Genomic DNA, 71,932 nt, shown 5'->3' with positions numbered 1-71,932 from the left:
CCCCGCGTGCGGCCGGGCCCACGCCGGCCTTTATCTCCCTCAGCAAACAAACCACCAGCCACTCCACGGGAGTGTGTCCCACAGCCTGGCCTTATCCCCGGGCACACGGATCCACCCTGCTGAGCCACCCAGCCTGGAGCCAGGGATGCCAGCAGGCCACGGCCTCTCAAGGTGCTGCGGCACCAGCGAGGTCCCCGGGCTGTGGAGGTGACACCTGCCTGCTCTTCGCAGCCCAGGTGTGGCTGTCCTGTGTGCTGCTGGGCTGGAGGATCCCTCTGCCAGAGGCAAGCTGATGACCTCTGCGTGATGGGGGAACATCCCCACTGCCCTGCTCCCAAGAGCCATGGAATCCTCAGGCTTGGGAAAGCCCTTTGAGATCACCAAGTCCAATCATCAACCAGCAGCAGAGAGTTCATCACTAACCCATGGCCTCAAGTGCCACATCCACATGTTTTGGGAACACTTCCAGGGATGGTGACTCCACCATTTCCCTGGGCAGGAAGAAATTTTTCATAGTATCTAGTCTTCCATCTTCTTATGGAAGAGTCCTGGACACAGCAGCAGGGAGATGACCCAATGCTGTGCTGGAATCCTGGGGGGCATTCAGGAAGCAAAGCCAGCTCGTTGCTGGGGATTCCACACCTTACTGGGGTCAGGGGGTAATGCAGACGTGTTTTGCTCTGGGTTCTGACATTCCTGAGAGCTTAGAAAAGGTGCATGAGAAACCTGCCAGCCTCTTGACCCCTTGCTGCCTCCTGCCAACATTGGCTCAGGTGCTGCCATGCAGATGCTGCTTTGTTTGCCCAGGGCACGTGGAGGAGCTGCCACAGTGGTTGGAGCTGTTCCAGGTGCTCCCACCTCTCTCTGGGCCCTGCCCAGGCCCCTGCCCTGCCCAACAGCTTTATTGTTTCTGGAGGCCTCCCCACAAAGGGTACAGCTCCCTCCTGTTTGTTTCCTTCAGGCCGAGCTCAGAGCATCCCGAGCTTCCCTCTCCCAGCACATCAGCCACCTGCCTTTGTTTGGACAAGCCAAGGAATGAGGCTCTCAGGGCTGCAGCGTGCCAGGCTGGAACGTGCCACCCACAGGGACAGCTTGGCACAAGCACATTTTGAACACGTCAAGCAAGTTCATGAGCCTTTGGTGGCACCAAACCCTCTGCAGTGGAACCAGGATGCAGCCCAGCAGTGCAAAGCTACAGAAGGACTTGAGCATTCCCTCTCCAAAGTGTGGCCAAAGGGCTTGGGGAATTTTGGATCTCTTTGGATCAGGGGGGCACACACACACAAACTGGGTTTACAGCTCATTTGACAGCTTTGCATGACCCAGTTACAGAAGAATTTTCCCTAAAGATCCCTGATAAAGGAAATCCTGGGGTGGGTGGGATGGCCACAGCCACGTTTTCAGAGGATGCACCACATCCCACCAGGATTCAGCCATGGGGGCTGCACGTTCCAGGTCCTCCTGTGCCAGGAGAAAGGAGGTCTCTGCCAGCCTTTTTACACTCATTTACCTTTAAGGACCACCTGGAGCAGCCCCTGCCAGCAGTCCCAGGGCATGTGGGTTTTACTCTCCAAAAGCATCCCTTTTCCATGGCATGTGCTCACCTCACTGCTGGTAGAGGCAGAACAAGCCTGAAGCATCTTAGGGATGGAATTCACAAAGAAGGAACTCATAGTAGCCCCAAATATGTCCTGAGAGCAGAACTCACTGAAGGGACAGCCTCAGGACAAGCCAGCCCCTCCCAGGACAGATTCCCCTTATCCTTACAAGTACCATCTGCTCCAAGCAAACAGACTTGGGGAAGTTTTCCTGTGATTTCTGACTTGCCCTTTGCAGCTCCTGGGAAGGTTGTACAGGCCTGCAAAGACACAGCAGCTGAGCAAAGTGAGTGATTTGAGTTCGCGCAGTCATGGGCAGTCTTGGAATGGTTTGGGTGGGAAGGGACCTTAAAGCTCATCCTGTCCCACCCCTGCCATGGGCAGGGACACCTTCCACTAGCCCAGGTTGCTCCAAGCCCTGTCCAACCTGGCCTTGGGCATTCCAGGGATGGGGCAGCCACAGCTGCTCTGGGCACCCTGTGCCAGGGCCTCACCTCACTCACAGGGAGGAATTGCTTTCTGACATTTAATCTAAACCCACTCTCTTTCAGTTTGAAGACATTCCCCATTGCCCTATCACTCTGTCCCTTGTCCAAAGTCCTTCTTTGGCTTTCAGATACTGAAAAACCACAATCACCTTCTCCTCTCCAGGTGAACAACCCCAGCAATGCCAGCCTTCCCTCCCAGCAGAGCTGCTCCATCCCTCTGCTCACCCTGGTGCCTCCTCTGGACTCTCTCCAGCAGCTCCAGCTCCTTCCTGTGCTGGGCCCCAGGGCTGGGGCAGCTCTGCAGCTGGGCTCTCACCTGAGCAGGGCACAGGGGCACAATCCCAATCCCCTTCCTGCTGCCCACGCTGGGGATCAGCCCAGCACAGGGGGGTCCTGGGCTGCACAGGGAAATAATGAAAACTTGAGATTGGAAAATTAAAAACAAGACCTGAGCAATTAATCGACACTTAGAGCTGCTTCCTCTACCATAGGGCCTCCCAGATTACTGTATTTTTGCAGTCAAACACAAACAATTTCCTTCTTTCCTGTGCTGGGGGTGCCCAAGCTCTGGGCGATGCTCAAGGATTGACGCGTTACCGGCATCTGCGCCATGCATGAAGGAAAACATTTCCCTCCAACATGGAAAAAACCCCAAAACTAATTAAATATTTTTTATAGAATGACATTAATGACAATATTTTCCCTATTAGAGCCCATTTGTTTTCCAGGTTTTGGTTCTACAGGGCTGGCAACTTGCTGCAGCACCTTGATGAGGTGTCCACATAAGGACAGGACTCCAAACCCTGACATTTTTATGGGAGGAAATTAAAGCAATGCTAAAAAAGCCCCCTTTGGCAGTTTTCTGCTGTTTTCTGTGGCTCTGACATCCAGCCTGTGGTGGCTGTCACAGGCAGCAATATCAGCTCACCAAACCTGGGCTCTGCAGCCACCTGGGACAGGAAAAACAGGAAACTCTCAGGTTCTGGAACACCAAGGACCTGCCCAGCACCAAAGTCAGGTGAAAGAAGCCCAATTGAACTTTGGAAGTGGTACAAGATGTTGCTTCTGGCTGAGGAATGTACATGGGGGGGGACAACAAGCTCCACACAGGGGTCTGACCACCAAGGCCCTTGGAACCCAGGACTTTGCCTCCAGCAGCCAAGGGAAGGGAGAGTTTCTGCTCCAGGGAGCTGGAGGAAAACACAAACCTGTCACCAATTACTGTCAGATGAACTCTGCCAGGGCACAGGAAGGAGATAAAAAGAAGTGGCAGCACTCAAGCTTCCTGCAAATCCAGAGCATCTCATCAACAACTCCCTAGGAGGAAATATATTCGTGGGAGTGGCGGCTGCTTAATGTGCTCTCCCACCCACCTCTCCTTCCTATGGCTCCCAATTTCCCCCCTGGGATCTGCCATCTATGTTGAGAAATAGGATATTAATTCCCTAAACAGCAGAGTTTCAAACTGCTCTGGTCCAAATTAGGCAGATTTTGGGAGGGGATAATGGTAAGAGATTCCTGTGTTTCAGTGATCGTGGATCCAGGCAGTCTGGTCCCACACTCAGAAGCACCACCTGACAATACATGTAAAAACTGTTTTAATTAACTTAATTTTTTCCTTAAAGCTCATAGATTTCAAGATTAGAGACACACACCCAGCACGGCTCGGGCTACCCAAAGGAACAAAGGAGCTTTAAGAGAATTATGTGTTTCTATAGACTCGGAGACAATATCCACAAGTCCCTTCTTGCAGCAAAACCCTTTGTGTACAACTTAGAGCATTAAGCTTTTCATTATTAAAGTCTGTTTTTCCTTGTTTGGGAGTCATGCTGAAGCTTTCCAGTATGGATAATTGTCCACAGTGTGGGGCACTCCTCATTACACCAGTGTGTTACACAAGGGAAAAGGACAAATCTAACACCTGGGTCAGGAGCGGCATTAATTTTAATTTATCCCTAAAGACTTACTGTAATTCCAATGCTTCATGACGTCACTCACTCCTCAGCAAGGAACTGAATGTGAGATGCTGTGTGGAATGGATCAGAGAGGGGAAAAGAGGACAAATTTCATGGCAGTGCTAGGTAAATCCAGAGTTTGCCCACACCAGGAACTGTTTGGGTGTTTATGGTCCCCTGGCCCTTTCTGTGAATAAATGTTTTCTTAATATCCGACCTAAACATCCCTCAGTGCAACCTGAGGCCATTTCCACTTGTTCTCTGGGAGCAGAGACCAAACTCCCCCAGCCCCACCTTCCAGTCAGGGGGTTGGACAGAGTGAGAAGGTCCCCCCTGAACCTTCTTCATCAGACTTTTGCTCCAAAAATTACTTGGACTGATTTTTAACATCCAATGGAATGGGATTGTATCTGGTAAGCAAAATTAGAACAAGGAGCAGAACAACAGCATCTCCTCTGAGGTCCAGGAACCACACTGGGGTTGGGGAGGAGAAGCCACCCCAGAGGTGGCCCCAGCCTGGGTGACCAGACATCTTCAGACCAGCAGCAGCAATGCCAGGGTGGTTGGTTCTGTGCCAGGAAGTCCTCCAGCTTCTTGGAAGCAGCATTCCTGTTGCTCCCAGGTAGAGCTTTCTGGCTGAGAGTCTTTGGAGGATGCATTCCAAAACCCAAGACTCTGACGTTCCACAGCGCTGGCACCACGGCGGGACTGGGGAGCAGCCAACACCATCCCAGGGCAGCGGCACCGAGGATCCAGCACAGATCCCCCAGGGCACAACAACTCCCTGCAGACACCCAAACCCAGCTCTGACGTGCGCTCCTGTTTTCCCAAAAGCTGAGCAGAGCTGGAACTCACAGCTCTTCCCAGAATCCACGTCCTTTGTTATATCCCAACGGTGCCAAAACAAAGCTAGGAATGGTCTCTGCAGGTAGGACCAAGATATCCTGAGGTAACATGACGCTGGAGATGGAAGGACTGACATGACATCACCTGAAGCTTCACTTGTCTTCCAAGAGCAACAACTGGGATTTCTGCTGGATGCTGGCACTGAAAACACCTTTTTTATGGAGATAGCTCTGATTCCTGCACAAGCTGCTGGCATCACCCAGGCTACAAAGGGCACTTGTAGACCAGCTGAGCCCACAACTCAGCTGGAGAAAGGCTCAGACCAGCAAACTTTTCAGTGGGTTTTCACCATCCCTTCATGGTTTTGTAAGAGCTCAAGGCCAATGGTCTCCTCAGCCCCCATTAAACCACCCATTTGCTTCAGAAGTAAAATTTGGTAGTTAATCTGCCACGGCACTCTATGGAAGTGCCCCTTGGAGATGCAGCACAGGTTTCCCACTCCCATGAATCCCAGAGAAGCTGCCAGCAATTCCCTCTTCCCATGTTCAATTTCCCCTGTGCTATTTCCAGTTAACTGACAACTAACAGGATGGAAAAGCCCTCCAGGATCATGGAATCCAACCCCACCCAAACACTGCCAAGCCCACCTCTAACGATGTCCCCAAGTGCCACATCCACAGAGCTTTTAAATCCCTCCAGAGACAGGAATTCCACTACTACCCTGGGTAGCCTGTTTCAATGTCTCACCACCCTTTTGGCAAAGAAATTTCCCCTAATATCCAATCTAAACCTGCCCTGGCCTTGCTTCCCCACCATTTCCTGATGCTCCTAGAAATTCTTCAGTGAGGCAGTCTCAGCCACCATTTCCTTCAAGATTAAATACAAATTCATTTGTGGGATTTTTGGTGTGTTTTTTGTTTTTCATTGGTTTTTTCCTCCTGTTTTTCATCCCCTTTTTTCTTTTCCTGCCCAGCAGGACTGCAGATCCAACCCCAGTTTGGTCACTGGTACAGAGCAGCTCTCCACTAATTCCACGCCTGGTCCTGTGCATCAGCCAGAACAAAACCTGTGCTCTTCTTGAGGGGTGTCCTGCCCAGTTGCTCCATGAAACATAAAAAGAGATGCTCCAGACACGACATTTACCAACACAGAGCCTGAAGCCTCCTGTCAGGCTAACATGGCTGTTCTTCCCTGGTATTTGACCATCTCCCTGCTTGGCTCATTCTTTCATCATGCCCATGGTATCAATATCCTCTTTCCACAGCAGCTTCTTGTCTCCCTACCTCCTAAGACTTTAACATGCCTGCAAAGACAAGTTTAGTAGCTAAACTTCCCTATTCCTTCCAGCCTTTTTCGTCAAACGCTGTTTTCACTATCCTTCAGCATTTCCTAGAGACCTGTTCCCAACCTTTGTCCTACTTGCATTACCACAGACAATGCATTTATTTTTCCTTGTAGAGCATGAATCACCCCCAGCATGGCACTTTTCTCCTGCGTGGAACCCCAGAATGTCAAGGGCTGGATGGGATTTTAAAGCTCATCCCATTCCAACTTCTGCCATGGACAGGGACACATTCCACTAGCCCAGGCTGCTCCAAGCCCTGTCCAACCTGGCACACTTCCAGGGATGGGGCAGCCACAGCTTCTGTGGACGACCTGTGCCAGGGCCTCATCTCCCTCATAGGGAGGAATTTCTTCCCAATATTCCATCCAAACCTACTCAGCTTGAATCAATTCCCTCTTATCCTGTCACTCCAGCCTGACAGAGTCCCGCTGCAGCTTCCCTGCAGTCTCCTCACATCCTGGAGGGCTGTTCAACCTTCTCTTCTCCAGGCTGAAGCCCCAACCTCCTCAGCCTGACCCCAGCGGGGAGGTTTACACAGAGCTGTATCCACCCCTGGGTTTCTCCTGGCTCAGACACAAGGCTTGGAGGGCAGCTCTATTTACAAGTCCCACCAGCTCTGCTCCATTTGGAAAAGAAAGGTTGAGAACAGCTGGATTCTCTGTGGGCAAGGGGCTTCAAGAACCAAGGTGTGCTCACACAAGTGTTGATCCAAGGCTGCCTAGAATGAAGTGGGACACACAGGGCCCAGGCTGAGCAGTGTCAGGACCAGGTAAGCTGGAAAACAGCTTTTATGTGTTGGCTGATTTGCATCCTGCACAGGCTATCATATCTCAGGCACATCCAGAGGAGATTCTGACTGGCTTTCATCCAAGTTTTGCAGCAGAAATGCACACAGCACTCACAGCTTCAGCTTCCAGCCTTCTCTAAGTCTATTCCAGAGGCTGAAGCATCACAAATACATTGGAGCCACCTCCCCTGACTTCCACCCTCAGAACAACTGGCTTTTTTCAGGGCCTGGGATCGGCACAGAACTGGGATTTCAAACCCATACCAATAGTGAAAATGCCTCGTTTGAAAGTGTTGGACAGCTCCAAGAGCAAGTCTCAAGTGCCAGTCTCTGCTCTGCATCTCTCCCACATCAGGACAGGTCCAGACATCTTGTCATCTCCAGGGTGATGTGAGCAGAACCACACAATCCTTCTCTTACCAGCTGGTTCCAGTCTGATCCCAGGAGCCAGATTCCTTGGGCTGGGGGACTCTTGCAGCCCAGCCAGTGCCAGGGTTTCAGGTTGCCTGCTCTGTGTTTTGGCTCCACAATGGATACAAGGCAAGGCAAGAGTTCTTGGATCCCAGAGGGTTTCAGGATGGGGGCAGAAAGGAGGGAGAGGAGGAGACAGGATGATGATCCAGCCTCTCCCACCCCAGGAATGCACAGAAGCTGGCATATGAATCAAAAACACACTTGGGGATGTTATTTTGTTTAACTTTGTCTAATTTTTTGATTTCATAGTGGAAGAATGTTTTCACTGGAAGCTTCTGCAAAGCCACCATGTCTGGCAGCAGGACATCAAGCTCAGCCACGTGAGAACACGCCAAGCTCTGCTGAGTCCAACAGTGCCAAATCAGGCCAAAAACTGACCCAAAACACCCCCCAAATCTTCCAGCCAAACCTTGCCTCCTGCTCAGAGCTCCTGCACAGCAACAGAAACCCCTTCTCAGCAGCACTGAGATGTTGCTCCAAGCAAGACCCAGCCTGAGGTCAGGACAGGCACAGCACACTCCCTGCAGGAAAGGGGTGAGCCAGCAGGAATAAAGCACATTTCCTCCACCCCAAAGCACTCCCTCTCTGCAATGCCACTTCCATCTGATATTTGCAAGGTACTCCCAGAGCAAGGGTAGTTTTCCACACCCTCACCTGTGAGGAAGCAGCAATTACCAGGAGCATCACTGCATGGAGCCCATGGCTGCAGGAGTGCCCTTATCTGGCTGGAAGAACCTGGATGTGCCAGGGCATTAAGGGCCTCACTCCCCCAGCAGCAGCTCCACAGATTCCAGCTGCCAGGCTCCCTACTTATCAGGCGTTCTGTGGTGCCAGTGGAGCTACTTGGATCCCTCACACCAGTTGCAGAGCTCTTTTGTGTATTTTAAACACATTTCTTTAATTTCTTCCAATGGCTCCTCACTGAAATTCCTGTGCTGAGATCAAACAGCATCCTGTGATAATGCACTGGCACCAGCAGGAATTCAACTGACAGACAGGCATTTCTCAAGCTGAACTACCACAGCCTCAAGAACTCAAAATCCATGGGTCATTTGCACATGTGTTGTGCTGAAAAAATATCTGATGTGAGGCACAGAACACTCCAAGGGCAGTGCTTCCCAATGGGATTTCATGGAGGACGCCCTTCACGTGCCAGGTGAGAGTTTTAACACTGGCATTTGGATTGGTGACTTTTTCTCCTTGTTTAAATCTTCCTTTTTTTAATCAGCTACCAAAAAAAAATTTAAACTCAATGTCCTGACAGGAACTCCACCATTTTGGCAGTATTTCTACTTGCCTCTGACAAGCACCAGCTGACCTTTCAATGCTGTAGTTTAGAGCACACAACACATGAGTCTTTCCAGACAGAAGAGCTGGAAGCCTCCTCAGATCCCAGCACAAAGGCTGTTGAACACTCTGGGGTGCTGATTCCAAGTGTCAAACTCCAGGGAAGAAAATCAGTTAAATAAAACAAGGTCACCTGTTCATTCCTACCTTCTTTTGCCATGTCAGCCTCGCCCTTTGCTGCCAATCTGGACACAGCTACAGTGGGAAGAAAAGGACTTAAGGCTGAATAAGGGAAGTGTTTTGATCCTCCAAGGTGTCTTGAGATACATGGAAAAAACACAGAGCAGCTATTCTCTGAGTGTTGTTTTCCACGTGTCCTTCATCTCCCTGAGCACCTCCACAGCTCTCAACCCATCACTTAGGAAGCCCTGTCTGCTCTCAGGCTTCTCCTCTCCCCATGGTTTCATCCTTCCCTTTACTCCAGTGATCACTCCTCCATCTGAATCCACCCAAGAACTCTGTCCTCAAGGAGAATCCCATCCCACCCTGTCCTTCAGCTGGCTTCCCACCGAGGCCACCAACTTAATGCTCAACACCTCTTGCCTTTTACTCCTTCTTGCCTCATTTTCACTCCTGGCATTACCCTCCCAAGAAAAAAAACCAAACAAACCTGGGAGCCACAATCTTCTTCTTTCGTGTAACTACAGATTTCTGTTCTTCATCTCCTTGCCTCACCTACCAGGCACGCTCCATCCAGCTCTTCCCAGGGTCACACTGAGACTTCTCCAGGTACTTTAAGACTAGAAGTTACCGGTGATGTTCTCCTTCCAGGAAGTCTGTCTTTCCAACCTTTTATCCAAGTGATCTGCTCCTCAAGAGTTTCCCCAGAAGCCCATGGAACTAAGATACAGCACATGCAGCAAAATCCCTGCTGTAAAGCTATTTGTAGTCTCAGGTACAACAAATTCCTTTAAGGAATCTGCTCAAGGTAGCTCTGCTATCAGCAGAATGCCCGTCATCAAAGCATTGAATCATTAGGGTTGGACAAGACCTCCAAGATCACTGAGTCCAACCTTGGACCACAGCCCACCATGCCCAACAAACTGTATCATCAAGTGCCACATCCACCTCCTTTCTGAACACTTCCAGGGATGGGACTCCACCACTGTCCTGGGTGGAGCAGCTGGTTCAACCCTGTAGATGAACCCTGATTAAACGAAAGCAAATTTCCCAAATGAAGAGTTGTACCTGTCCCCCAGGCTGTGCTGAACCACTTCCCAGTCTCTGTGGATGAGGGCAGGGAGAAGCAGCCCAGGGGAGGGAAAGCTGACGCATTTCCCGCTCCCACAGCTCCGAGTCGAGCAGGTTCAGGTGCAGCACATCCCTGAGCCATGTCCAGCCCAACGTGGTCAGATGTCACCCGTGACACCCCTGGGGCGTGAGCACAACTTGCACAATGCACATCCTGTGTGCACATGACTGCCCTGGGCACACAGAAGAGGTGGATCATTTTCACCCTGGGCTGTTCTCCAAGCTCACTTTTAGAGCTGTGATCCCCGCAGATCCTGCTGGAACACCGACCTGGATGTCAGGAACTGCCATTGCTGACTTCAACACCCACGTCACTGTCAAGTCCTGCCACTGGTACCAGTTCCCCAGGTCAGAATGGAGAGACCACACACCCAAGGCCCTGCTGCTGTCCCCAGACTCAGCCACTCCAAACTCAACCAAACAAAACCTGTTCCAATTCTGTCAGGCAAGCACAGCCCATCACAACATGCCCAAACTTGAGCCAGCAGGAAAATTTCCTTCCAGGATAAAGCAAGACTTGGGTCACTGGCCACAGGTTAACAGACAGGAAAGCTCTGGTGTTTTGAGGGACACAGACCACACAAGGCTCTGACTCATGTGACAGTAATTAAGAGAGGATTAATTGTCTTCAGCAGGGTTCCCAACTCAGGAAAGAACAGAAGCTGCACATCTGCATGACCCAGCCGAATCCAGCTGCTTGTACTCGCACAGCAGTCTCCTAAAACACTCTGATGGCTCCAGAGCCTGTCAGGGCAATGTCCCACCCCTGCAGTTGCACAAATACCCAATGCAGCGGGTGCTCAGCTGCAGATGGTGAGAGACAAAAGGCAACTTTTCATGTCCCACACTGTGCTGAAGCACAGCCCTCCTCATGGTGCCACCAGGCAGAGGATGCAGCCTACAGTTCACCAGGAGAACCAGGGGATACCCTGCAAGTAACTTTGTCACATATGGAAAAAGCTTGAATCTATCACACATTTTGCTGAAAAAACATGTTCAGTCCTCTTAAGCAATGTTCAAACCAACCTGGGGCGGACTGGATCTCTGGGTTAAGGAAGGCAGCAGGATAATACCTGAAATCTCAGGGAGCAGTTCCACTGCAGGCAATGCACCTTCTCTTCCTGCCAACTCCAACCTAACCACCACCACCACCCACCTGCACAATCCACACACAGGGCAAGGTGAGGGACCAAGCTTTCACGTTAGGTGTAATAGAAAAACATTCTTTACTCTGCAAGTGTCTTTACAAATATATATTTATATATTTAAGCCCATTTCAGGCCATAAAAGCCCATAAAAAAACAACCAGTACCTTTTTGAACAAGAGAAACTGCTGGGCAGAAGCCTGAGGTGACAGACTCCCACACAGGGGCTGCTCTGGCGCTTCTCTGAAGGCCTTTAGTTAGCACATAAAACCATCTCAAAAATCCTTTGATGTGAAAGGAGGGGCACCATTCCTACCCCACTTTCACCACTCTGTATGAGGTAAACTGGGATCACTTTTACATCATCGCTTTAGAAAGGAGATGTTGTATCCTGAAGACCAGCTTTTCCAAAGAACATTTGTGAATGGGTTAAAAAGGTAAGATGTGTGGATCCAACCATAATGTGCTGTTGTCTCAAAATAGAAGAAGTTGATACTAAAAAGCTATTCCAGATACATACAAGTACAAACACTAGAGCTGGTCAGAAAGATTCAGTTTCAACATTTTTTTTAAAAGCAGGGAAAATTTTCTGCAGTGTTTTTTTCATTTCCCCTCGCCTCACTTTTCTACCAGTTCCATAAACCCTTCTGAAAAAATCACGTGTCTGCTGTCAGAGTGCAAAGTCCATCCAAATCTCATGTTTCAGTTCACTATCTCTACACTTTACAAATCCTGATGGCAAACCAAAAGGTCTCAATTTAACTTAGCAAAAGTGATATCTAGAAAATATTCAACACCAAGAGGTCTTACAAAAAAACTTGAGACTACTAAGGCATTCTAAGGCACAGTGTTTTGGAAGAAGTGCTTTCTCCCTGTAGTGTTGCTTTATACACATCATGTGTGCGAGTCCAAGGGATGCATGGAGCTGCAGATGGATGCCATGGCTTCTCCCAAGCAGGGAATTCCATCTTCTGCTGCTGTTTCAGACATAGGCTCCCAACGCTGCGTGAAATTCAGTGAGACATTGCACCAGCTGCTGAAACTTGGGTCTCTCCTCAGGATCCAGGGCCCAACAGCAGGCCATCACAGCAAACCTGCAACACAGAGGCACATGGAGCACAGAGAACCGTGTCAGCCAGGCAAACACAGCCCCAGCCTGAAAGGCAAAACAGCATCTGCCACTGGGAAACTGCTGAGCAACCAGACAGAGACAAGGAGCCCTGGATCTTATGGTTCATAATGCTGAACAGCTCCTTCCAAGGATGGACAGCTGGAATGATGAACAGAGGGGCTGTCACCACAGGTCCTGGCTTGATTTAGGATATAACCCATGGCAATCCAGGAAGGAGCAGTACACAGTTCACTGGAAATTACTCAACTGCTATAAAAGCATGGAATGGTTTGGGTGGGAAGGGACCTTGAAGGTTACCCAGTTCCACCCCCTGCCAGGGCCAGGAACACCTTCCACTAGCTGCTCCAAGCAGCTCCAACCTAGCCTGGAACACTTCCAGGGATACAGGGGCAGCCACAGCTTCTCTGGGCAACCCATGGCAGGCCTCGCCACCCTCACAGGGAGGAATTTCTTCCCAATATCCCATCTAACCCTGCCCTCTGGCAGGGGGAAGCCAGTCCCCCTTGTCCTGTCACTCTACCCTTTGTTCCTCTCCAGCTCTTCTGGAGCCTGTTTAGGCACTGGAAGAGGATCTAAGAGGATATTCTCTGGTCCAGACTGAACACTCCCAGACTGTCTCCAGAGCAGAGGGGGCTCCAGCCATCAGAATATCTCCACGGCCTCCTCTGGACTCACTCCATCAGCTCCACTTCCTTCTGATGCTGGGGACCCCAGAGCAGAGCTCCACGAGCAATGTTTACCCCAGGGTTTGTCTGACAGGCAGAACAAACAGGCCAGGAAAGACAACCCTTTGGGCAGCCTGCCTTAACACCCCAGCACAAAGCAGCACCTCTCCCCTCCCCCAGCAGAGGCACTCACAGCTCATCGGGGCAGTTGATGGGCTGAGCTATCCGATAGCCATCCTTTAAATAAGCTGCCATCTCGAAGGGGTCGATGTCCACGTACGGGGTCTGTCCCAGCGTCATCAGCTCCCACAGCGTCACCCCGAAGGCCCACTGCAAAGGAACAGTGCAGGCATTAACACAACATGCTGAGCCCCCAGGGCTCCTCCAGCAGGGCACAAAATCAGCTGGGAGGAGGATTAAACACAGTAGGAAAGCTTTACATAAATGCTCTGTATAACTAAATTCAACATGTCTGTCCCTATAGGAGACAAAATAACACAACGTGGACACGCTGCTCTCTCGGGGTAAAAAAGGTACTTTAATTTCTAACTCCAACATTTATAGATTTCCAAAAGTGACAGTGGATTGGAGGGTGACAGTGCCACCTCTCCAATGACACCTAACAAACAGCCCATCAAATTTCTCCTCCTCCATAAAAGAATGCAAAACAACAAGTTATTTACATAAAGTGTGTGAGAAAGTTTGTTTCAAGAATGTAAACATCAGAAAGCTTAGAAAAGCTTAAAAATCAGGGTGACATATGTCTTGAACTGGGCTAATTAAAAATCACAGAACTGGTGTTAAATTGCCCAGAGAAGCTGTGGCTGCCCCTGGATCCCTGGAAGTGTTCCAGGCCAGGCTGGACAGGGCTTGGAGCAACCTGGGCTAGTGGAAGGTGTCCCTGCCCATGGCAGGGAGTAGGATCCAGATGGTCTTAAGGTTCCTCCCAACCCAAACCAACCTGTGATTCCACAAAGTCAAACTAATCTTAAAATCTTACTGCACTAAGATATCAGTGCTAAAAATCATGCAATTTTTAACATGACATTACAGAACACCTAAATCTAAACAATACTGAACACTGAATGATTGTCTAGTACAAAACTGTTGGGTTTTTTTTACATTTTACTTCTTCAAAATGCCTCAAAAATCCTCAAAAAATCTGCAAAATTCAAAGGATCAGAAATGAAATTATATTTTTTTTAATTCTGAATCATCTGTATATTTGGAGAGTATGTTCAGGAATAGGACTCAGGAAAAACAAAAAGAGATTTTATCTCAGTAAACCTGACAGCACAATCAGCATTCAACACATTCAGCTGGCAACCCTTGCCAGAAGGACCTTAAAGTGATGAAAAATCCATCTATGAATCCACACACAAGCAGAGCACAAGGAAAATGATTTATTGTCTGGTATCCAGAGACCCAGGAGACCAAACAGAGATGAGGCTGATACTGCACCCTCGTGACTCACTACACATCATCATTCATTAAAAGGGGCAGAATCATGCAAGGCTCACACGAATCTTGTTTTAATCAAGAGAAATCCCACCACTGCCTGGACCCAAGCCCTTAGGGAAGGGATATTTTCAGGTGGGAAGGGCAGGGGCACACATGTGGCCCCACTCCAAACAGCCACTGAAGGAAATAAAACCCCTTTTTAGCTGCAGTGAAGAAGAGTGCTGAGGGACAAGGGGTGATCATGAAGCTGAGATAGGAGAGTGATTCAAGCAAAACCACTCTGGGAATACAGCTGTTCTAATTCCATAGGTAGCTGCATAAAAATGGCATGAAGAGATGCAGAGTTTCATGTGCAACAGCAGGAAAAACACGGAATTAAGATTCAGCAGGAATTGTGGTTTGTTTTCCTGCACTCTGGCTGACTGATAGAGCTGTTGGCAGGGGAGCAACACATTATTGGGAAAGTTTCAAGCCAGCAAACACATTTGAAAGAAAGTAATCCAAAAAGCAAGCCTGGAACACATCCCCTGGCATCTCTGCAGACACAGACACTGTTTGTACCAGACTTCATCACCCCTTCCCTGTTACATGCAATGGATCACTGGGTTTGTTCCTACCAAACCCACAAAAACATCTGACATCAACTTTTTGTGAAAGGAGTCCAGGTAGATGCAAAGCTGATATTTAGGGCACATGGTGTTTTCTACACACAGAAAAACTGTTCATTTTTGGACTCTGCAAAACTCAGATGGCCACGTGTCTGCAGTTAGAACTGTGTGTTAAAAGGTGGGTGGCATTATCCCTAAGCAATGAAAAAAGTACTTCTGGTTAAAATGGGCTGGAAGAAATGCTGAATTGCACTGGAGTTTTCAAAAATGCTTACAATAATCCTAAAAATTAGGATTTACTCATCCTAATAGAATTCCACATCTCACTGATGCTGTTACATAAGCTTTGATTTCCCAGTTCTCAAGAAGAGTAATTGCTTTCATGTCCCAGATTTTTTAAAAAAGTAAAAATAAAAAAAAAAACACCATTTGATTGAGTTCATTTAGCTTTCTAAAAACATGCTTTTACAGGCAACTTCCATTTCCTCTTCTGTCTTCAGGCTGGATCTAACACAAACCCCCACGTGCTTTCCAGTGAATACACATGTGGAGCACAACTGGCACCTTCCCTTCCTTCCTTCTTTTTCTTGTTTACATGGCTGCAGCACTAGAACAGAGACCATGGAGGGGAAAAACCAACCAGAACTTCTCTAAAATTTCCCAAACTGGCACCAGACCACTATCCTGGAAGGGAACAGGCTGAGGTCACTGCAACACTGCTGTTATCTCTGCAAGGTCACCTCAGCTGGGAGAGGCTCCTGGTCACTGGAATGAAGGCATTCTCTGGAAGAGCTGGGATCTGGGGGCCTATGGGTCACACAGTCAAACACCAGCTCCTGCTAATGCTTAGGAGGTGTTATCCTGAGCTCACTCCCATGTCTGGGAACAGCCAGGGTGGATTTATCAAGGGAAGCTGTGCCTGACCAGATCTGTGCTGAGCAGACAGAGCACAGGGTGAGGAATGGATGTCCACCTTGACTTCCAGAGCGTGCTGGGGCACTGAACAGGATCCCCAGGGAATGGCTGCCAGAACTCTAGGAGCATTTGGGATTGTTGGGGTGTCCTATGCAGGGCCAGGAGCTGGACTGGATGATCCCTGTGGGTCCCTTCCAACTTGGGATACTTTATGAAAAGCAGACTAGTCCCAGTGCAGCTCTGTGTTCCCTGCCAGTGCTCCCAAGGGAACAGGGAGCAAGGGGCACTCCTGCTGTGCACGAAGGGCCTGACTGATCCCTGAACCACTGCCACAAGCAGCTGATGCAGGAGTGGGAGTAGAGACACTGCTCTGAACAAGCCACTGTTACCTATCCAGTGCCACGATCCCCTCCCTCCAGCTCTGGGATCCCCAACACCAGAAGGGTGTTGGAGCTGCTGGAGTGAATCCAGAGGAGGCCACAGAAATGCTCCAAGGGCTGGAGCATGCTCTGCTCTAGGGCCAGCTGGGAGAACTGGGAGGTTTACCTTGAAAAGGATCCAGTGAGACATCACAGCACTTTCCAGTGCCTAAAGAGACTCCAGAAGAGCTGGAGAGGGACTTGGGACAAGGGATGCAAGGATAGGACAAGGGGGAATGGCTGCACACTGATAGAGGGCAGCATTAGATGGGATATTTGGAAGAAATTGCTCCCTATGAGGGTGGTGAGGCCCTGGCACAGGGTGCCCACAGAAGCTGTGGCTGTCCCTGGATCCCTGTAAGTGCCCAAGGCCAGGCTGGACAGGTCTTGGAGCAACCTGGGACAGAGGAAGGTGTCCCTGTCCATGGCAGGGGATGGAATTAAATGGGCTTTAAAGGTCCCTTTCAAACCAAACCATTCTGGGATCCTGTGATTCTCCAACAGCTGAAAAAAGAGAAAACCATCTAACAAAACACATTTCCAAAATGTAAGGGGAGGGGGGCAAAAAACCTCACCACATCACTAGCACTGGAGAATTCATTGTTGACCAGGCTCTCCAGGGCCATCCAGCGCACAGGCCTGTTCTCGTTGTCCCCCAGGCAGTGGTAGTCCATGGGGAACAGGTCCCGGGACAGCGCGTTGTCTGTGATCTTCACCTGCAGCCCGTCGTCGATGCTGGCACAGAGAGCAGCACGTCAGCACCCCCAGCAGCCCCACAGCAAACAGCTCTGCCCAGCCCTAGGTGCACACTCTGCATCTCTCTGGGGACTGCTAATCCACGGCTCAAAGCTCTGGCTCTCTCCTGCATCAAGACACACTTACTGTGTGATTAGCAAATATTATCACAGCACCAATTTATTCCGTGCCAACTGATAAGCGCTAGGAAAATCAGCAGGCTTGATTAAATAAAACCAAACACTTAGAAGTGAAAAAAAATACCATTAAAGCAAACAAGTAACTGCCTCAAGTTGCTTCTGCTCTTTTGGAGATCCCCTACCAGAGCAATTAAACACTTTGTACCTCTAGTACCTCTGTGGCAATAAGGAGACAAAGATCTCAGCAAAGAAAGGGCCAGTAATATCTTTAACCAACCAGTACCCTTTGTGGTCCAAAAGCATGTCTCCAATCAAGCCATCTGCTGAAAAACTGTTTATTCCCTCCACAACAGATATTGATGCTTGTCAGAAGTAGGGTACTAAGGAAAACTGACTTTAATCAAGAAAAGATGACTCAAAATAGCATAGAGAATTTGCCCCCTCTGGGGTGTGATTCAAACTCTTTGAAATGAAAACTGTGTGTAATAAAGTTCAGTGTTCTCATAAACAGCTGACTTCAGAATATGGCAAAGATGTTGGCTTCAACACTGTATGACAAAAATACAGAAAGAACATTGGGGTGGGGGCATTGTAACAAACTGGTTTTTGTTGTCTTCTCATCTTGCCAATTATTTATTTTGATGAGAAAAATGAAATATAAATGCTCTGTGTGTTTCCCTCTTTACTATCCCAGATATATATTTATTTATTTTATTTATATGCACTTTCAGGCCAGTTCATTATCCTCAAAATTTACACAAAAGGAAATTTCCTATCTAGTAATTTTTAAGAGCTCAGAGAAATTCCTAGAAGGCCTGTTTGAAAACAAATGCAATGCAAAGAGCAATTCCCCAGCAATTAGTGAGCCCTGACTTGTGTAATTCTCATGTCCACTGTAATTAGACCTGGCTGTGCCACGGGCACATGAGACCACAAGCATTTCCTCCCTTAAACCTGCCAAGATCACTGGAATCTTGGCTCCCTTCCCAAAATTAGGACATGGGTCTCATGCACTTCCCAGCCTTTCACCACCCAGAGCAAACCTGGGGAACAAAGAGGGGCTGGTGGAACAAAGTCCTTCAGGGGATATTGGCTACACCCACCTCTTTCTCTTCCCAAACATAAAGCTCCAGCTGATGTCCCTGATGTTTGTGATCTCTATCTCCTGTGCTCCCACCTCCTCCTCAGTGTGCTCAGCAGTGAGGAAAAGCAATAGAAACTAGGAACAGGATCTGTCAGGAGCCCCATCACACTGAGCATCCTTACAGGGCACAACAGCAGATGGTGGTCACTGGGTGACTGGGTTCCTAGAAGGCCACCAAACACCTCCACCTCTACATTTTGGAGTGTATTCCAACCTGAAGATGGTCTCAAACCCCTCTCTGGCATTCCTGCCATTCCAAAGCACATTTGTAGCTATCCATCATTTGGCAACTAAGAAATGTACCAATGAAGAAAGTCTTTAAGTTTTTAAGGAAAAAAAATGAAGAAAACTAACTTCAAACAAAAATCTATCCACTGATAAACTGTCAAAGATATTCCAAGTTTTCATTAAAGTTGAAGGGAAGCTTTAACTCTTTTCAAGCCTTTGAAAAAGTGAAACACAAACCCAGCTGAAGCATTGACAGAGAGGATGTTCTGCATCCTTTAGAACCACGACTCCTGGTTCCCCTTGCTTTGGAGGAAAACAATTTCCCTGACTCCACCAGTGACCCCAGCCCTGCATTTTGAAGGGGAGCACAGGCTGAGTGCAGGGAGCTGCAGAGGGGACAGTACTTACACACAGTTCCTTGCAGCCAGGTCTTTGTGGATGACCTCCCTCCTGGCCAGGTAGCTCATGCCACAGGCAATCTGGATGGCCATATGTACCAGATCCTGCTGGGAAATCGCCTGCAAGAGCCAGAGCAGCAGCCATCAGCCCTTCAGCCCAGTACCTGCAGGGTTACTGGGTGTCCCAGTGTCCCTTCCCTTCCAGTCCCCACACACACAACCACCCATGGGCACTCATGATGGTGCTTTACTCTAAATTTTAACTTATTTTTTTGCCAAGGGAAAATACTTCCATCTTGCAAGTGCCTCACACTTTGTACCTACTCTTCCTTTGACTGCAAGTGGACATAGGCAAAAATGGTTCATTTTACCTCTTCCCACACCTTTTTCACTTTGTTTCCCTGGAAATCAGCTCATTTCCAGGCAGCAGCACGTTCAAAATCCTCACTGCTCTCCAAAACAAAGGCTGTTGCTTCAGCTCCTTTTGCAGCTTCACAGTCCCATCATAATTAAAATCTTGCATGTATTTACAGCTTGGCATATCAAAAGTAGTATCAGTAAATCTGAAATTTCTCCATACACGACTTCCCTTAATTTAATCCACAATTTTCTCTATTTGTTGCTGTAATTTTAGGATGCAATTGATTGAGCTCCTACCCTATTATATTAGTTTTTTTGAGTTAGGTTTCATTAGTTTTTGGAGGTATATAACACACTTAAGATAGCTTAGCTACTTTTGGGGGCATAAAAATTAGCAGCATGGTTTTTGTTGTAGTGTTGGAAACAAAAAGATTTAACGAAAGGTAAAATAATAAACAGAAAAACTGATTTAGGTGTAAGAGATTTTTGTTCATGGTAAAACACTTCACAAAAGCAATTAGTGTCTTTGTTCATTTTTTTTTTTTAGTAAATTGCTTAGGTGACTTTTTGGTCTTTGTTTAATTAGCTATCTTTAAGTCTGAGCTATCTTTAAGGTCTTATGAGGTGGCTTTTCACTTAATTGATGAAAGAAACTTTTGGGCTTCTTTCATTTATAGGGGGACAAAGGACAGTTTTGTCACTCCATCAACAGGGGGCACATTCCTACAGTGCCCTAATGAGAGGTGACAGCTTCCTGCCCTCTGAACAGCCAGGACAAACAGCCAGGAATGCTCTCCTGGTGGGAAACAAAGCAAACACCTGCTGGGAGCCACCTCTGCAGCTCTCCTGCCATCACACTGAACAGGAGAGTGCCACAAGCATTCCTCTGGTGGCCCAAACTCTGGTGCCAGAGCAAACGGAGGTCCCACATGCCCCAGGGTACCTGAGGGTTGTTGGCCTCCACCAGTTTGCACTGTCGCAGGAAGAGTTTAAGGTTCCCCCAGTTCATGTAGGGCAGCAGCACCATTGGTTTCTCTCCCTCCTCTATACAGACATGAGTGATAGGCAGCAGATTCCTGGAAGACAGAGAAATTCCTGATGTTATGGAACTGAAATTTGGTTCAAATACTTTTGATTCCTAAACACAGCAATAAAATTAATTCAACACGGAAGAGAAGCATTGAATCTTGTATTAGGAATTGCAGAGCACAAGGTGTCCAATTAACTGAAGCCCTAGACAGTACTTATTTTAATAAATAAAATATTTGACTACTTTCCCATTATGAAGAACCCTCCAAATGTTTTCACTTGGTCCAAGAGGGCTGACATAAATTGTTGTGAATACACAGAAGTGCTACATCCTAAACTGGGAGGTGCAGCTCAAAATCTATTACAAATATAAATATATACTTCCACTACAGCAGTTAAACAAAAAAAAAAAAGTCAAAACATCATGTTTGATCTGCTGCAAAGTGACAGAACAGAAAATTTTAGTTCTGAATCAGCCACTTTAAGGGCCTTTCCAAGCCTTTTGTGGCTCAGGTAACCCCCACACTGCAGTGTCTCTGCACATCTTCCTTAGAAGGAATATAATACATAATATTATATATATCAACATGTAAATTCACAGAAACTCAAACCAAACTGGACACAGTTTCAATTTCCATTAATCACTTTTTAAAATGCCTGTATTTTTCATTGAAAACCATTAGCAAAAGTCATCACAACTTACCATTTTTTTAAATTTTGAATTTTCTTACTCCTTCCTGGAAATTTCTCACAGCCAGGTGTCACATCTCTGAGCTCTGGAGACCCATGAAGGCCCCAGCTTTATAGGCAGTGTAGGGAAGAAAAGCTTTTTGGACTTTTTTTTTAAAAGCTTGACTTATAAAAGGGAGGACAACAGCTCATTTGGAATGATGAGAGCAGGGCAAGTTAATTTTGTTTCTATTTTAGGTATGTTTCACCAAAAACATGCTACTCCTGTATTTTAGGCGAGGCCTTCATTATAAAAGGCTGGGAATGCCCAGGAGAAGCATCCAGGGAGACCTCAGAGCCCTTTTCAGTGCCTAAAGGGGCTCCAGGAGAGCTGGAGAGGGACTTGGGATAAGGGATGGAGGGACAGGACACGGGGAATGGCTTCCACTGCCAGATAGGGATAGATAGGATCTTGGGAAGAAATTCCTCCCTGTGAGGGTGGGGAGGCCCTGGCACAGGGTGCCCAGAGAAGCTGTGGCTGTCCCTGGAACCCAGGAAGTGCCCAAGGCCAGGCTGGACAGGGCTTGGAGTGATCTGGGACAGTGGAAGGTGTCCCTGCCCTTGGCAAAGATAAGCTTTAAGGTCCCTTCCCACCCAAACCACCCTGGCATTCCATGATTCTACAGAAGCGTTGCTGAATTCCCAACAAAGAGCTCCCTCTCCCCAGGGAGCTTTAACCCAGGTCCTTCCACCTCACAGTGACGTGGATTTGTCACCAGGCCTGCATGCCCTACCTGTGGTGAAGCCCTCTGAGCTTACAGCTTTCCGTCAGCATCATCGTCACCTGCACCTCCGAGGCTTGATCTGAGGGGAAAAGGAACCACAGATAAACTTTGGAAACAAATCAACATATTAATTAAAATTCAGATCTGCAAGTCACTTAAGGTCACTTGAGCAAGAACGGAACTTGTTTGCCTCCTTTCTTAAAATGGCACTTAGAAAAAGCCCCGAAGTTCAAGGCCAAGTTCTGAGACTCATTTCTGCTTCAAGGAGTGGGGTCAAGCCCAGAAAGGAAATCCAGCACGTTCCAGGGGCTGACAGGCTGTGGCTCTGCACTTCCTGACAGCTTCTGGGCAGGCACAAGCCAGCTGCCCTGGGCAGTGTGGTCCCATCCTGCACAGGAGCAGTGCCCATGGCAGAAGTGGGATGTTTCAAATGCTTCCCAAGCATGAATGTGCTCCAAGGACACTGCTTTGCTGCTGAGTTACCACTCCAGGTACAGTTGTGTTTACTGCCACATGGCTGAAGGTTGTTTATGTCTAGATTTACTTATTTCCTTGCTCTCTGCCTGACACACTTGACTCTTGGTAACCTTAAAACTGTTTGCTGTTCTCTCTCTCCCACCTTTTAAAATGAATAAATAAAACAAAACCACTGCTGCCAGCTAAAATTCAGGCACTTGTGAAAACTCCAGTAACCCAAAACAATCAGAGCATCCACTGGGCAGAAGCACAGGTGGTGCCTGGAACCCCTTTCCCACTACTTTTTGTGTATTTGGAGTTTTCCCCCCCCCTTGGTGGCAAGATTCTCTACAGAAGCTTAAGGAGACATCAACAAGAGCTCTCCCAACCTCACCCCCCTCACACCTGGGAGCATTTTCTGTGTCTCCCTCGTGCTGGGACTAGTTCTGGCAGGGAGCTGGCACAGCCCAAGGAGCTCTCCTTGCTGCACTAGGGGGAATTTACACGTCGTGGATGAGTCAAGCCAAGGTTTTACTGCCCTGGGAGGAAGAATAGGCAAGAAATCCTCTGCTCTTTTCCTTCCTCCAAGGTCTGATCCTGCTCCCTGTACAGCCCTGACACCCTTTGCTAACTGAGCCTGAGCCCTGCAAAAGAAAACTGAGTGAAGAGTGATGGGAGCACTCTGGAGAAGCTCAGAGGTGCCACTAAATTAGTGACAATTGTGGTATATTATGGGATGCATCAGTCCATGCTTTTGGGCCCATCACTACAAGGACATTGAGGGGCTGGAGCGTGTCCAGGGAAGGGGAAGGAGCATCAGGAGTGACTGAGGGAGCTGGGAAAGGGGCTCAGCCTGGAGAAAAGGAGGTTCAGGGGGGACCTTCTGGCTCTGCACAACTCCTGACAGGAGGGGACAGCCAGGGATTGGGTGCTCCCAGGGAATGGGACAGGATGAGAGGGAACAGCCTCGAGTTGCAGCAGGGGAGGTTCAAAGTGGGTATTTGGGGAATATTTATTGACAGAAAGGATGGTCAGACATTGGAACAGGCTGCCTGGGGCACTGGTAGAAGATTTAAGTCTGGAGGGATTTAAATCTGTGTGGGTGAGGCACTTGAGTGGTGGCTTCAACAGCACTGGGGGAATGGTTGGACTTTGATGGTCTCGGGAGGTTTTTCCAACACAAACAAATCTATGATTCCCTTCTATTTGATAACAACTCTGTATGTGGGGATGGTACAAACAGGTTCCTGCAGTGCAGGAGACACTGAAGCCATGGCCAGCTGCAGTCTCTGGTCTGCACTCCAACAGAAGCATGAGAAAGAGAAAGTCCTACTCCTGTGGGCTGGACACTTGATGCATTTGATTATGTACAAGACAGATGGAAAAGGCTTGGAAAGAGGAAAGAAAAATTAAGATCCTACATTAAAACAAAGTTACACAGCCGTGAATGACTGAATCAGGCAGTTCTAAAAGCCAACATTAAAAATGGAGGTGGAAAAGCAGATTCTGAGAAGTCAGAGGAGCAGGTTACCTGTACAGAGCTTCAGGTGTAACAGCAGTAATTACAGACCTCAACCTCTTCACCCAGCACATGATGAAGGAAGGAAAGAGATTCTTGGGTGTGAGTTTAAGCTGATTAACTAACTCCTCACACACTCTCTGGCCCTGTGCTTGCTGAACTGGTTTGCTTTTAATTATAAGAGCCACCAAGCAATAATTTGAAGCTTTAAATCAGAGATTGTTGAAGAGTGGATTTAAGATCCACAGAACGAGTCAGGCTGGTTTGGACAATGCACCCATTCATCTCCTCATGGTGACTCTTCTGCCAAAGCCTTTCCCTTTCCAGCACTCAGGGAAGTTTCCAGCAGGTCAGTGTGACGTTCTGTTGTTTTCTCTCCACGTTAAAGTGGTTGAGCACCCAAAAGGATGATTGACTCCCAGGCAAGTATATAAGGAAACTGAAATCTTATCTTGTGAAACAGTCCCACCATCCATATTGTGTTTGCTTATCAATATTATTTCCTTGTTTTCTGCTTGGAAAAAAACTTACCCTACACCAACAAATTCAACAGACTCAGAACAAACAATAGTGTTCAAGGCTAATCCTCCCCTAGCTGAGACCAGTGCCAATTTAGAGCCACCACACAATTTGATTATTGTGGGTTTGTACTAGATATAATTCAAAACACAATATTAATCACCACTTCTTGGAGTGATTCTTGTCAAAAGGGGGAAAAGAACACCAAAATACTGCTACTGCAACAGTCCCCACTGCAATCAGGCTTCCTTTTAAGGCCATTTTCATCAGTTACAAAGGAAAAAGTTCAGGTAAACAAACTCTGTCACATTTAGTAGACTATAATGATTTTTGAGCAACCAACACAAACACCTTCACAGACCAGGACAAAGGTGATTTTGGCAATATTACATTTTTTGTTGTCAGGGCCTGGTGAATCTGAGCATCGTGTACTAAAAACCCTTAAAACCAATCCAGCAAACCCAGTATTTCTAGTTTTGATAAGAGAAACAGAGTCCCAGAGTCAAGCCAGTGACAGCTGTGCCACAGCAATCCCAGCTTCCTGAGACCTTTTTCCAAGGACACAGTGAGATGAATCCTACAGATTTCATCTTCCTGCCTGGGCCAATGTATAATCCCAAATTCCCCAGACTGTGTCAATCCCTGAGTGCTACACATAAGCACACACACCTTGTTTCTTCTCAGAGCTGTTTGTGCAGCCACTCAAACAGAAGAGGGGAAGGATCCTGTGAAACCCACAGGATGCCCAGGGGCTTTTGTGGCTCCTTTTGTCTGCCCCAAATCCATGAAGGTGTTGGATACGAGCACAGCCACACACACAGCTCCAGAGGGGAGAGGGGAGCAAAGCCTCCCACAGAGCCAGAAACCTCTGAAATTACAACAGCTACTTGGAGACACAACTGAGGAGGTCACAGACTCCCCTTTATTAAATCTGGGCACCAGGAACAGCCCTCAATTTAAGATGTGTGCTCCAGGGCGAGGCAAAATGGGCTCGTTGCAAAACTTCCTTAAAGCCCTGAAAAAAGCTGAACTGAGGAATTACCATTATTTATGATTAAGAACATGTCAGTGCTCAGCCATGAATGGAGTTGCAGTTGGATACTCATGAGGAGCAGCTAGGTTTCCACAAGGTGATCATGCACCAACAGCTGGGAAACCAAAATGCAGCAACTTCAGGGAAGTTCAGAGGAAGATTTAACACCAGAAATATTCCAGACACTCAGGACCAAAAAGGTCCAACTTTCAGAAGGTGCTTAAAACCAAGACTGAGATAGATGTAAATGCATTCCAAAGAGGAAGATGCAAGCCCTGGTTTTACCCAAAAGCCTGGCTGTGAAAGCCTGCCCTGAGGCCCAGGGCAAGAACAAGGCAGGATTCCAAGCTCTGATGAAGCTGCAGGTTTATCTCCTGATATCACAGGATTTGTATGCAGCCAGGCACAATGGGGCTCTTGGCACTGCTGATTTTACAGAAGAGGATGATCCCTCAGTGCTGGGATGTGCTGGGGCTCTGCCTGGTTCATGGGGAGAAAAAACACCTATTCCATTTTTACCATCTCCTTAAAATCCAGCTGCAAAAATGCATTTTAAAAATCTTTGTTCATTATCATTAATCAATCACATGAATCATCAGATAAAAAGATCTTGGGGAAGTTCTGTGATGACACTAAATGGAAGGGAATTGCCTGCTCTGAGACCAGGCACTCACCAGCTGCAGGGCACCAGGCTCTGCTTCACCAGGAAAAGTCACTCCACACCCCAAGGACGTAGCAGAGATGAAAAGCAGCAATTACCTGGATATTGCAGTTGGGAAGTGAGTAGCTGGATGCTTTCATGAGTCACTTTGTAAGTCAGACCTCCCAGAACCTCAAAATTGCAAAGCACAGCTTATGTAGGATCACAGAATCCTTTAGGTTGGAAAAGCCCCCCAAGATCAGTCCAGTCATTCCTTCAGTGCTGCCAAAGGCACTCCTAATCCATGTCCCCAGGTGCCACATCCTTATGTCTGTTAAATCCCTTCAGGAATGGGGACTCCACCACTGCCCTGGACAGCTGTGCCAGAGCTGGACAGCCCTTTCTGGGAAGTAATTTTCCCCAATATCCAACCTAAACTTCCCCTGGGGCAACTCGAGGCAATTTCTTCTTGTCCTGTCCCCTGTTCCCTGTGAGGACAGACTGACACCCTCCTCACCACAACCCCCTCTCAGGCAGCATTACATTTACAAGACTTCTGATTGTAGAATGGTCACTAAAAGCTGTTTCTTCAGAAGACAAAAGCAGAAACTGAACCATGTAAGCAGAGGTTTCAAAACTGAACTGAGTCCCATTTGAACTCTCTCACAGCCTGCTACAGGCAGTAACAGCAGATTCTTTCAAGACTCCTGTCAGAAGCAGCTCTGCAAATGCTACAGCCAGGAGCTCCAAGGCTTCTGATTAATATTTCCAACTGCAATATTTAAGAAGATGTTTTACCTGCAGCTTTTCTCATATTTGGACCATTTGTAATGGCTTATTCCCCTGTTAACTTCCTCCTGTTTCATACTGCAAGGTAATACTCCCCCACCTCACAACAATTTTACAGCCAATTTTCTACACAGCTGCCTGTTTTCACAAGCTTCTATTACCCTTTTTATTCTTCAGCCTTGTGGACTTGGCCAAATATCCCATGACAAAGGGCACAAGCTCCAGTTATTGAAGGGTGACATCCATACAGGCAGGCACAGTGGTCACAGGAATTGAGAGTGCAGGACTAGAGCAGCTCCAGGTGATAAAGGCTCCCAGTATCAGCACATCCTTGTTAATTACTGCTGCTTCTGCATGGCAATTAATTAGGCAAAACTGCTCCCAAGGCAGAATTCCACCCCAGTTCAAAGGGAATGCATGCCTGAGTATTGCTTTAACCCCTCTACATGAGTCTTTGGAAGTAATTCAATGCCTGTGCTCACATCTGTTGCACAGGACATTTTTAATGCTCCTATCAGGTAACCTTCACAACTTTCCTTCACCAGAAAGATGCTAAAGGAATGCAAGAAGTCATGATCCAACCTGCTTTTTCACAGGCAGAAAGGAAAGTACATATAAAAATATTTCTGCTTTCAAATTTCAAGGCCCCAGGAGTTGGACAGAGCCAGGTGGAGCATCCCATGCTTCCTCCTGCCACGGACTGAGCACAGCACACCGTGCTCCTGTTTGCAGCTCAGAGCTGCAGGAGGTGGCCAGGTCACCACTTCCACAAACCAATGTTCCCCTGCTTTCCTAGGAAGCCCTGCATCCTACAGAATTCCAGACTCCTGTAAAGGTAAGACTGCACTCCAAACCACAGCAGGAAGAGGTTACAGCATGGGACAGCACACTCAGTCCTGATCAAATCTCCAGAGAGCAAGATTTCTCTTCCAATCCTGGTATCCAGGCATCAAGTATCAACCACGTGAGTTTATTTTGCAAAGCAAGGCAGCTCACAGTGACAAATCCAAGCCTAATTTTAATAAATCTTGGGATTGAGTCAACATGACACTGCTAAAATAGGCAATGCTGTTCTGGTTTTTCTACATTACAAATGCAAATGCAGTTTTAAACCACAGAAAAGGGCAGAGAAAAGCAGGAATTGGGGATAGACTTAGTTCCCTGTGTAACAGTAACATCAGAATACAAAGAGAAGGAAGTAAAAGGTTCTTTGCTTGATAATCCATTTAACTCAAAGTGAACCTGAAAGTGTTCAGTAAATGCCAAGTGAAACTGGGAAAGAGAGACATGATTGATGTCCTGGTCCAAAGGGCAAGAGAGCACATAATAAAACTGATGAACAAGGAGATATTTTAATTGTATGTAAATTAAAGTGTCCTGCAGGTGAATACCTTTTAGCATATGGAACAATAAATCTGTAAATGATATAGTAAAATACTTTGGAAATCATCCCCTCAGTATTTTCTGAAGCATACTGTACTGCTTTAGATGTCTCAGGGTATTTTCCTAAAGAACTAGGATTAAATTAAAAATTAAGTGCATTTTTAGGCTGATAATTAAAAATTTGCTACTTACCCCAATTTTTTTAAATTTAAGTATCTTCCTTTATAAAGACACTCAAGAATTTAGCTCAGATGAGCAGTAACTCTTTATTTATTTTTTTGGCATAAATTATATTCTTCAGAAACAGGATCCTGCACTCTGGTTTTGGAAGATTAAATACTTTTGAACAATTAATTCAAATACTGTGTGTTTAAGGTACAATCTTAGAACTATTTTCACAAGGCTGTGCTTTTAAGAATGAACTGCCCAGAAGAGCAAATTCCATCAATTGAAACATGACTCCTTGAGAACAACTGTGGAAGATGCTTCAAGTTCTGGTACCTGTTTAGTGTGAACAAGAAACCTTCACCTTGGTTAACACAGAGCAGCTTGTCCCTACTTAAATCCCCTAAATGTGCCCATTGCTTTCTCCTGCTTGGCATGGCCTGAATACTCAGGATTTCCATTCCTACACTTTCCAACTGCATGAAGTCCTAAAGGGTCACCAATATTGCAATCATGGAATGGTTTGGGTTGGGACCTTAAAGCTCATGTCACTCCACCTCCTGCCATGGGCAGGAACACCTTCCACTAGATCACAATGCTCCAAGCCCTGTCCAGCCTGGCCTGAGCACTTCCAGGAATGGGGCATCTCCTCTTAACTAGACTAGCAATAAATTTAAAAAATCTAAATAGTAAAATGTCAGAGATAGCCAATAATGCTGGAAGTCTTTTAGTGACCTAAGATGACAGAACTAAAGCATTATTAAAAGTTGCTAGAACAATAAAGTTTAAAGAGCTGACCTTTGTCAACACTGACTCTGTTTCCAGTGCTTTCCATGGATGGTTTGTTTCCAAACACTCCTTCCTTGTACATCAGAAAAATGTTAAGTGGTTAGAACACGAAATGGGAGCAGCTGGGTTATCTTGAACAGCACACTGCGTTGTTTTTACCAAAAGTGTACCTTGGCCAGAACATCCTAAATGAGTCAGGGCTCTACACAGCTCACCCTCACTTCATATGTTCCTGGAATAACACAATTACATTTGTTTTGCTAAGAATTTTCTCCTTGACAGGAAAAGCACCATTAAACAATGTGTTCTTTAAATCGAAGGTGAAACCTGTGTGTTTTCTTCCTCCTCTGACATCAGATGATTTAAAAGATTCCCCAGAAAGGCTGCAGGGATCTGTTAAACCCTGGCTAGAGATGTAATGCCAGCTTGGAGAAACATGCCATCAGAGACACTTCCCAAAACTGAGAGGGATTGGAAACCTCTGATTGGAAAGTGAAGAATTCCATCCTCATAACACAATTTTTCTGTAAAACAAAAAACACAACCAAGAAAGCAAATGCCAGCTAAGTCTCTCATCTTTCTAACAAAGAACTTGCTCAGGTTGTGTTGATCCGAAATTCCAAAATCCCAGATATTCTAGTTAACATATCCTTGTTCTTGCTGGCAATGACACACATCCTCAATCTTCATCAGTGTCTGTTTGAAGACAGAAGGAATGCAAATTTTCCACTGAAATGTCTAAGTGTGAATGAAAGGAACTATGACCTTGAGCTCCTTGCCTAGCAAATGAACACAGTGGAAGTGTAAAGTGCAAAGACAACACAACAACTGTATGGCCAACATGAAGCATGTAGGACAGCTGAACAAGTCACACCTTTTCCCCAGAGCTTGGGATCTTTGCAGTCTGCTGCAAAGCTTCCAGGAAGGCAAGAGAGATCCATTTTCCTTTGAAGCTCTCCTTGGCACAAGGCACTGCACGTATCAGAAGGCTCAGGCACCCAGACACAGATGATACAGCATTAAAAAAACCTTATAAACTCATCTAATTTCATGAACCTGCATGTAGAAACTTTGTCACTGCCACGGGCGTGTTACAACTTTCTCTCTGGAGTGAACCAAAGCTCCATGAAAGAAAAAACTCTTTCAAGGATCTGGAGTAAAACCCGGGGACGAATCCTCCTTCAGCCAGTCTTCATAAGAGATGTGGTGTTGAGACTTCAAGAGAAGCATCTCCAACTTTTACACCCCATCAATTTAAGAGCTGCATAACAAGTAATCACTGAATCACTTCAAAAGTACTTCAATAACTTCATGAAGTTCTCAAATGAAAGACCCCAAATTCTGTGGCAGATGAGGAACCAGTCAGATCATGCTGAACAAGCATACTTCCAACCTATTGTACCCCTGCACTGATATTGCTTAATCAGGCTCAAACTTGCTGTTTGAGAGTCTGACTTAATGGTTCTACCCCAGCTTGAGACCACAGGGAATACAGAATAATCCAGGGAACTCTCTGGATGGGCTCTTCCACCTCTCAGGCAGGTCCAGGCTCTCTCAGCCTTCTCATGTATTACTGAGTCCTTTAAGAGCAGATCACTTCAGAAGGGGAACAAACACAAAGTTCAGAGAAATCAGGGATCCTGTTTTCACTCTCCTGGTCCATACCAATGCTCTGCATCTCACTGGAGCTCTGGGAACATCAGGGAAGGAAAGTGGGAAGTGCTGTTGCAGTTACTGCAGTCAACTACCTGTGCTTTTGATCCTTTGGGGGCAATTAACCAAGGGGAAAGAATACAGGCAAGAGACAAACTGACAAGGCTGCAATCACTCTCCCTCTGGAGCAGGAAATACCCACAGATACAACTACTGCCTGATGAGCACAACATTCACCTTCCCCAGCACAGAAAATGGGAAAACTGACAGCACATTCCCCCTGTGCACATTATTGGAAAGAACCCCTCTTAAAAGGGTATGGATGGATGCTGTAATACACTGACAGCTGAAGGATGACACATGAAAAGAGATCCATTGTGACAGGCACTAAGGGCATGATTTTTCTTCATGGATTTCCATTCAGAAACCACTCCTTGAACAGCACAACCTTGACACCCACCTGATGGCACAGAGCTCTTCTCCTAACAGCCAACAAACCCAAACTTTCAGCCCATCTATTAGACTTGTTGGGCTAAGGAGGTTCAGCCTGGAGAAGAAAATTTTCCAAGGACACCTTTCTGTGGCCTGTGGATTGTAAGAAAGTCTGAAACAGACTTTTGGTCAGGGCTTGCAGGGACAGGACAAAGGGCACCATTTTAAACAGGAAAAGGGTAGATTTACATTTGACATAAGGAAGACAATTTTTAAAAATTTATTTATTTATACTTCCCTGTGAGGTCAGACACTGGCACAGGCTGCCTCATCCCTGGCAGTGTCCAAGGCCAGGTTGGACAGGGCTTGGAGCAACCTGGGCTAGTGGAAGATGTCCCTGCCCATGGCAGGGGTGGGAGTGGATGGGTGTTAAGGTCCCTTCCAACCCAAAGCATTCTGGGATTCTAGGATTCTCTTGAAATTCCAGGTTTAAAGCCATAACAACTCCCCTAATGTCAGAACAGTGTCTTCAGTTTCTCAAGGCTTGATCCTGGTGAGGAAAAATAGGTGCTTTTTCTCTCAAGGAGGTTATTCTTCCTCATGGCACCTACTCAAAGAACCTGTGCTCACATTTTCCAAAGATCCAGCATACTCCACCCCCACTCTCCATTGCTTCCTGACATTGGGGGCACCACTGGACTTCATTTTATCACTTTCAGAGTGCACCTCTGGGTTAAACAAGGCAGTTCTGGAGCAGCTCATACTTTTGGGAAGGGATAATTTAACTCCACAGACAAAGCCTTTATTCCTTGTCTATTTTCCATGACCCTCAGGCTTGATTGCCTTCAGCAAAGAGATATTTAAGTCAGTTTAATGGTTCTCATACCCATCAAGCTTTTATGGTCCTGCCCTGCTTCTGCTTGTGCCAGAACAGCAGTGTGTGTGTGGCCACAGAACGACTGAGATCAAGGAAAAACTCTGGTTACAAGAGAACTTTTGCAGGTTTTTTTCTTCCAACCAGATCAAATTCCCAACTTATTACATATCCCAGCCGCACACAGAGCAATCACAGCCAGGCTGTGAAAATGAAGCTGTGTAATAGCAGCACTGCAAGTGAGCTGCTGTGAGGAGAGGGGATGTTACAGGTTTTATTCCTTGCAAAATTCTGCTGCCCAGGCCCAAGTACCAGCAAAACCTACTGTACACTTTTTACACACAGATCCTTTTTAATGCTGGGAAATTCTCTAGAGTGATGAATGCCATCACTGCAGTGAACCCTTCCCTGCAAAGGGAAGAGCTTTTTTCCTATAGGACATGACTGTGTCACATACACAAGCCACTGTAAGGGAGAATTAAGGATTTAGGAGTGCATTGGAAGTCCCGTTTTGGGAAAGCAATTCAATAAGAGGTCACAGGAGGCAGCTAAATTAAGATCACTTTTGACAAATGTTATGTTGTTTAATCCAATGCTATAAAAAGTAGCTCGCGTGCCAAGGGCCAAGTTTTTGAGAACTATTATTAAGTAAGAGCCAAGAAATAAAAAAGACAGAACTGTTTGGCAGTGAAAGGGAACAGAAGAAGGTAGAATTCGGAAAATGTTCCCAAAATGCTAGAAAGAAACAAGTTTTTTGGTTTTTAAATAAGAGAAGCCAGGCTGGGAGAGCTGGGGGTGCTCACCTGGAGAAGGCTCCAGGGAGAGCTCAGAGCCCCTAAAAGGGCTCCAGGAGAGCTGGAGAGGGACGTGGGACAAGGGATGGAGGGACAGGACATGCTTTAAGCTGCCAGAGGGCAAGATTAGATGAGATATTAGGAAGGAATTCTCCCCTGGGAGGGTGGTGGGGCCCTGGCACAGGGTGCCCAGAGCAGCTGTGGCTGCCCCTGGAACCCTGGAAGTGCCCAAGGCCAGGCTGGACAGGGCTTGGAGCATTGGGATAGAGGAAGGTGTCCCTGCCCATGGCTGGGGGTAGAGCTCTGAGGTCCCCTCCAACCCAATCCATTCCATTATTCTATGTCATGTGAGAGAGAAGAGCACCAGAAACATCTGATTGTGTCAGAAACAGACCAAGGTGGCTGCTTCCTTTAAGCAACATATTTTCCTTAAAGGTAGCACAGAATAAATGGGTAGCAGAAAGATTCAACAACAAAATTCAGCAGCTTCACCATTTCCCAATCACTACCTTCAAAAATTAAAAGCCAGGCTAAAAAAAACCAAAAAAAGAGCAGAATGAGTTGAAATTCTTATATACGTTTTTCTTGCAAGAAAGAATTAAAGAAGCTGTCAAATAAAAAACCAAAGGCAGTAAGACACCTAACTGAAATGACAAAAATAAATGGTAAAACAACCACTGTACTGGGAATTTGGCAAAAAGAGAACTTGTGACGATTGCAGAGGAAGGAATAGATGTAGGATACATGTAACATAGGGGTCCATGTAGGATACTTGTAATATACACATGGGATACCTGTGACAGGCATGTAGGACATTTGCAACATTTTCATCTACACCCACCTTGCTCCTTAAGTTTACCTATCCCCATTTCAAGGTATTTCCTGAATACAGGGGTTGTCTTGGGTTAAATTCAGTTCTAAATGCCAATTCTCAAGCATCAGTTGCAAAGCTTAATGAAGGCAGAAACCATGCCCTGTCTTTTGTACAGCCATGCATTTGTAAAATATTTTTAAGATACATTGCAGGTGTTTTTCAGCAATTTGCAGGGGACAAGGCTGTGACTGGGAAGACAAGGACATGCTGGGGAAAAAAAAAAAAACAATATAATTTTTGACTTAGAAGAATAATAAGCAAAAGTATTCAAGGGTGATGACACTGGTGAAGGCACTGGTGGAGAACACATGCATTTTTCTTCCATATAAGATTGCTGTTCCCTGTGGCTGAAGGAAGCATCCAAACTGCTTTTGCTTTTCATCATTTGCATATTTTGGGGAGAAGGGGGTTGTTGTAAGGCCAGGTTTGGCACCCTCAGCCTGCAGCACAGCTCAAACACCTGCACACAAACCCTCTCCTTCATGCAAACATACCTTTAACAGTTTTGACAAAAACTTGTTTTTCTTTACTGGGGTCTTTTTCTTCTATTAGAATTCCATGGAAAATGCGCCCAAACGTGCCTAGGAACAGAACAAGCAATCAGTAAAGTAAAGAAACACTGATAACATTAGGAGTATCTTAAGCAAACAGTACATTTCGCAGCAGAAAGTGAGGAATGCCTGCAGTTAAAGTGCCTCCAAACCCTATAAAGTCACCAAGAGAGAACCCAACTGCTCTCCAGCATGAGGGGGATTCACAACTACAGACAGCAAAAATGGTGAAGTTTTACATAAATAAAACTCAAGGGGAAAAGCAGAGAGTGAACTAGTGAAAGCAGCAGAGCCCAGAGAAATTAAATATCAATATGATGATGGTTTAGTTGTGGCACTTCAGTCAACTCCCTGCACTAAACCCAGTCTGGAACTCTAAGCCAAGGCATTTCTCACAAGGACCAGGTTTTTTTTTGAAACATTCACAAGGAAGCAGCAATCCTGGCCAGCCAGCACACACGGAACACTTTGAAACAGCCAGCACCACATTATTCACAAGTTCCACCTCAGCTGGAAGGTGCTGGGTTTGTTTGGGGGTCATTCAGACTCTCCAGCATTTTTCCATTCACAAGATGTTAGTGATGCTACTGCAGGAAGAGGAGCTGGGCTGAGAACAACTGGTAACACACAGAGAATTAATTTGTTTTTAGTGCTTAGCTTGGCAATACTTTCTTGCACCAAGGTGTGCATCATCTCCACACAGTCTATTCCAGCATAACAGCCCCTTCCCAAGGATTCCTCCTGCCTGACTAGGTTGAAAGACCTCTGACAATATGAAATACAGGTCTTATTTGTTTCTAAATATCTTAAAAAGGGGCAGTGCAACATTTCTGTCACCCACCCTGGGGCTGCAAGGAAACCCTGCATGACAGGGTTCTTCAAACTGCAATCTCACTGAGCAGCAGCTGAACTCAGGAGACTCTCAGGCAACCATAACACCCTCAGTTACTTAACAGCAACTAAATTCCTCCTTGGTTCTTGAAGACTTTGAGAAAGTGCCTAAATATATATTTCCAAAATGTAAAAGTCGGTGAAGCTACGGAAGCTGCGTGAAGTTTATAATGAATCTGTGGCCAAGATTTGTAAAAAAGTTCCATATACGCATTTACTTTATCCCCTTCTTCCCCTTTGAAGCTCTTTTGTTCTTCAACGGCAGAGACTCAAAACCACTATGACCCTGAACTAAAAGTGGCCAGGTCTTCTCTGACATGTGGATGTGGCACTTGGGGACATGGGTGAAATCGGCATTGCTGGGGGAGTGCTTCGACTCCATGACCTCAAAGGGCTTTTCTAACCTTAATGACTGTGATTAACTTTTGAAGGTTCTGACTCAAAGTAACAGCTGGAGGCTAAGAAACGAGATCCCAGGATTAACTGGGTCCGAACTGCACTCAACAGCTCCTTATGCCTCATCTGGCAGAGCAGGGCAGCTCTGCCACCAAACATCTCAAGCGTTGCTGGGGCACTGAGTCACTTCGAGTCATGGGTGACTCCCAACATCCCAGCTCCAGGCAGCCCAGAGGAACACAAAGCACATCCCACACACCAAGGAAGGCTTTGCAGAGCCCACACTGGATGTGAGTATGGAGCTGCCACCCCAGAGGTTCAGAGGCACATGCTGAACAAGAGTGGGAACATCCCCCACTGCTATTCAAACTAACACAAAGCATTCTGCCTCCAAAGAATGATTATCTCCAATCTCCAGCTTCAGGAAGTTTGATTTCTCAGGGAACAGAGACTTGAAATTGCAGCAGTAGAGGTGAATGACAAAGAAAACTAAATATTTAAGCCTATTTTTCAAATTCAGTTTCAACAAAAATCAATTCATGTTGTGCATGAACACTTTCAAAGTGCACAGTAAACAAACAGTGAACAATTCAGGAACTGGATGATCCTTGTGGATCCTTCCAACTCAGGATATTCCATGAAAACAAGCCTCTGAATCTTTTATATCAAGGCTGTAAATGTTGCAATTAGATTTCCAAAGCAAAGTTATCAAACTGAGACACCAAATTTGGACAACTGAAGTTTTTCTGGGCTTTGGGTTGGTTTTGCTTTGATTTTTATGTTGTTAAGACAGCTCTCCTGTAGGAACTCCCAAAAGTGAGTTCTGAGAGCCCTGAGTGATTCCCCTTCCCCTCAGCCAGCCATCATTTCAGGGAGCAGATTATTAAGACAGACAAGCTGAATGACTTACTGAGCACACATGGTAATTAACTCTGGAAGCTGCTTTCCCCACCCCCACACCCCAAATGCAAACATAACTCATCATTCCTCCCATCCACCAAAGCTACAAAGATCAGAAATGTCATTTGTGAATGATTTCAGAGAAGACTGTAAACAAATATCCATATATTTGTATTTATCCATCTACAGCATGTGGTAGGAATGAAGCATCTGAGTGCTATAAATACCTTCCTGGAGCACGTCTTTGAGGGTGATCCTCTCCCTGGAGATGGCTATGTCCTTCACTTTAGCTTTGGCCTCCATGAGAGTGACACTTTTCAGATCATTCTTCTCTATCCTTAATGTGGGATAACCTGAGGAGCCAGCAGAGCCAAACAATCCAACATAAATACCCTTGGAATGAGAGCAGGCATAGGGCTTCACCTCCGACCACCTATGGCTCCACACACCAGGGAGCTGCACCATCTTAAATATATGATATATTAATTAAAAAATATGATAGTATTTAGCAACAAAAAGCACGAGGATAATCATCTGCAGGGAAAGAAATTACACAGGAATTCTCTGTAGTGTCATGCAAACAACTTTGATTATTAACTCTGGGTGAAGGAAAGGCCTGTACTGCACTGCCCTCAGGAGGAGAAACAGACTGCTGGAAAGGAGCTGGGAAGATGCCTTACCCCAGCAGGATATTAACAAACCACCAGTGCCCTCTTCTGGCACTTCCAGATATCTGGATACACCAGTAGAGTAAGAAAACCTGGAATATTTTGGTACATGTGTATGAATTATTAAAGAAATCTTGAGAATTACTCTGATAATATTTTCTTCAAAATTTCAATGTTACTGAAAGCAAAATTATGCAACTGTGGAATGACCAAGAATATCAATCCTGCTTTTTCACACATCCAACCTTTTCTCCTAATTTTCACCATTTCCAGTGCTACTGGTGGTGTCCCAAAGCAGGTAAGAGACACTGTGGAACAAGGGCTGTCCCCAGCCAACAGGTGCCACCTGGGCACAGTGACCACCACACAGGGCAGGGTGAGGAGGGTGGAACCATCACCCTGGGCTTGGAACCATCTCCTGCCCGTGGCCAGAGGATTCTGGGGGACAACATTTCAGCAACTGGAACTCAGCCAAATTAACCTGAGTCACTTGGAAAGCCAAACAAAAAACCTGAGGTTGACAGGACATCAGCAGCTCAGCCTGAGCTGGGATAAGACATTGAGGGGCTGGAGCATGTCCAGGGAAGGGAAGAGAGCTGGGGAGGGGGCTGGGGCACCAGGAGGGGATGAGGGAGCTGGAAAGGGGCTCAGCCTGGAGAAAAGGAGGCTCAGGGGGAACCTTCTGGCTCTGCACAACTCCTGACAGGAGGGGACAGCCGGGGGTGGTCAGGCTCTGCTCCCAGGGAACAGGGACAGGATGAGAGGAAACAACCTCAGGCTGGGCCAGGGCAGGTTTAGATTGGGCATGAGGGAAAATTCCACTTCCCAAAGCATTGTCCAGCCCTGGCACAGCTGCCCAGAGGTGGAGACCCCACCCCTGGTGGGAGTTAAAAGATGTGTGGCACTTGGGGACACGGGTGGCCTTGGCAGTGCTGGGGGAACAGTGGAACTTGATGATCTGCGAGGGCTTTTCCAACCTAAATGATCCTGTGATTCTACGAGACAGCAAATAAAAAGGCTGGGGAGGGACTCAGGTGACAAGAGGGACAGCAGCTCTAGGATAATTTGCAGGATAAGGTCTCTTCCAAACTCTGTGAAAAGGAATTTTTTTAACATTTCGTATATTAAATTTTTACAAGCCTGTTTTTTTAAATCAATGCTTATACCAAATACATTTTAAAGGCAGCTCTTTGCAAGGGAAAGATGAGTTCAGATGACAAATAAGTTTGGTGATTTTTTTTTTTAAGGAGATACAGTACAATGTAGAAGTGAGCCAAATCTCTCCCAGAGGTGCAGTTCGACCTCAGGTAAACAGCTGCTTCCACACATGGGGAGGAAAAAAGGAGAACACAGGAGGGCTGAGAGTAATGATGACCTTCCTGCTGTGCTCCCTCATGATGGGACAGTCACTGTCACCAAGTGCCATCAGAGGACAATGGGAGAGACTCTGGGGTTTTATTACTTGGTTTAAAAAAAAAAATAAACGTGTGTCCCTATGCTGGCCACCTTCCCTCCAGCTGGAACAGTCCCTTCCCTGGAGCAGGGCTGGATGGGACAGCCCTCCACCGACAATAATCTGAGGAGTAAAAATTCCACAGGTAATAAAGACGTTCATTACCACAGGATTAACTCAGAACAAAGCTGAGAGCACTTGGTCTGTTCAATCTGGAGGAAACAGAGACCTGATCCCAGTCTGCAGCTCCTGCTAAGGGACAGCTCTGAGCTCTCCCCTCTGTGACCCAGGACAGGAGGACCCCAGGGATCAGCTGGAGCTGTGTCAGGGGGGTTTAGGTTGGAGATCAGGGAAAGGTTTTTCCCCCAGAGGCTGTGGGCACTGCCCAGGCTCCCCAGGGAATGGGCACAGCCCCAAGGCTGCCAGAGCTTCAGGAGCCTTTGGATAAGGCTCTCAAGGATGCCCAGGGTGGGATTGTTGTGGTGTCTGTGCAGGGCCAGGGTTTGGACTGGATGATCCCTGTGGGTCCATTCCAGCTGGGATATTCTGTGATTCTGTGGTATCAGTTACCAGGTCAGTATCTAAACTGCTGTCACCCTTCCTTTCCCCTCACTGCTCTCTTCAGCTATTTTGTATCACTTCAAGGAAAGCCATAAGCAACAGGAGATGACAAGAATAACACAAGCATCAGGATTCATGCACATGGCATCACCTGCTTTAGTAACTGATCTCAGGGCTGGGTGGACACATCCTGTTCTCTCTCCTCTGATTGCACTGCACAAGGCAGGCTCTTCCCAGTGTTAAAACACAGCTGCTTCACAGCTGCTGGTGAAGTGTGTCTGGCTGACTGCTCTGGGTGCAGGGGAACAACCCAAGGGACAAGCACAGCCTCATGCTCACATCCCCCCGAACTCACCCCGACTATGGTGTGGCTGGATAAAACACACACTATGTGAATTCAAGAAGCAAAGTGGCAGAACCAGAGAATTATTCACGTTCCTCTCTTGCATTTGCCACCAAAGCAGCGTGGCAGGAGGCTCTGTGCTTAGATTAACACTTACTGGTTACTGGTGTGGCGTTGTTGGGTGTGTCAGCCCGCAGGTACTGCGTCGTCTGCGTGGAGGGCTGCGACAGCCCCTGCGAGCTGCTGCTGTCACTGATGCTGTGGGGAAACAACATTGCAACAACATCACTGCTTGCCACTCCAACACATTCCAAATTAAGCTGTCAAGGTCAAAACCAGGAGTTTCCAGGCAAGACTCTAAAAGAGGAGAGTTTTTGAAGTCGCTCACATGTGAGAATGTATTTCAGGTGACTCAAAAATCTTGGCACTAAGCATGAAGAGCTTCCTTCTATTTGCTTTCCAGAACTTGCTCTATCTTCTGGTACTTCTCCCCACTTTTAAATAATCAAAGTGACAAAACATTCCTTGTCAGAACCACCCTGTCATAACAAGAACACTGTTACATCCCAGGAAAGATCTGCACACTTTTCTCTCATGGCAATGATGTCCCACTCAGACAAGGGCTCTGTTTCACAGCCTACTTTGTCACTGCTCTCCCTAAGGGTACCTGTTGACCCTTCCAGCACACCTAAAATGTGCTTTTGGAGATGCTTTCTTTGGGCAGAAGTATCAGGGGTCCACAGAGTACTCATGAAACACATAAAACACAGCCTAAACCACAACTGGTTCACTTCTGCCTTATTTTCGTAGTCAAAACCCTACAAAAAAGGCTGTTGCAGCTGTAATGGACCAAAACTCCTGTAAGCAGGTCAGATGCCAGGGCCAGAAGCTTTTTTGTAGTTGTCCCTCTCCAAACACACACAAATGTCCCAACCTTTGATACAACTTCAAGTGTGTTTTCCACTGCTGACTGTATTGGGAGGACAAAGAAGGAAACTGGTTTGGGATACAACCTCTGCTCTGCCAAATAATCAACATTTAAGCATTCTTGGCTGCAGCTGAGCACTGGCCAAGCAGGGCCAGCCACCCCTGTAGGACTGTCAGACATGGCTGGTGATGCCCTCCAGGACAACTGCTACCTTTGAAGCCAGGCTTCCTTTAAAAAACAGAAATCCAAGTCCATTCTTCCCCATTACAGCACAACCATGGATGAACCCACTGAATTTTTTCTTTGGAACAGAATCTACTGAATCTCACAATACAAACTTACTCATTTATAGCTGGCCTCAATCTCCCCCTGGAACGTTTTTTTTTTTACAGTTATTCCCACTTCCAGGTGCAGGGTTCCAGCACAGAATTTAGCAGGAGCCTAAAAACCACAGATGCTGGTCTAGTTCCTCCCCTTTCACTTCCTTCAGAGTTTTTGAATTAATATTCTTTGGTGCTGGCAACTTATTACTGCTTATTTGAACTGTTCCCACTATTGCATCCACGGGCTGCCCCAGTATGATCCACTCTGCAGCAAGCTCCCCAGGAAGGAGAGTCTTGGCATGGTCACCACATCAAACACCAAGGCACAACTTGCATTTCCTTTTCTTGCTCTGGCTGGAAACTCCTTTTGTAACCTGATCACCCACTAGCCCTGTGGATTCCTTTGGCTGGAGGCAAGTGTGAGGAAGGAATTATTCCTTTAATGCCTGTTGCAAGATTGAAAAACTCTTTTGGGTTGGCTTCATTCTGGTTTTTAGGTTTAACTCATTTCCTGAGCTTCCTCACTTGCATATTCTGTCAGCTATTTGAACGATGCCTTCTTGCTTTAATGACTCCCATTATCCTGCTGTTAAACCATGCCAGCTTTCCTTGGCACTTTTCCAGTGCCTTTGCTGTGAGGTTTGAAGCATTTGCTGTGGACTTCCAATACAATGTTCCTAAATAATCCATGTGCAGCCTGTAAACTCAGCTTGAGCTTCCAGTTAACAACCCTCCTCGGTTTTATTTAGTTCTGGGGGTTGAAATTAAGAGCACCAGTGGGTTTTCCAGGCTCTGTTGCTCCTGGGAGGTCGTTAACTCTAATGACATTGTCATATTCCATTCAGGAACCTTTTACAGAAACAGTTTGAGATTATTATTCACAACCAAATCAGAAATTCTTGCTTCCCTCGGTGAGTTTGTTCCAAGCAAACCCCACAGCTCCTGATTTTCAGGCACATTTTGCTCCTGCTACACCTTTGCTCTGGCACTGCATGAGCAACAGCTTTTACACAGCAGCACATCCAGGCAAGACGTCTTCAGGCTCAAAAATAAGTCATCACATGGTGCTTGAAGAGCTAAACCCCAGGAGCTGCACAAACTTCATAAAATCATACAATGGTCTGGGTTGGAAGAGACTTTGAAGATCATCTCATTCCAATCTACTTCCACAGACAGGGAAAGCCCCCTGAATTTATCAGTAGGATATACAGGGATTCAGAGCAAATTATTTACAGCTACAAACCACAAAGGACTAACATTAGATGGATTTTTAGCTTTATCTCCACAGAAAGTCAGTTGGTTTTTTAGGATTTTTACCTTGTATCTCCACAGAAACCCAGTGCAATAAAGTACAGGGGAGGACATCTGATCACACTGCTGGGCTGGGCACCTCAACACCTCACTATCCCACACTATGAATGGAATATTCTTCCTTTCTGAATTAAAGCAAGCTGCACATCCTTTAACACCTTCAGCTGATTAAAATCCCTCCATCAGCCAAGCAGGCACAAAGGAATTGAGAAAGGCTGACAAGTTCATTTTGTTGCAATCAAGAAACCACAACTGCTCAATGCAGTGGCACTGCCAAAGCCACATGGGCTGGGGACACCAGGGGAGGGAAGGGCAGGAAGAAAACTGAAAGGAACAGATGAATGGATAAGGAGGAGGATGAAAAGATAAAACTACTCCATGAGGCTGCGGGCAGCACAGAAGCAGTTCAAGACATCCTTTAGTTCAAGATATCCTTTCACGGGGTGACCACCCACAGGCTGTTTTGCAAAGGATCCAGTTTCACAGTGCCTGCTCCTGAACAGTTGTATCTGATGCAGGCTGTTCACACAGCCTCAGTCCACCTGCTTTTCCAGCCTCCCTTCTCCTTGGTGTTTAATCCCCCCTCCAATGGCCTTGGACTCATGTTACAACTTCATTTTCCATGCATGTGCTATGTTTTTTTTCTGGATTGGAAATATATTTGAGAGAGTCCAACACTGCCAGTTTTAAAACCAAGCAGTTGTAATATTCAGACTGTACCCTAAGGCTGAACTGAATACTGGAAAATCTATCAAAGTAGGGAATATTAAAATTCAGTCTCCTGCAGGTGTCAGTAAAACCCAAATGTTTTCATTCAATCATGTAAAAGCATGGAATGGTTTGGGTGGGATGGGACCTTAAAGCCCATCCAATTCCACCCCTGCCATGAGGACACCTTCCACTATCCCAGGTTGCTCCAAGCCTGTCCAGCCTGGCCTTGGACACTTCCAGGGATCCAGAGGCAGCCACAGCTTCTCTGGGCACCCTGTGCCAGGGCCTCACCTCCCTCCCAGGGAAGAATTTCTTCCCAATATCCCACCTAAGGTAAAATAAAGGTAAAAACTCTCTGGAAGTGGAACACCATTCCCCCTTCTCTTGGCACTCCAGGCCCTTATCCAGGAGAGCCTTTAGGCACTGAAAGGGGCTCTAAGGTCTCCCTGGAATCTCCTCTTCTCCAGTATGAACACCCCCATCTCTCCCAGCCTGCCTTTCCAGTGAGCCCAAGTCAATTTTTCCTTCAACCCTGACAATCCCTGCCGATCTGATTCTGTCTGAATCTTACCACTCCACACAAATGTTCTGGCAAAACCTGAAGAACCCTTGCACCTCATAAGCAGCAGAGCACCTGCCACTGCTGCCTTTCTGCAGCACAGCTCTCACCACAGCCCCACACAGGCAGTATCTGCTACAGCTTGCTATCCAGAGCAGAAATTGCAAACTACCACAGAGTTTTGAGACTGAACTCCCACTAATCTGAGTAAATATGCCCCAAAACCACACTGGGAAAGCTTGAGCACATACCTGTCATCCAACTCTATCCTCTTCATGCTGTGGAGGTGCAAGACAGCCAGGATTATTGCCACCAGGAATATCACAGCACAGCACACACCCACGCTGATGTAGAACACCCGGGTTGAAGTGGTGGGAGCTGCGTTTACAGGATCGACTGCAAAAGATGTGCAAAGTTACTGAACCCTTCTCAAAAAGGAGAAAAACCAACAAAAAAACCCAAAGAAACAACACTGGCAAACTGAGGGGCTGGAGGCAGGGAGAGGCAGCAGCCTCAGCCATCCCAAATGTTCTGTAAGGTATCCTGGAGAACTGCCCTGAAAGAGACAGTGGGAGGTAAAGAGAGCACTGAGCACTCATTCTCACTGCTTTCCAACAGCATTTTGGCAAAAACACTCCCATTTTGGGTATTATGGAGCCATTATATTTCCAGCTAGAAGAGGAGGAAAGGAAACTACCTCATTCTATTCCTTCAATAGTGATAAATTGAAACAGCAAACCAGACAGGTCCTAAGGTCAAGAAAACAGATCAGTCATGTACAGAAACCAGAGCCCCTAAGATGTGATACAAAACTTCTTACAAGACTTGGAATAGGGTTTTTTCTCTTCACCAGTTAAAACAATTAATTAATAAAACCTCACTGCAATACTGGGTATAGTACAGACCACCTAGGGACTGTTATCATAGGGAAAGCTGTGGAATCAAAGCACATAAGAAGTTTTTCAGTTTTTAAACCCCAATTAGTACATTCAGGATTACTTACAGATAGCCTTGCTGCTGTTTTTATCAGCTGTTGGAGATTTGATTTCTGGTTCAAGCTCTAAAGAGATGAGAGAAAGCTATGTTGGAGTACATTTATTACTGCAGCCCCTCACATTGCCTCGTGTATGGAAAAACAGATCTGCTTTTCCAAAGGGAAGAGCTGATTCAAAAACTACACTAATCCCTGTATTTCTATTTAACCTTGTACACCCCCTTCCTGCTCTCAGTTGTGTCCAACACAGCACAGCCCCTTCCTACTCCTTGTTAAGCCAGGGCAGCTTAGGAAAAAGTAATCCAAGGGAGTGAAAAATCAAAGAGTTTTTCTTCTTTTATCCCTTTTTTTTGAACTTGAGGAGGAGCTATCATGAATGCCCTGAGCAAAACCACTAGCAAGTTTCTGCATATTCCTAACTTATGCATTAAATTCAATCAGAAACTTCCATATGCTCTACACCCATCAACACACACCAAACAAAGCCTTTTTTTTTTGTTTTTATGAACCTGCAGAAACAAGATCTCTGTAAGGAATACTTCTGAAGGCTCAGGCAGTGGCTCAGTGAACTGTGGGTGCTTCTGGAAAGCTCCATCACACATCCACAGCTCAGTGAGCTGTGAATGGCTCAGCAGGGCCGACTTCCCCCACTTGGAGTATTTGAAAAACTACCCAGGAAAACATGAAATAAAGGTAAAAATATCAACATTATCAGCCCAGACCTCCATTTTACTAGAAGGAGATGCACTTTGAATTCAGAATGCTCTTCCTGAAGTCTAATGCAATGAGTACCCCAATATTATGTGCTACAAGGCATGGTTGACTCTTCCATCCACACTTTCCCCAAGCTCATCCTTTGATATTTATACTCAAGAAAAGTGATAAACCCTTCTTTGGAAAGACAGCTACTGTCCTCAAAGGCTCCAGGTAAGCTGAACAGAGGCAGGAGGATCATGCAAAGAAAGAGGTGGCAATCCCCAAATACTGCCTAGGAGTGGGACACCACAGGCATTTTTAAGGAGGGCACAGCTCCTGGGATTGTCCAAAATAATCTTCTTCTGATGCCTATAAGAATACTAGAAAATCCTAGGAAAATTTTAGAAAGCAACAATGGTAAGCAGGAACAATCCAAGAATAAATTATGCTTGCAGATGCCCAAGTGGTAACACAGAAGAGTCAATTAATGATTTCCAAAATCTGATTATCTCTCAGGATCATTTTGTACTCCACATCTAACAGACTAACACCTCCTACACTCACTAAACAGCCAATTTTATCACAATTTATAAACTAAGTAGATTTTCTTGGTAATTTTTAGAACAATTTGAATTCTCAGCATGTGGCAGTTTTGAGGGAACTGTATTCTTCTTTCCAAACAGGAAATGTTTATTGCTACATATCTATTAAAAGGTCAATCAGTGCAGTGGAACTCTTGGGGAAAGTTGTTCATTCACCAGCTTCTGCTTTAACCAAAAGTCCTCATTCCTCTCTGAAAGGCAAGATTTTACCTGGTTTCTTCCAATCCTCCCCAAAACTCACTCTGTTACTCCTGTGCTGGATCGTACACCATCCCACTCCCTTTTCCTATCATCCTTAAACAGTAAAAACTTTAAAATATCTGCAAATTAATCTCTTACTCTTGTAGCACATTTTCCTTCGTTTGAAATTTAAAACTGTGATGTTTTTTGAGGAATTTATTGTTAAGTTGAGCTGCATCAGAATAGTGACGTCGGAGTCGAGTCTGCCGGTGCAGGAGAGTTCGACACGGAACACTGTGAACACAACACAGGGGTTACAGGGGACTGGCACATGCTCAGACTCTGAGAGAACAATTAAATAAGGGCCTTTTGAGATTATGTTTATGAAGCACATTACAGACATCATAAATTATTACATTATAAAGAACTTGATATTAAGAAATGTTATTTTAGTCTTCACGCCTCATCACTTCAGCTATTAGAGCAGTAAGGGACATGGATTTTAAATTAATTTTTGTCGATTTTATTAAGTGTTCACAGAGCATTAAAACTGCATTTGTGGCTAAATGACCATTATTCATCCATGAGCTGGGTGAGGGTGGGGAGTTTACCTGAGAGGGTGCGAGGAACTTCTCCTTGTAGAGAAATGTTGGCCTGGGGCAGAGCCATAGCCATGGGATCATGGACCTGAAATCCCAGTTTATACTCAACCTGTATCAACAGATGGGAGAGAGAAAACACATCAGAAATCTGTTTTGGAGTATAAAGAAATGCAACATCCCTTTTCATAATTCTTCTTGGAAATAAAAAAACATACATTATTTTCAAGGAGTGCTGGTGATTTTAGGCATCCATATTCAAAGTTTCTTATGTGACATTTTAGTATCAAGACTTTTGTGACAGTTCAAATGAAGAAAGCCAAAACAGAAGCTACTCTTGAAATCATACCTTAAAATCTGAGGCAGAATTCAGAATGCTCATATTAAAAAAAAAAAAATCCCCCACAAACCAAAGTATCACTCGATGATACTTTTAAACTTACTTGTTCAAAAGTCAGTTAGTTAAAGCTACTAGAAATCAACAAATTCCCCCTCCCACAGTCAGTTTAACAAAAAAAATTGCTTAGAAATAGTTTATTCAACTATAGTCAAGATTTTGTTTCCACTTAAGAAGCTGACTCTGCAAACATTCATTCAAAAAAAAAAGTACAGGACCTACTCTAAGTCATAAGGTCCTCTTGGAAATTCATCCTACCCCTTCACTCTCAGCTGAATTAATTTGTTTGACTTTGTCCCAATACTTTTTCCCCTTTATAAAACATAATATGGTTCATTTCTGATATCAATTCATTTTTCAGTCAAGACGCCAAGGGAAGAAACACAACCCCACTTCTGAGCTCCTCCAAGTCACACTACACCAAGTTAGAGAGGAAGATGCTGAGGGATGGAACCCCAGGAATGGGAAGCTCCAAAATTCCTCCTCAGAATTCACAGCCCGGCCCAAGGAAACACAAGGCAGAGCCAGTGATTCAGGAAGCCTCGGCTGAAGCTGTGACAAGGGAGCTCCTCTCAAAGGACAAGTGACTCAACTGTCACTGTGCATGTGGAATATGGCATCAGGGCTGGCTGGCATTCAACCCAAATGTCAGGGCCAAAAGTCACTCCTCTTAACAAGTTACACCTCAAAGGGAAGAACAGGGGCAGGAGGAATCTTCAGGACCTGCACTGGTGGAGTTGTTTAATACCACTGCTCCAGCTGCAGCCTTTCCTACTTAAGGGCAGAAGAACAACCATCACTCAAGTTTAAAAGAACAGAATGAACATCTGGCAGAGACTAAACAGATCATTTCATACATGAAGATAAATTGTTAAGTAACTGGAAATGTTTCAGAATGTAAGAGCATACGCAATCTCTCTGACAGCTGCTGCTGCATGCTCCAGGCACGGTGATTAAGTGACATAAAAAGCCTTTCCATTTAATCAGGGATCAGTAATAACATACTGGATGCTGCTTTTATAGGCTCTCCTTGTCTCCAAGCATATGTTTCTAGAAATCTCTACAACAATTGCTCTGCCTATGATTTCCAGAGGCTTCAGTTCATGGCTGCCCTTCGGTGTGTCCAATGCACCAAGGGAAGAGATTCCACAGCCAGTGGCTTGTAAGCATACATGGACCTTGCCAGGAGCAAGAAGTATAAAATCCTTTGAAATAACTGCTTCAACTTTCCAAAATAAGGAACAGCTTGGATGTATGCCATCTTAACTTATTGCCTGCAGTCACATAAGTATTTTGCACCTTGCATATGCTAATTTTTGCAAAGAAAAAAGCCATTAAATGATAGCAGTGGGTATTCACCAAGCAGAACAGCTCATGTCTCAAGTACCCAGAGCAGAAGTCATGCCTGCTCACCTTGGATTTGGCATGCCAGGTGAAGTGGAGATTGTTGGTCTCGCTGGGTATCAGGAGATTGAAGGACAAGGCATAGTGATTAACCACGTCATTCCTCACGTAAGACAACTCTGCATCCAGACCTGTAAGAAGAAAGAGAAGAGTAAGACAGGGTAGAACAGGACCAAACACATTGGAACAAGCAACTTTCAGGACCAGCAGCTCCACTTATATCTGCATGTTTAAGCAAACACTTCCTCCAGTCCATAAATTCCAAGGCAGGTTTGCAGACCAAGGCTCACAGCCAGCAGCTCTCACAGAGCACTCCCAAGCCTTACAGAGCAATCTCTTCAGAGAGGAGCCACAGCCTAAGGAACAGGTAAAAGCTGTAATGTAATGGAAGGAAACACAGCTTTTCACACAAACATCCAGGAGAGTCATTACAGGCTCTCCTGAACATGCTTCTGGGAATCAAGGCTTGTTTTATTTACAACTGTGCTCAATCAAAGCAAACTGCTCTGGATTATCAGTCAGTTAATCATAGGTAATTCCTTCTGGAATAGCTCATTTCTTGAGCCCGAGACACCTAGGCAGTATGGAATTAGCTTCAAGGAAATTAGATCACAGAGACACAGAATGGTTTGGATTTAAAGCCTCTACCATGGCCAGGGACACCTTCCACTAGCCCAGCTTGCTCCAAGCCCCATCCAACCTGGCCTTGGACATTTCCAGGGATCCAAGGGCAGCCACAGCTTCTCTGGGCACCCTGTCCCAGGCCTAACCACCCTCACAGGGAACACTTTCTTCCTAATATCTAACCTATATCTCTGTTTTATAGCTCAAAGCCATTCACCCTTGTCCTATCACTGTCTGCTTGAGTAAAAAGCCAGTCCTCCTCATACAGATTGAGAGGTGACATTTGTACACCCAGCAACACCAACATTTTGTGTCAACCCTTTGCTCTTTGAGCATTTAAGTACACCTAGAGACCTGAAAGCCCCACAAAACTATTCATGTCAGGGCACTAAGGTGCATTTCCCTCCACAAGACACAGCCTGTGATATTGCAAACACTGCAGCTGCTGTTACTTTTTGTGGCACACGATCCAAGGCCACGCTGAACACAGGGCAGGACCCTGCAGCTTGCCCTGGGTGTCAGTAGCAATTAGTGGTAGGGTAAGCACTGCTTCCCTGCAGGGGGAAAATTAATCCCAGCTCCATGTCCTCAGGACAAAACCACACTGGATTTGCAGCCAGTACCATTTGGCCTTGTCTCATACAGCTCATCCTCCAGTGCTCCCAGTTAAATGCTATCAAGGCTCTGGGACATGCCAGGAGGGCAATGGGGTAAATCAGACATTGAATATTCCACACTGAGAGAACAGAGCTCAGACAGTCACAGTACAAATGGGAATGGAGATGGCAGATTCTGGGATGCCTCCTCAAGCCAGCCTAAAGGGGGTTTTAAAATACAGGGAGATATTTTTCAAAGCGAGACAGTGACATGACAAAGGGGAATGGTTTTAAACTAAAAGAGGAGAGATTTAGATGGGATTTAGGAAGAAACTCTTCCCAGTAAGGGTGGCAAGGCCCTGGCACAGGGTGCCCAGAGAAGCTGTGGCTGCCCCAACCCTGCAAGTGTTCCAGGCCAGGCTGGATGGGGCTTGGAGCAACCTGGGACAGTGGAAAGTGTCCTTACCCATGGCAGGGGGTGGAACTGGATGAGCTTTTTCCAACCTAAACCATTCTGTGATTCCATTAATTATTATTTTTATGGCTGGAAAGTTAAAAATATTGGAGAGGCTGTGACTTCAAGATGCCAGCATTTAAAGCATACTGAAATAATTTCAAGAATCCAGGGAGAATCATGAAAGGCTGGGTTTTCTTAAGAAATTAAGGAAAAATAAATCCAAGCTAACCATTAAACTGTGTAGATAAGCTGCATTTGAATAAAGGGACATCAGCTCAAGAGAAGTAATTCCTCCTGTTTAGTGCAAATACTGGGTTCAGATTAGTACAAAGTGACATCTTCTCTTATTTCAGAACTTGATTTAGTCCACTTTGTTTCCACAAGGTACAAAAATGCAGACAAGATGTTCCTCTTCATTCTTAATTGCTGTTAACCACTTTCATTCCCTGCAGGCTCATCAGGGTCCCAAAACTTAAACAAAACCCCACAGTTTAATCACAGGTACTGGGCGTGGTGAGGGGGAGAACCCCAAAGACTGGATGCACAAAAGGAATCAAGATAATAGAGTAATCCCAAGGAGAAATGATCTCACATGAGATGTTGAGCAGAAAAAGATGCAGGTGCTGCTCTAAGTGTTTAATGCAAACAGCCTGAGACAGTCCTTGCACACACAGTCCCTATTTCCACTTAAAAATAAATGGGAAATGCAGAAACATATCCACCAGCAAATCAGGGAGGAGGGGGACGCCCACTCAGCCCCAGAAACAAAACTAAATTTTGAAAACACATAAAAGCAACAGCAAACTTCAAAAATCCCTGCCTGGATAATTTTTACATGTCTACGTGTTTATACATGAAACCCAACTCAGAGTAAGCAAACACAGGAGTGTGGAGAAGAGCTCACAACTATCAGACACTTGGCATTAGATCCAATCAAGATAGGAAGGTGTAAAGGCAGAACCTTCATTCAAATGAACACCATTAAGTACAAATAGTTTTAAAAATTAGGGAAACAATGTGAAACAATGCAATTGGAACAAGGAAGCTGCCTCTGGAATAAAGAAAAGCTTCTCTTGTTGATAAATGGTCCCAGCAACCAGAGGTTCACAGAAACATTTCAAAATTTCAGGATGATAATCCTTGATTTAATGGAAACTTTGTAGAGAAACTGGTCATTGTAATCAAATGGGTAAACAGCAATAAAATTGCCTATTGCAAAATCCAGCTTCATAAGAGTAACATAAAATGCAATCCTAAGTGAAGCTGTCAGAAGTATCTTGATGTGCAATATCATCCAAAGGTGTACAAAACCAAGATGCCCTACAGAAAAATCAAACCTCTAAGCTTTAATAGTTGTACAACACTGAGTAATTTCCTTTTATAGGACACCAGTGTTTTGTGCCTGTACTGCCACAAAAAGCTCCACACCAACAGGAGACACTAATTATATGAATTTCACAAGGGAGATGTCAGAGCTGCATGAGCATCAATGCTGTGTTGTATTCAAAATATTATGCTTCAAGATTGGCATAGAAAAATAATTCCAGAGGTTTTGTACTACAGGTCTGAATTCCTAAAAAAAGGCAGGAGATTGTCTGGCTTAGAGTTCTGTTCCCATCAGAGAGCTAAAGAAAGTGCCTAGGGAAGGATTCAAACCCGAGGACACAGTGACACTTCAGCAGCAGATCCTCTGTGCTTCCAGTGTTCGTGGGTCACAAACTTCAGGAAGCTCCTCAAAAAGGCTGGAGTGGGACCTTTTAAAAGGGGCTGGAGTGCCAGGACAAGGGGGAATGGCTTCCCACTGCCAGAGGGCAGGGTTAGATGGGATATTGGGAAGGAATTCCCTGTGAGGGTACTGGGGTTCTGGCACAGTGTCCTAAGGCCAGGCTGGATGAGGCTTGGAGCACCCTGGGTTAGTGCAACAGTGTCTCTGCCCATGGCAGGGGATGGGACTGGATGGGCTTTAAGGTCCCTTCCAACCTCAACCTTTCCAAGATTCTGTGATTAAACTCACAGGCAGTATCTCCCAATTCCTTCTCACAAGATAGTTTTTCTCCTAGGAATCTGGGTCAATGTTTTCTCCAAGCCTGGAAACTGATGGATACACCCCTGGGAAATGTCAGTGTTTCAATGCTGTACAGCAATCCCTTTTAAGCTTATCAACGATTAAAACATTTCCCCTCTAGAACATCTTTTCCCATCAGTGAACTCAGACAAAATTACAAAATTCCTTTTCCCATGCACAGCTAAGAACCAGGGTCCTCCCCAGACAAGCAAACTCCCATCTCCCCACCTCCAATCCACCACAGGACAGATCTGCTTCCAGGCCATCCTTCCATTTCTAATTTTTCATCCCCTCACTACCTCCCCAACTCAATCCTGAATTCCCCAAGCACTATCTGTATAATTTATCTCAATCAGGCCAGCAAAACACACGGAACTTTGCAGCTGAACCTGCCAGTGAGAAAAAGCCCCAGCCTGTGCTGCAGGCAGGCAGACAGGCAGGCAAGTGAGTTCTGCAGCCCCAGGGGAGCCCAAGGCCCATCCCGGGAGCTGCACCACATTCCAGCCCTAGGGGAAGGCACTGGGAAGGTACAGCCAGGTCAGGAATCCCACAGGGCACTGCAGAGAACAGCAGGGAGAGCCAGAGCCCCACCATGACAGCTGAACTCACAACTGCTCTGATTCTGCATTTCCCCCTTTTCCTTTCAACTTGCAAACTTACACATGCCTGAAAACATTCCTTATTTAAGCCTTCAGCAAGCCAAGTGCAAGGAGTCAAGCTGGTACTATGCAGGGAGAGAAAACAAGTAGGAACACTCCTCAGTGAGTTTAACTGCCCTGGATTAGTGAGGATGCCCAGGAGCATCCCACGTGGAGGGTGAGACTGCAGCAGCACTAAGATGGAGCTTACACTAAAACAGTCCTGTCACTTCATCAGATACTGTAAGGTTTTTCCAAAGCATGCTTTGGACAGAGGCAGCTTAGAAAAATGGCATCAAATGAAGCAGGTCACTGCCAATATACAGCCTAAAGTAGAGATCTCAATGTCTCACTTTTTTAGTGAAAATCTCTTCCAAACTCAGCAGCAGCATAAGATGCACCAACATCTGAAGCAGGCTGAAGAGGAAAAGAGAAACAAGTTCTAATTTCTCAGTTATTTCAAATTTCAAGAATGCTCAGTAAACTACTAAACCTAAAACCTCGTTACTGGTGCGTGAGGGGAAGGAAATGAAAAATGAGAAAAATGTCATTCTGCAAGATGCTGGGTTCCTCTGAAGGTGCTCAATTCTTCCTTTGCACTATGTAGGGCAAATCCAAGACAGATTTAATGTTTTGAGTTCTAAATGGAATAATAAAAGGAGAAAACAGGTGGCTCTAGGAGGAAAACACAGATGCAATACAAACAGCTACAGGAAATGGGCAGCTCCTCAATAATTTTCTAGGCAAAGTGGCAAAACATAAAGGGGTGGAGAGCCTTACAAAGAAATATCGCAAAATGCAGAGGAGGAAAAGCAGCTTCTGTTGGTTTTAGCAGAGTATTGGTGATCAATGCTGACCAGTTTGAAAAGCTGGGCTGCAGCTTTGCTTTGGCAAAGCTCCCTAAACAAGTCCATATGCAGGCAAGGCACAGCTGAAGGATCTGGTTTCTCCTTACTTGGACTTGACCAACCTACACTAACACACATGAAATCAGTTCAGAGCAATGCTCTACTGCATTTCGAGGCAAAACCACCAACCTTTTACCCAGGCAATCTCTAAATCTTGTTATTAACTTCCCCATCTTTGGACTTTGAGCACAGACTTGAAAGAATGAATTAAAGGTAAGGCAAACAAAAAGGTAAATTTAAGCAGCAGCACAGAGAAAGTCTGTCATTCTTTGCACTGTTTAACATAACAAAGCATCTGAAGAAGCTCAGAAAGGAAGGGAAGAGGCCAACTTTCATTCCTAGATGCCAAGGATGCTGGGCAGCCCTTGTGTTCATGACGAAATTGAATCATGTCAGTCCAGCAGCCTAACAAAACACTTATAATTAAAAAATGTCACTGTGCAAATCCAGTCTAGTTTCAACTCTTTTTTTTTTTTCATTTTTAGCACAATATTCAAAAGAAACTTGCCTCTGCCACCATGGGAAAATTGGTTTTTATTTTTATGAAGGAAATCTATCCTGCAGCATGCACCAGTAGTAACACATTCTTCTTAAAGATGACAGCAGTGTTTAGGAGTCTCTTACCTGGGGTTAAACTTCATTACTAAATCACTTCATACCTCCATAACATAATTCTGGTAGATTTTGTCTTAAATGGGGAGATATAAAATGAGTGTGCAATGCAAGAGTTTCCTATTGTTTTTGCTGCTTTGCAAAAAGCAGCATTTCATTAAAAGCAGTCTGGTAACAATAGCTGACAATTATCTGTCCAGTGGCTCCCCAGCAGAGAAATGACTGAAATTAGGGGTTGTTTTCTTAATGCTCTAGTCTGTAATTTAAAAGTGTTTCTTCATCAGCAGCTGAGAAATCTCAGCAGTGTGACATCAAACCACCACAGCCCACCCAGAGCAGAGCCACTCCTGATCCTGACTCACAGCCACTGAAACCAATTAAAGGCAAGATTTACCCAGTTCAGTGAGTTATGATCTTTGTATAAATATTTTATTGGTTCTATTATGTACTCCAGAGAATGAGGCCTCTGCTCCTGAGCTGCTCATCTGGGTCAGTGCTCTGGCCACAGCAGAAGTTTCCATGCCAGGATGAACACTCATGTGAGAGAGTACAAACCCCAAGGTTCAACACCACCCCAACACCACCCCCTCCCAAGGCTGCTCATCCCACTCCATAAACACACTGCACAACTCACCTTCCTGAAAAAGACAGCTTCTTTTTACTTCCATTTTCCTTTCATTTAAAATGCACCCTAAGTCTGAAACACTGACTTTAAATGCTAAACTTTGCTGGTTTTGCAGCAGATTTTATAAATGTCCACTGGAAAATACAGCCCAAACCAAACACAAGGAAATGTGACTGCAGAATTAAAAATCAGCTCTTGACTACTGAAACTTCTTGGATTTTTTTTTTTTACAGGATAGAAAGAACACGTTCCCAGAGCAAGTCTTATTAGTTTGAATGTACTTAATTAATTCAACAATCAGCTTGCCCAGGGCTGAAACTACAGCTGGGAGCTCAAAGATACAAGGAAAAAAATGCAAACTGATCCACATGGATCGATTTAGTTTAGAAAATAGCAAACTACTGGGAATGCAATACTAAGACTCTGAAAATATTGACACACAAAAGTACTTCCATCATATTTGTGCATATCCAGTGTATACAACAACAAAGTGAACTTTGCTTTAATAAAACAAGTAACTGACCACAGCCTTCCACCTGCATTTTTACTTAAGCTTTCCACAAAGCTACAGTCTGTCAGTTAGAGCTGTTGGTCAGGATTTTGGGCTGAAATACTTGTTTTTAAACACCTTACACACTGGGAGTCTGGGGAAAAAATGACTGATGAAAAATAAAACAGGGCAAAACCAAGTTAAACCTTCAGCAACATAGGGATGATGAAGCAGCAGCATTTCAGTCTCCTAACACCGGCACCACGGACTGTCAAAGGGTGGTGATCAGTGTCAACCAAAAGACAAAGCAGCAGCACAAACCCAGCAATACTCACACCTCTGCAAGCTCACCCAGCTCCCAGGAGCAGCAGAGGGAACATGGGCTGTGGTTATTTGTTGCCTGGGCAGAGTTAACTTCTCATGAGCTGGAGGGGGAATACAACGTGCAAGGCATTCAATTTGAGGAAATACCCAACATAACTTCAAGGCAATTAATGCACCCTTGAAAAGCAACCAAGACTCCCCGGCAGGAAATCTTAGCAGGAAGCTTCCCAACATGCAGCAAATGGGAGAAAAACTCTCAGCTGAGAGCTCTCATTAAGTCCTTGTGAATCTTCACAGGCAGTTCACCCCCAATTCACCTCATTGATACTGTTAAATACAATTTGCAAATTCAACACCCCAGGCAAATGGGATTTTTTTCCACTGAAAGGCCTTTTGGAAAGGCAGAGGGAGGACTTCTTCACTTCCACAGGAAGAAGCTCCCCTAGGAGATGCCACCTGCTGAAGTTCAATCAATATTTAACTCCATTCATACTAAACAGAAGATATTTATTGCTCCTAGAAGCCACCTGCTTACCCTTTATTTGTCTCTGAACAGCAACAACTACATTTCAACCACCTGCTTGGTCTTCTCTCCTTCATTTACAGAAAAAAAATCTCCACTTTTCTGCTAGGTAGGATATAAAGATCCCTGTAGAAATAGTTAAATGACCCTTCCTAATTGGGGAGGGAGGAAAAACCCAAACCAAAACCCTGCATCTCACCTCAGAGCAAAATGCAAGTGGACTCACCTGAGAACACCTTTGTAAATGAAATTCTGCCAATGCAGGAAAAAAAAAAAGAAAGCCTAGAAAACTCACCAAAACAGCAGCCATGTTGCTGTTAACAGGCAGGATGGTGCAAAAGTTACCTGAAGCACGGATTCCAAAGGAAAAATGCAGCAGAGATGCACAAAATGGATCCTTGAAGGCACAGGAAAATTAGTGGCAAGGATCTCCACAGAGGGCAAGGGGAAATGGGACAAGTGGGAATAGGAATGGCATAGATACAGGGCTGGAAGTAACTGAAAGGAAACTCAGTAATACAAAAAAATAAATCTAACTATGGAACAACATAAAAGAACTTTATTCTTCTGTGTACTTTTGAAATAAAAATTTAACAGAGCATGGCTATTCCAGTAATGAGTATCTGACAGAGTACAAATAAATTTAACATTAATTAGGAAGAACAGACACACCCCCTACCTCAGTGCATCATGTGGGAAATGGATTTATAAAAAAATGTTTTTAGTTTGATAGAAGGTTCATAGAGCTTGTATTTGTATGTACATTTTGAGATAAGAAATGTTGATTGAGAAATGTTATGGAACAGGATAGACATTGTTGAGAGGGAAATAGAATTAGAAGGAAGTTTTAAAATGTGGTTTTGTAAAAAAGATTAGATATTTTAAAGAAATAGAACTATGAAAGATATTGTAGTAGGATTTATGAGAGATAATTTTAGATGATTGATTTTAAGGTATTTATAGTATAGTGTGATAAAAGTTGATAGGTTAAGAAATGTTTATAGTGTATTGTAATTAAGAAATAGCTGGGTTTTTATTGTAATTGTGTGAACTGTAATATTTGTACTGTTTAAATTTGTATACAAGACTGAAAATAGAACAAAAGTTTTTAAAACACAAAAAAACCCCACTTCAGAGTCCTTGAAGTCTGTACTCCTGGTTCTGTTCCTGACAGGATTGCTGAAGGGATAATGGACTGTCCAATCTTTTGAGATGCTTTGAACACTTTCATCAGAGTGACACTGATTGTTTAACACAAAACCAAGCTCTAAACAAACCAAGCCAGGTCTGTTTACTCCTGTGGCCATCTCCAAACTTACAGAGCCTAGTATTTTTTTCTTTTATTAGGAATTACTCTGCAAGGCCATCAACTTATTCCATGAAGGCCCAAACAGATTGGAGAGGATAACCATCATTAGTTTATCAGCCTCCTCTAGCTCTCCAAGCCTCCCAAGCAGCAGCTCCCATGCCTGTGCTCCCACTCTGCTCTTTCCCAAGCAGCGTGCTGAAATCAATATACTGGTTAATTTAATTACAGCTATTCAACACCCAGTAAGTGGCAGGGAAATTCTAAAGCATCACATTAGTTTCATGCTGCTGCTTCTGCTCCCAGCTCTCCGGAGCAGTCAGTGCAAATATGTGAGTTATCCGCTTGAAAGAAGGACAAAGGCAGCGATGGAAGAGGAATAATGCCTTTGAAGCCTCTGCCATCGCGCCCTTTGTGCCACCACAAGGCATTTGCAGAGAGTGTTAGCATTCATCCCGACATGGGAGCTGCTGGTGCTGCTGCCATTCCGGGGGAAAAAGGGAAAAGAACTCAATTCACCCGGCACAACTCGTTAAATGCACTTCAGCCTGTACTCCCTGCTCTCATGGCTGAGAGCTCAAGTACGATTCAATGCTGCACGCTAAAGTACAGAGGAGTAACTCTGACTGAACACCCACCACTGCAAGGGAAGTAGGAGCCTCTGTGATATTCTAGTCTGGACAGTTTCAGGTAGGAATTAGTCATCAAGTCATTTCACTACAGCTCAGCACAACTATGAATCAACACATTTGGAATTTGTCTCATTAATTCAGCTTTTCCAGTATTCAAACACAACTCTGAATAGCAGAAGGAGAGGAGAAAAACACAAGGCTTCATCCTTTAAAATACCCAGAGTGTACAGTACAGCTCCCACTCTCAGGAAAACACCACTCTGGGATTTTTCGTGCCTGTGAACATGATCCCTATCTCCTGTATTTCCCTCTGTGCAGGTGGTGTTTAGCAGCAGTTTCAGTCCCTGCCTTCCTCTCAGTATCCTGAGCCTTTCTTGCTGGCTTTTCTCATGCATGCAGGGAGCTGTGCCTCCATTTCCTCTCTTTCGTTTCCATTCTGTCTGTGCACTGGAGGGAGAAAGAGACCAAACAATCAGCAGTGATAAATAGGATGCTGCCAAGCAGAATGCAGGTGTAAAGTCACAGGAGTGAGGAACGCAGCTTCGGGAATTTTCCCCCTCACCACCACCAGGACAGCTTCAGAGGTCAGGTTTCTTCCAAGTCCCTGACACACAAATGTTACAAGAGCCACAAACATTTATCACTAGACAGACCTTGGCCTCTGGGGAGCTGAAATGGCTGTTTCCTCCCAGGCCTGAGCACAGACAGAGCTGCACAAGGCTCTGGCGTGCTCTGCCCTTGCAGTCCCGCCTGAACACAAGTTTCCAGAAGGAAAGAGCCTTCTCCAGGCAGGATTCAGAGAGAGCCCCCAGCACTGTAAATCCCAACACATCAGCTGATGTGGTAAAGCAGGATTCAGAAATCAACCACCCACCCCAGCAACGCTGAGCAGATCAACACACACAAGGACTGAAGTTTATTTCAGACTTCAGCCCCAGTGGCATCACAAAATATGGTTTCAAAGCCATTCTAATCCAGACCAGAGGCTGCCTTGTCTAGGAGGAAGGCCTTCCAGTGGCTATTTCAAGCTTCTAGAAGTTTATTCTCCTGCAGGTTTGCAAGCATTACCAATATTGCAGTGGATTATACAATTTCACACATCCCCAAAGAAATGGCAGGGCACTGTTATTAGAAGTGTGCAAGCTAAAGGGGAGGTAACAGAATGGAAAGGGACAGAAGAGCCACAACTGCAGCTCGTTCTCAGAAGCCTCAGTATGGATGTGAACCATGGCACTGGGTCAGTCAGACAGACAGACACCCAGGCACAATGGGAGGCTCCAGAAGGAACACAGGTAAATCAGACAGACAGACACCCAGGCACAGTGGGAGGCTCCAGAAGGAACACAGGTAAATCAGACACACAGACACAATGGGAGGCTCCAGAAGGAACACAGGTAAATCAGACACACAGACACCCAGGCACAATGGAATGCTCCAGAGGAACACAGGTAAATCAGACAGACAGACAGACACCCAGGCACAGTGGGAGGCTCCAGAAGGAACACAGGTAAATCAGACACACAGACACACAGACACAATGGGAGGCTCCAGAAGGAACACAGGTAAATCAGACAGACAGACACCCAGACACAATGGGAGGCTCCAGAAGGAACACAGGTCAATCAGACAGACACACAGACACCCAGGCACAATGGGAGGCTCCAGAAGGAACACAGGCTGCTGCAGGGAACTTGTCACGACCTGCTGCTGCACAGCCCTGAACATGGGCCTGTCCCCAGCCCCACAGCTCCAGAGCAGGCTGGGTACAACCCACCCACAATCCCAAACCCACTGGCTACTGCAGACCCATCACAGACTGTCAGAGGGCTAAAGGGTTTTACAGAGCGAGGTAACAGAATTGTTACCCTACTAACAGCACTTGCCCTTCACTGGATATATCAGGATATTTTCAGCAGTTCAGTTTTGTTTCAGTGTGTGCTGTCTGCTGGGATTACAAGTACACTTTCCATCCAGGTGTGCACCTAGGTAAATCTTCCCTTTCTATCAGTGCCACAAAGTGGGATTTTGTACTCCTGCAAGACAGGCATGTGGAACACTGAAAAACTACAGCCTGCAAAAAGCTTCTGTTGTTCAAAGCCAAGCACTTAAAAAGCTATGAAATGAAGATTTCAGAACACATATACAAGAGAACCTGACCTTGAACTGTAACTCTTGTACCACACACACACTGGCTTCTACCCCTTGGGGTACTCAAATATCTGCTCCTTGGGGGACATCTCCTTCACCCTCCTGTAGCCTTCCTTACAGGCTCTTTGCTGCATTTTTTCCAGTACCTGTGAGCTCCCCAACTCCCATGGGAAATGATCTTGGGTGCTGAGAGCACAGCACTGGCTGGCTGGTGGTGCTCCAGGCTGTGATTCTGTCCAAGGCAGGCTGAATGGGATTTAAAGAAGGCCCTGAAGCTTTTCAAGAACCACAAAGAACACACACTTTCAGCTCCCTTTCATAACAAACAGGCAACAAAGGAACAAGAGGATTTCCAGCCACTATAGAGCTGTGCAAGTACCATAAAGCACTTTTGATGGGAACTCCTGTCTGCGGCCAACTCCCAAAACAATGACATCAACAAAGATGTTTCACAGTGTAAAATGAAGACAATTAACATCATCTGCTGCAATAAGATGATGCTTAGACTCCATTTCAAACATACCAAATTGCATTTGGCCTGTAATTTCCCAGGACTCTGCTCAGCCCTGGTGAAGGCACGCCTGGAGCACTGGGCTTCCCAGGAGAAGAGCCACAGAGCTGCAAGAGGGGGTTCAGTGAAGGACCACAAAGAGAATTAAAGGAGCTGCAACACCTCTGCCATGAGAAGACTGAGAAAGCTGGAGCTGTTCAGCCTGCAGGAGAGCCGGCTCAGGGGGATCTCATCAATGTATATAAATATTCAAAGGTGTGTGCAGAGAGGATGGAAGCAGGTTCTTCCCACCAGTGCCCAGTGAGAAGAGCAAAAATCAGACACAAACTGAAACAAAGGAGGGTCTGCCTGAAGAGCAAGAAAAACTCATACAGTGAGGGAGACTGAGCACTGGCACAGGCTGCCCACAGAGGTGGTGAAGTCTCTGAGATATTCAAAAGCTCCTGGATGTGGCGCTGGACAAGCAGCTCTGGGTGGCCCAGCTTGAGCAAGGGGTGGGACCAGATGACCTCCAGAGGTCCCTGCCAACCTCAACCACCCTGTGAGTCACCACCTCAATTTACAAACCAAACAAACAAGCCTCTGCTGTAATAGATTTTGCATCAATGGTGCATCTTGCAGCCAGACAGCTCATTTTAGTAAACTGCACAATGGCTTTTAATGAAATTCTAGAACACATAAGTACAAGTCACATAAGTGAAATTAATTCAACTCTGTAATTGAGAGAGTGCAAATATAAAACTAACAACAGACAGCATTCAGTGATTGCTCAGAAGAAACTAGGCCAGAGAACACTAAATTTGGAAACTCAATGTAAACATTGTAGGACTTCTGACTTTAAAATTCCCCTGCAATTCTAATTCAGCCCCCTGTATACATGCATGATGATAGCCCCTATTACACAATAACGTGGTGGTATTTTCCCCCCATGGGACTAAAGTCTCAGTTAACATCCAGACCAGACTCCTAAAAAGATCCAGAGCCATGTGACAGGAGGGCTATCCACAAGACCAATTTCACAGCTGAAAGGCACGTAGTCTCCAAAAAAACCCCTGCAGGGACAGAAAGGGTTGTCCTCACTGCTTAAGCACCTTATTGCTGCCATGAATGCTGCAAAGGAACAGCGTGCAATGCCAGGAGAGCTGCTTAAGCCAAGTTTTCACAGGCAGCTATTGATTCTGAATCAGAGGGCAGAACCTGTGAGGCTGAGCTCAGAACTGCTGGGAACTCACAATCAAGGTCTAAGAGATACACCAGGAATGAACAAAAGTGCCAAATAACACCGTGTTCTGAAACAGACTAGATCCAATCCTTAATTATTAAAGTGAGCTATCTAATAATGAGTATTTTCCACCTTATTCTCTAAACCTTAGATTGGTACCAGCAAAACAGGGATATACCAGCCTTCACATCCCAGAATCCTGTGAAAAGCAGAACAATGGAGCATTTCAACGTGAGGCAAACACCACATTCTGACTTCATGGGAAAACTGGAATGAAAGTCACTAAATCAAGTAGAGATCTCCTGCTCAGTAACTCATCACTAACTTCACACCACCTGCACGTTCAGCACCACAGGGCAGCCACTGGAAGAGGGGACAGGATCAAGTGGTGCTCTCACACCTGTTCAGTCACTAAGTAGGACTAACAAAACTTTCTTCAGGTCTAAGCACAGGCCAGAAAAGGTTCTCCAGATGAACCAGCTCTAAAAAGCTACAGATGATGAAGCCAAGAGAGTTCACAGACATCCATCCATAAAATGGTTGTGGTGCTGTGGATGTCTCTTCCCAAAAAGCAGCACTTCCCTTCCTCCTGCCCAACTCCCCCTCACCCTGTACTTCATCACCATTGTCACCCTGACACCTCTCCCTCCTGCTGCCATCGCTGGAATTACCTCAGCCAAGCTCCCTCAGCTAACTCCTTCCTGCTCCATCCCCTCTAGTGCCGAATCCTGTCTGGTGTGAGTGGAATCTGACACATTCAACTATGTGAAAACCACAGATTATTTTTCCCAAAGGCTTGCAGTCTGGATGGCTGGGAATATTTTCCACGGGAATGGCAAGAGACATTTCTGACAGAGACACCATATGCCTGCCATATAGCAAGCCCTGCTTTCAGACCCTGAGAACTCCACAGTGTTTCGAAATAAAAATCTACCTCACACAACAAGACAAGCCAGTTTCCTCTAGTTTTCTTCTACATAAAGTCCTGAAGACTACAAAACAATTCCTCCTAAGGCAGACACATGGTCAGAATTCCACAGCCCGCCGGTGGAAATCTGGCGTGAGCACACAGGAAAGGAGCAGGCAGTTTTCACTGTAAATCACTGGATCTGTCCTTCCTCCGTGCCACAAAGAACAGCAGCCACAAATAATCTGCAGCAAGTTCCTATTTCACTTACAAGAGCCACAACATGATTAAAACACAAGCCATGGTTCTGCAAGACACCCAAGCCTGGGTTTGGGGAAAGCAGCAGCACCAGACACTCCAGTGAACCGTGTCAGCCTGGCTGATGGAGAGACCACATGGGGATATGGCCCCACAGTTTCCAGCAGACCCGGGGATGCTCCAGCTCTGCATCACTGTCTGTGGCTGATTCAGCAGCCACATGTGGGCTTGCATTTATTCCCAATCAAATTTGTCACCTAAAGATGTACAGGGGTGATATTTAGAAGCATGAAAACAGCATGGGCTGCAGTAACTGTAGTAATTCCATGTAACATTTGGGTTTATGAGCAGAAAATCTGAGTTTCTGTTCAGCCACAGCAAGACAGTAGCAGAGACAAGATTGTTTAGAGACAAAAGGTGAAAGAATCCAGTTTCTATTAGCAGCTTCACTGAACTTAACACTTCACTTCACAAGCAACCTCATTTTCCTCTCCCCCGTGACTGACTATCCCAGCATCTGCTGACCCACGGCTTTTCTCAGGGAACTTCCAGAAGCTGAACCCCCTCACTGCCCTTTACAAGTTCACACATCAGTATGAGACCTTAGAACATGAACTTGATTGTATGTAAATCCCAAGCAGGTACTACAAAATGGAACATGTGAAAAGCTGGGTTTGTTTTCAGCAACGTGAACAACTGGAACAAAACTGTCTGTCCCTCTGGATTTTCTTCTGCCAAAAGAATACCTGAAGTTATTGATAAACTGGCCTGTGTCTAAATGCCTCCTTAAACTACACCTCACCTACAGCCGAGAGCACACCCCTGAAATTAAATCTGCTTATGCCAACAACACAATTTAGATCATGGAAGTTTAGTTTGCAACAGATTTCCAGTGATCTGAACCCCACTAACTGAAGGAAGTCCCAGTTTACCTCCACATTAGATTCCAATTTATCCAGGTCTCTGGGGTCACAGAGGCAGAACAGATCATTCATGTCAGATACTAAATGTGATATAAAGCAGCTACAGACAGCTGAGCAGTGAGTGCCTTCAGCCATGTAGTAACAGACACCCAGAAGCGAGGCTAGAGGAAGAAACTGAGATTAAAAAACAGTAACAGCACATCTTGCCTGCTACATCAGGAGCAACTGATTGCTACTCATGATGAATAATTATGCCAGTGGGCCACAGAACCCTGACCAAACCCAACTAACAGAGATTCCAGGCACTAGACAGGGGAGAGCTCAAACTTTACCATTCAGTACTCCTAAGAATAACTACTTCTTTAGAATCCCACCCCAGCAGCAAGCCAGACATTTTCACCCTCTATCTGTACAGGAGCATCTGGCAGCAAGCACGTGCCACATACAAATGACAACAGCAGGATGCTGATCACCAGGGCAAACCATGAGGGAAAAATGTTTACGGTGTTCTTCAGTGCCCAGATCCCCTGACCTGGGTCAGCTGTGCGCTCACGGAGTGCAAATTAACTGGAGATATTTTTATTTTGTCCATTTGACGCAAATAAAGTCTTGCACTGCCAGTTTTCCAGCTTGCAGAGATACAGGGCACTTGGGAAAAACAAATCACCGGGGACACCAACAGATTTGTTTTGAGACTCCAGCCACCAACTCTAAACAAGAGCCTATGGAAGCCAAAGCCTACAGAAAACAAATCTTTGTTTAAGTCAGCCTCTCCAAGCACAGAACTCCTGTGAAAGCCTTCCACAGCGGGCCAGATGGGGGACTTCAGGAACTGCCTCCAAGTCCTTGCGCAGCAATTGTCAGCCTGCCTAGAAATTAAGATTCCTTTCACACACACACCCAATTATTGCCAGGTCTCCTCTCTGCCCCCTGCATGTCGCTTGCCTGGCTAATTAAATCATGAGCCTGAGCTCACCTCTTCCAGGGCTTATCCTGCTCCCACAGGACACCATGCCTGGTTGCTCCAATCTGGGGAGCCCCTCATCATAAGGGTGAAGCCTTTTCTTCCCCTAACCACACACACACAAAGCAGCACAGAGACCCCTGTGACTCGTCCATTCTCACCATGACCTCAGTCCTACAAAACCCACAGATCCCTGGGATCACCCATCCCCATCCTAGTGCCATAGTTTTCCATCCTCTCCTGAGCTCTTCTTCATCCCTGCTCACGACCCTTTCAATCCTCCTCTGCACCCCCAAATCAGCATCCCACAGACATCCCCCGTCTCCTGGACCCCCTGGCAAGCCCCTGGTCCTGCTGACACGCACCATCCCCACCCCAGTGCCTCAGCCCCCCATCCCTCCGAGCCCCAGCTCCTTCATCCCCACCCACAGAACCCACACAAACCTCTGGATTCACCCACTCCCATCCCAGACCCACAGACCCCCATCCTCTCGTGGGCTGGAGGTCCTTCATCCCCACTCACAGCCTCTCCACCCTCCCCAGCACCCGAGATCTGTTTCCCTCCTAACACTCCCACAGACACCCCAATTCCCTCCCGGACCCTACAGCCACCTCCGGACCACCTCCATCACTCCCAGCCCAGCCCCCTATCCTTTTCCAGCCCCCCAAACTTCCACCCAGGCCCGCAGAACTCCCCTCAGCGGCTCCTCCGCGGCCGGACCCGCCCCGCCTCAGCCCCGCACGGCCCCCGGGCCCCGGGGCGCACTCACCGATCAGCTGCCGCACCTCCTCCTCGCTCAGGTAGATGCTGAGGCTGGGCCCGGGGCCGCTGGGGGGCCAGTCCGGGGCATGCGGGCCGGGCTGGCCCTGGACGCCGGCGGGCAGCAGCACCAGCAGCAGCAGCAGCGGCGGCGGCGGCAGCAGGCGGAGGAGATGGCGGCGCGGGCCCCGCACCCGCCGGCCCCGCCGCGGCCCCGCGCCCGCCTCCCCCGCCGCCTCACGGGGCCGGGCCCGCCGCCCCCCGCCGGGCTCCCGGCGCCGCGGCACCATCGCTCCGCGGGGACGGAGGGACGGACGCAGGGCCGGGGGGAAGCGGGCGGGACCCCCCGCCCCGCCGGACCCTCGCACGGCGCGGCCGCCGCCAGGCCCCGCCCCGCGCACGCGCCGCTCCCGCCGCCGCGGGCGGCCCCTCGGCGCGGGCGGGAGGGGCGGGATCCCCCTCACGGCTCTTCCCGCCTCTTCCCGCATCCCGCCCGGCGCCGGGAGGAAGGGGAGGAGGGAGAGCATCCCCGCTTTCTGCCCAGCGCCGCTCACAGAATGGCAAAATCACTGAGGTCGGAGACGACTTCGGAGACCATCAGGGCCAACCTGTGACCCATCCCCACCTTGTCACCCAGCCCAGAGCACTGAGCACCACGTCCAGGCCTTCCTTGGACACCTCCAGGGATGGGAACTCCAAACCTTCCTGGGCAGCCGCTGCCAATGCCTGTGATGCCCAACATGAACCTCCCCTGGCACAGCTTGAGGCCGTTCCCTCTCATCCTGTCCCGTTCCCTGGGAGCACAGCCCGACCAGCCCCAGCTGTCCCATCCTGTCAGGGAATTGTGCAGAGCCAGAAGGTTCCCCCTGAGCCTCCCTTTCTCCAGGCTGAGCCCCTTCCCCAGCTCCCTCAGCTGCTCCTGGTGCTCCAGCCCCTTCCCCAGCTCCGTTCCCTTCTCTGGACATGCTCCAGCCCCTTGGTGTCCTTGTCATGAGGGCCAGAACTGGACACAGCACTTGAGGGGCCTCACAGTGCCCAGCCACTGCCCTGGTCCTGCTTGTTGCATTGGCCTCTTGCCCACATGGGCACACCTGGGCTCGTGTCCAGCCATTGTTCACCAGCATCTCCAAAGCCTTGTCTGGGTCCTTTACGGCATCTGACCCCAATCCTCCCCCAGTGGGACCCACCCACTGAATCACCTCATGCTCGCCCTGAGACCCTACACATCCCCACACTCCTCCTTAGCTGTGGTTGCCTCCATCCCCAAACCCTTCCAGCCTGCCCCAGCCATCCATCCAGGATGGGCCAGGGGGTCACGGCCATGACTGGAAATGCTCTGCCAAAATATCTCCAAAAAAATGATAATCCCAGAGTGACAGACTGTGCGACACCTGGTGCCCACCAAAGCTGCTCCATCAGCTGGACAGGGGACAGAAAATACAATGCTCCTAAGTTGAGATAAAAACAGGAAGAGACCACTCAGCAATTGCTGTCATGAGCAAAACAGGAGGGAAATTTGAGGAAATTTATGGAATTTATTACCAGATTTGTAGGATAATGAGAAGTCTGTTTTGGAGCCAGGCAGCATCAGCTCCATCAGACACAGGGGAAGCTTCTGGCAGCTTCTCAAAGGAGCCACTCCTATAGCTCCCCCACTACCCAAAACCCAACACATTGCTCAGAAGCTTTCCCAATTGGAAATACTGCTGGAATACCAGCGTTTTAGTTTAAGAGAATTTCCTTTTTTGGTAATTTTTTAAACAAAAAATTAAGTTTTTTTTTTTAAATGCACTGTTTATAAGTATATAAAACATACATGATGTTACATTTAATGTTTTAATCTGCTTTTTAATCTTACGGTCCTTTCAGAGCTGAGAAGCAGCAGCATTTCATTTCACTGTAACAAAGGCCCTTTGGCCCACAGAGGATGGGGATTTCAGCTCCAGCCAAGCCATTGCTGCCTGTAACGATCCTGAAGTAAAATCCAAACTGTAAACACATCTCCTGTTCTGTTACAGTGTGGAATGCCAGCAGCAGGGCTGCTTGACAGCTGATATATTTTAAAAGAATGCAATAATAATCAAGTCCAACAATGCAAACATTAAATTCCAGTGTGAGGCTTTGAATCTCCTATACAAACATTCCCAACCTTTTCCCAAAATCCTCTGCTGTGCAGTATTTCAAAAATAAGGACTTCTGTGGCAGTTTGGTGCAAAACCCTTTTTCAAGGTGTCCACCTTTCCCCTGAAACACAAAACCTCTGTTCCAATTGGCTTAGGAAGGGGATTTTGTTTTTCTGAGCTGGCTGCTGACCCAAACACACCTCGTTCCTCATTTGTCCGGGCTGAAGAGCCACCTGCATTGTCACCTTCCTACCTGCTGTCACACCTGGCTGCTCTCCAGCTCCTCTGGAATCCCCAGAGCAGTGACAGCTTCACATTAGCAAATCCATCACTGGGAGCTGCCTGCTTGGTTGAGATTTTCAGCAGAAGCATCACAATATTCACTTACAACCATTAGATCCCTTGATGTCTTTAAATTCTGCACTCCCTCCTGACCTGCAGGAGGAATTTTTTCCAGTGGGACTCCTTGACAAGAGGACACTGCAGGCTAATTGCCACAGTGGGGTTTAATCACTGAGTCTTTCAGCTCATAATCATGAGTGAAAAGTGTTTGGAAAGTTCTGTTCTTCTAATCACTGAGGTGAAAAAGGAGAAATTGCTCGGACTCCTCCCCACAATATCCATCACTTACTTAAACAGTGTGAGGTGTAAAAAAAAACCAAAATACCAAACTGGGACGGAGCTGGAAATGACATGCAGGCCTGTAGTTGGGGGATGTGGCCCAGGCTGCAGAGCCCTCCACACCACAGCTTCTCCACAGGCCATTTCCTCAGCCTGGAAGCACGGCGCCTGGGCATCTGTGTTTATTTGCCCTGCAGATGTAGCCTAAATCCCAGACTCGGCGTGGTTTCTGGTGCTCCTCACTTAGGGACTCGCAGACAGACAGACAACGTGTGGTATCTGATGTGATCAAAACCAAGAGTGAGGCTCACCAGGTGGAGACCAAGCAAAATTTTGATGCCTTTTTTCTGGTGGCATTAGCAGGCAGCTTATGTGGGAAGGCGCTGACAAAGCCACCTGAGCGTTGGCATGGATTTATCACTTGGAGGGACCCCTGCTTCACTCACAATGAGCTTGAAGGAACAGCAGAAACTGCTGCTGCTCTCTGGAGGTTGGATGAGCCCAGTGAGGTTGAAAATGTGGTGTAGGCACCAGGGAGGAGACAAACAGCTCTTTTTATCTGTGAGTTTGTCGAAGAGCTGGAAGAAGAGACAGAAAAACACGGACACTCCTGAGCTGTAACAGCCTGTAACGGTGGCAGGACCCACAGGAGCCCCAACGTGGGGATCCATTTTTCATTTTCCACTGCCCCTCATTTTCCCCAAACTTATTTCTGGGCTGTCCTTCTTCCTGAGGACCAAAGGGACAATATTCATGCAGCCACCATGGATAACAAACATGACTTTAACCTTAACCTCAGCCACCCCTGCCTTGGGCATAAGGACACGATATTCAGCACAAATGTGATGTTCAGCAGAAGGGCCCGTGCGGGGTTATTTCCCTGCATTTCTTTTCAGTGAGTATGTAACTTTGCCTCCTGGAAGCCACTGGCTGAATTTAACAAAAGGTCACCAAAACCACATAAACCAAACACAAATAAACACATTCTTGGGCTGCAGCTGCCAGCCTGTGCACGGGGCTACAGGCCTGCCTGGGCCCCCCTTGCCCATGAAGGCAATTGCTTGCTGGGCTCTGATGTTGTAATTAAAATGCAGGCTGCAAGGATAATTGGGGGTATTAGAAGCCAAATGAAGTTTTCATGGATGTCAAGAAACATCTCATTGGAAAAAGGTGAAAAATGCAATTCACAGGCCAGCTCAAACACTGAAGATCTTGTGTTGATTTTTTTTGGCTGCACAGACTATTTTTGGCAGGATTGAGTTCACGGTCTTTCAAAACCATTCTGGGGAAGATTATATTGCAAGAGGATACACAAAGTCTGTCCGTGGCAAGCTGCTAGCAATAGCTGTGAACTCAGAGCACTCACATGGAAAAGTTTTGCTTGGATAGACACTGGGATGCCTCACTGCGTGTGCTCCCAGCCTGATTGTATCAGCATTTACCACCGCCGCGTCCCGAGAGGCACAGAGGAGCTGGGGTTCATTTCTGCGTGTAAAACAAATCTGTAAAAGCAAATAGCTGACAATTAATGGCACTGATAGGAATTCGATACACGAGGGCCTCATGGAAGACACATGATACAGGGATGTTTATGTGGGTGCTGCAAGATGGGACACAGGGCTTTGGGAACGACTGCTCCCTGCCCAGACTCGCTCGCACACGCTGCTGCGATAGGGGGTGGCTTTTCCCACCTCCTCTTTCTGATTGTAAGTGACTCTGCAGCATTCCCCGGGGAGGAGAGCTGGCCCCTTCACACAGACACAGGAATGAAGTCCTGCTGCCTCTTCCAATCAGTCTTCCAACATTTTCCCCTTCAAACAGCTTCTCTCCTTTACAAGTACCAGGTGACCTCAGTGTTTGGATGGCTTCCAACTCAACTGCACCTTGGTTCCGTGGCCCAGGAATCTTCAGCTCATCATTTGCTCAAGGATCTCTGCCTGCAAGGCTTCTCTGCAGAAATGCTTTGGAGTTTTGCCTTTGCTCGTGGATGAGCATTAGAAATGGGCAAGAGGGGCTTCAGGTTTAGGAGTGCTAGGAAAAGATGGCACAGCTGAGCTTGTGTAAGCAGCAGTCTTCCTAAGCTATTTAGTTTTGATTGACCTCCTTATTATTTAGTATTCCCCTTTATTTAGTATTTATTTATCCCTTTCCATGGGCGAGGATGCATCCATACACCTCTGAGTAGGGATAAACCCATTCATTTGCTCTGCTTCACTTCCTGCCATTTCCTGAGGAGTTTTCCCCCTTCTGCCTTTCACAGAGCATGGTGCCCCAGGATTTCCAGTTCTCCTTGCTCATCAGGGTGGAACAAACTGGTGCCTTGCTGCTCGTTTTCTCCCACATCTCTGAATTTGCCATGCCTTTTCCCAAAGCATGAGGCGAACTGAGAATGAGGGAATGGACAACACATTGAGTAATATAAATAGACAGATGGCTTCACTCAAATCAGCACTGACCCATGGAGTCTTCCAGGGGAGGGAAGAGCTGAAATTTCAAAGTTTAAAATGTACAGACCTTCCCACAAACTCTTTTTGTCCCGTTACATCAACTATAAACAGGCAGCACTGGGAAGACCAGCGTCCCCTGTTACTTGAACAGCACTGAGGTGAAGATAAAAGCCTTCAGACTTCCAACCTGCTCCCCTCTGCACCAGATTTCTATTTTTCCTTTATTTATTTCCTAATTGTGCCCACAAGTCCATAAGGCTGCCCTGGAGAAGGAAGGGCTGTCTGCTCCATTGCTCGGGCTGGGATGCACAGAGAGGAAAAGTCACACGGCAGCAGAAGGAAATGTGTGTACAAGTTCCTGGAAATGTAGCATTTAATGGGAAAAAAACATCCTGGGAACATGAAGCTGGCTGGAGCTGCTGTGGCATTAAGCAAGGGAGGCTGGGGGAGAGCAGAGCCTCGGAATACGGTTTCAGCATGTGGTTGGGAAGGCACATGCCATTTCTGTGTTTGCCTTATAAGGGGAGCGTGCCTGCCATGATATTGCTAAATATGAAATAAATTGTTTGTGTTTGGGGGCTGGCTGTGTCACCTCTTCCCTCCCCAGGACACTCGGGGGCTGCTGGCTGATGTTTGTGTGTCATTGGGAGCCTTTTCCTTGCCAGTGGATGCCAGGACTTGGAGCCATGGATGTTGCACAACCAGGCTTATAATGCTGTAACAGTTTGTTCTGCACTCAATCAGAGCTTGATACTCAGGTGAGAGTTGGTATCAGGACAGAAAATTACAAATCAAACCATTTTCAATGGAAAAATGGAGGGAAAATTGAGTATCTGTCAGAGCGAGAAGAGATGGAAAGCAGGCACCTGAACCTACTCCTTCTTGGTCTTTTGTTGGCTTTTCAGTGCAAGTGATCCTTCAAAATTCATCTCCAGGG

At 46.4% G+C, this 71,932-nt stretch overlaps 1 protein-coding gene across 2 annotated transcripts; it reads right to left on the bottom strand.

Moving 5' to 3' along the window:
• Positions 1–11,329: 11,329 nt before the first annotated feature.
• Positions 11,330–66,183, bottom strand: RYK (receptor like tyrosine kinase). 2 transcript variants are annotated; one of them, XM_064435655.1, is made up of 15 exons: positions 65,815–66,183; positions 48,321–48,442; positions 46,523–46,622; positions 46,071–46,205; positions 44,443–44,499; positions 43,691–43,835; positions 39,765–39,865; positions 36,810–36,944; positions 34,339–34,425; positions 21,934–22,003; positions 20,385–20,517; positions 19,092–19,201; positions 17,012–17,171; positions 13,227–13,363; positions 11,330–12,330 (listed from the first exon to the last, which is right to left on the bottom strand). In XM_064435655.1, exons 1-15 carry the CDS (start codon positions 66,092–66,094, stop codon positions 12,219–12,221), a joined length of 1,884 nt encoding a protein of 627 aa, XP_064291725.1. In that variant the 5' UTR covers positions 66,095–66,183; the 3' UTR covers positions 11,330–12,218. The 2 variants fall into 2 exon arrangements, with proteins under 2 accessions (XP_064291725.1, XP_064291727.1); XM_064435657.1 differs by having other exon boundaries at positions 36,810–36,935; positions 65,815–66,182.
• Between the last annotated feature and the right edge of the window lie 5,749 nt (positions 66,184–71,932).

The sequence above is a fragment of the Passer domesticus genome, chromosome 11 (assembly GCF_036417665.1).
Source record: "Passer domesticus isolate bPasDom1 chromosome 11, bPasDom1.hap1, whole genome shotgun sequence".
Lineage (NCBI taxonomy): Eukaryota > Metazoa > Chordata > Aves > Passeriformes > Passeridae > Passer > Passer domesticus.
Note: the sequence above shows the minus strand (reverse complement) of the source record. Positions and strands in the feature narration are given on the sequence as shown.

Excerpts from the sequence above, each read along its gene's own strand:
- RYK (XM_064435655.1), bottom strand. The coding sequence starts at position 66,094 with ATGGTGCCGCGGCGCCGGGAGCCCGGCGGGGGGCGGCGGGCCCGGCCC. Across the intron at positions 36,945-39,764 it reads CAACGCCACACCAGTAACCA|GCTCCTCAGGTTATCCCACA; the intron begins GTAAGTGTTAAT and ends TTGGCTCTGCTG. Across the intron at positions 19,202-20,384 it reads TGGAGGCCAACAACCCTCAG|GCGATTTCCCAGCAGGATCT; the intron begins GTACCCTGGGGC and ends TGGCTCTTGCAG.